The following is a 71,435-nucleotide window of genomic DNA, read 5'->3' as shown; positions in this document are numbered from 1 at the left end:
AGTGCCCCAGTCCTGGCTGCCCCTGACTTTAACAGGCCATTTAAACTGGCTGTCGATGCTAGTGATGCTGGGGTTGGTGCTCCCCTACTTCAAGACGACTCGTCAGGGGTTGAGCATCCTGTTTGTTATTTTTCAAAGAAGTTTGACATTCATCAGATGCATTATTCTACCATTGAGAAAGAGGCCTTGGCTCTTATCTCTGCTCTGGACCACTTCGATGTGTATGTCTCTTCCAGTCAGGTCCTGGTGGTCTACACCAACCATAACCCACTTGTGTTCATCGGCAGAATGAGGAACTCCAACCACCGGCTGATGCGATGGAGTCTGTTTCTGCAGGGCTTTAACCTGGAAATAAAGCACATCCGTGGAAGGGACAATGTGCTCGCAGATGCCCTTTCAAGGTCATAAGTGTCAGAAGCATATGTGATGAAACATTTAAATTTATTTTGGTGTTAATTTGTTGTGTGTAACTTGGCGGTTGCCTAGAGCAACCGTTTTAAGGGGGGGGGGGGGCTGTTATGTGCAGATCTGCTCCTTGTTTTGCAGTGCTCCTGGAGCTCCTCCTTCAGCCCCTCCTTCTCCTCGTTACCTGGCACCTGCTGCTGCCTTAAAAGCCTGGGAGGCTTCACTCATGGTTGTCTCTATAGGCAGGGCTGGCTCCCATTCACCAGTCTGATTACCATTCATAACAATAAACCCAGTTTTCTTATATTTAATCCTTGTTTGTCTACTTTATGTTACTTCTGTCGAGCCGGGTAGTAACAGGCTCAATAATGAATAAGGCTTAGTGTTGCCAACTCCTCAGTAAGGAAAGTAGCCATTGGCTGTCCTAAAAGTCGCTAGATGTCGCTACATGACGTCATCGCCTAAGTTGCATAATGTAATGGTTGCTATAGGATGTACAGAAAGTGGGGAAAAAAACACCCTAAATATGTTAAGAACTTAAAATAAGATACAGAAGCGTATTACATTCACTTCACAAAAAAATTATTCTGTTTTTCTGGGATAATTATCTCGGAAATTCCGAGACAAATGCCCCTAAAAATAAAAAATAAAAGTGAATGCAATACGCGTATTCTTCTGTTTATTCTTTTTTTTTTCATCTCTATTGAAATAGGCCATCACTTCTCAAAATAACTTCATGTCTTTAATGCTGTATCTAGACCCACATACATAAATCGATTTTGTCCTGTATTGTTAAATGCCTTTGCAAGGCGAGACATGAAGCATCTTGAAAAGCTAAAATCTATTTTTGTTACTTTTTTGTTGTGCTGAGGTCAAAGTGAACTCACAGTTTTACCTTCACACTCAACCAACCAATGAGCGAGTTGCATCTTCCCCATCTGAGGCAGTAAAAGAGTATAACACAAGAGTAATATCACCGTTAACAACAGATTTAAAAAAGACACTTTCACTATGCCAGGAGTGATAATGAGGGCTGCCTAACCACAGCAACAAGTACCACTGCAGTGTGGTATCACATGAGTCCTCTATTTGGCCTACTGGTCCCCTGGATTTTCTCCTTCTAATATTTCAGTTATGAGATTTGAATTAATACTTATAGAATTATCAAATGATATATATTGTTAAATAACATGACCAAATGTGAAAGTATGCACATATACTTTTCATCCAATTATCTATCAAGTAAATTCCCTAATGTTCTTTGTATATCAGCTCAGAATAGTCTTGACTGAAGAAGCAAAAAATGTGAATGCAGCAATGTCAATTCCGTTCAGCTAGAGGGCAGCATACTATAACTATAAGAACTGAATGTGTGCGGCGGTGGACGGTGACTGAGGACTGAAGTGGCGTCTGGTCTGGATGGTGGATCGTGGTCTAGATGGTTGCTGAGCATGGACTGTGCTTCATCAATGCTGCTAGAGACTTTGATTATTGATGATGTTCTCCTGCACGTGGCATCTATTGCACTTCTGTCCGTCCTGGGAGAGGGATCCCTCACATGTGGCTCTCTCTGAGGTTTCTACATATTTTTACCCTGTTAAAAAGGGTTTTTTGTAGTTTTTCCTTACTCTTGCTGAGGGTTAAGGACAGAGGATGTCACACCCTGTTAAAGCCCTATGAGATGAATTGTAATTTGTGAATATGGGCTATACAAATACAATTTGATTGATTGATTGATTGATTGATGTGTGAGCAGCAGTCACACGGAAGTTCTGGTTCATTGATTGATTTATTAATATGTTTATTTGTTTGTTTGTTCCTCTGCAGATTTTATTTTCATAAATAGTTCAGCATTTAGAAACGTCAAACCTAGGAGTCAGTCTCTTTAGCTGGGTCCTGCTTTGTGCACTCACCTAAAGAATGACTGACATTTGCTTTGTGTGATCCCTCACTACATTTTTGTGTAGCTTTGTATTATCATGTTTGAAACATTGTAAAAATCCTGCCGCACTTTCACTGAACTACTCACTATCTCATGGTAAAACCAATCAGGGTTCTTTTGTGGTCAGACCAAGTTGTGTTCTCTCTTTGGGAAAGAAAATGGAACTGTTGTTCCGCCCCCACTCTGTGCACCATTTTTTGTAAATTTTGTGATGATTTGATTGACACAAAATCATTAATATGCACATTTTTGAAACAAGGCCCAACTTCAGGACAGGACCTGGTCTCAAGGTGCGGCAAAAGACCCACCTGAAGTTTATTGTGAAAAAAACATCCATGCCCAAAGGCCATGGCGTTAAATAAGGATTCTTCATCAGAGGGTGAAAATAGAAAAGGTATAATTTATAGAAGTCGTATATTTTCTTTTTCAGAAAAAAATGTCACAATTTTTTATGCTCTAATTATAAAACAACCTTTTTGGGGGGGGGCTGCCTAAACTGCAGCAAATGTGGGAACACATTTTCAGGGATTTGTTACACTGTTAGACTACTGTATGGGTAATGAAGTTTATTTGTATTTTTAGTTGTCATTTTACTTTCACATTTTTTATTAAATATAGATATGTTAATACTGTATAACACATATTGGAAGTCACATAATCTAAATATCCTGCAGTGTGGATGTGAACATTAGATACATAGATGCTGTCCTCCCAGGAACAGAACAGTGGGTGATAAAAGATGAACTAACAACTAGAAATGCAGGGTGAAGACAGTCACTGAAGCTCCAGCATCTGTGGGGTTCCTGTTCTGTAACGACACTGAACTCTGACTTCCCTGCAGAAGAGAAGCAGTACAACCCCAGCGATCTATTGTTACACTTATACAATGGGTAGCAGTACATGCTGAGATATCATGCTGAGGACAACTGTCCAGGAGCTGCAGACTTTACTGTGTCCAACCTGACTTTCTGTCATCTGTTGGAGTGATATTGATGAAGACCATCTGATACCACTCAAAGCTTAAGAGGAAGGTAGTAAATGGATTTTGAGAGGGGATTGTTTTTTCAAGGTCAAGACTATTCTTTCATTCTGATTTGAATTAATTTGGATTATATTGTGCTCATAAAGTGCTAAATCCTAATTTAATCTGGGGCGAGATGTACTAGGCAAAGAGAAATAGTCCACCTAAAAAGAAAATGCATTCAAAAATGTATTTTCACTCTGTACAAAATAAATCACTACAAAGCCCCAGAGTTTCATCATTGGATAGAGATTTAATATCAATAATTTATGACTATCTTACATCTGGTTCTTGCAAAACCTCTGAGTTGTGCCTGGAAGCCTTGGCTCTTAATGAAAAAATGTCCATTTGAGATTGAAGGAAAATATTTGTTCCATTCAGATGCCAATTAATACGTCTGCTTCACTTCAAACAGATGGGTCAAAATTTTGTAACTAATATAATCCAAATAGTTCTGATATTTTTCTTTTGAATGTAAAGATTTTACTTATTTTTTTAATTTTAGAAGGGAGGTTATGAATATGATTTCCAATATCATATTTAGAAATATTTTGTTATTATATATTTTATGTATGCTTCTTAGAGACATTAACAAAACAACATATTTCAGTTTTTTATTTTATTAACAATAAAATCCAACAGTGCTGAACTCTGTCTTTTGTCCAAGAAAAGTTTGGGAATGCATAACATATCTTTTAGAATATTTACAAAGATATTCAAAAAACATAGACTCTATCAAACGACTACCCTGGAGACTATGCATGTTGCACTAAAAAGTATTTAAAGGTAGTACTTATGCATCAATATAACGAACAACGTTCAAATAGTATTGTTTTTTGTAAATTAAACAAAACAAATTCTATTCATATTTAAATTACATATTAAAATAGGCTTGAATACAATATTCATTTATGTTAGTATATACAACTCCATACATTTTTAATTTGCACCAGCATCCATCATGATAACAACGTTTGGCTAAAGGCAATGAACCTTTGGCAGGTGAAACATCATAACAGTTGAATATAAAATGATTGAGAAAAAAAATAGATAGCTTGATAAGAGATGTATAAACAAATGTGCTTTGCTGTAGGAATCAATAAGCTTCATATGTGTCTGCGGAGATTCTTAGTCATCCAGGTCATGGTTTATCCAGGTATCCTTCATATGTCCGCTCTCAGAGGTCAAGCGATATCCGAAAGTGTTGCGCTCTTTGGGCCAGCTCCTTTGCAAACTCTTGAGCCTCTTGCAGAGCTTGCTTTTCTGGGAAGTGCAGTGCCGCCTTCTTTGTGGCCACAGCAAGCTGCTTCAGGAGAGCACACAGGTGGTTGCTCTTACACAGGAGGCTCTGGCTGGAGCCTCCACGTTGAGCCTCCCTACACAGAGTGTCCACCAGTCTCTGGCCCACCATGATCACCAGTTTGCTTTGTGAGATGAATTTCTCTGGGGGTTGGCCATCCTGAAGGCTACCAACAAATCCACTGATGGCCTTGTGGAGTGCGCCAAAGTAAAGCCGACAGTGCTCTGACATGGAGGGTGATTGATGTTCTTCTGTGCCAGCGCTGGACTCGGAGGAATTATGCTTGTTGTCAGCCTGAGTAGGGGAGAAAAGGTGAAAAGGAGAACATATCAAGTCTTCTGCTGACTACAAGGAAAGTCTTAAATCAGGGGTAGATATATTATGTATGGAAAGACGTTTAGTTGTCTTGGTGTTGGTCATGCTCTTTGAGTAAGAACAAATCTTTTGGGTCAATAGGAGATACTGACCTTTATCCTGTTAGAGACTGGTATGACATTTACTTTAGGACCTCTCTGGATTTTATTTTGCAGCTTTTCATATTCATTCTTAGTCTGGGGAAAAGCAAAAACATTACAGGACAAATAAGTCTTTGTTTTTTCTTAGTTAGAAGTTTAATCAGTTACCATAGAAAGGATTAAAAGCCTTGACCTGTAGCTCCACGTAGTCATTGTCATCCTCTAATACGACTACTCCCTGTTCATCTCTGTTAGGACTTGTATCTGTCTCTGGTTGACCTATGGTGTTGAGAGGCTCTGAATCTTTCTGGGAAACTCTGAACAGAAGCTTCCCATTGGCAATGATGATGGACACCAGGCGCTTGACATCCTCTGGAATCGTACGTGCCACCATGACAAAGCGATCCAATTGGTCAGGTGTTTGGACCTGACCGGGGTCCTGGCACAGTGTGTTGAGGGGCCAGCCTGCCATGTTCAGAGCACTCACGGTTTGTTGTAAGATCACACCTGAGTCCTCTATGATGGACAGCTGTTTATAAAGCCTTGTCTGAAGGTTGGTATCAGTCAAACGACGGGCATTACCCTTAACGTCCAGGGCAAAGTTCAGGAAGCAGGTCAGAGAGCTGGCAATCCCCTCTGCGGCTTCTTTGATCTCCTTCAAATGTTTCTGAAGATGTTCCTTGCTCCTCCAGTGACTGCTTACAAAGTCCATAAGCCGAGGCACGGCCCTGATAATGGACTCCTGCAGGTCAAGAACTCTGCGGCAGGCTTCGTCCTGGCTGAGTGTGACTTCTCGCAAGGGTTCTGGAGAGGAAGAACTCAGAGCCAGAGAGTCACAGGAGCTGGTGGAAGAGCTGGAGGCCGTACTGATTCTTTGACTGTCTGCTGCTGAAAGACGTAAGATTCTACCCTTTTCACTGTCGTCCTGCACCAGTGACTCCCCACTTCTTGGAAGGGCTTGGAAAGATGTACAAGCCAGAAAGTTCCTCATACGCTGCAGGCGTGCCTTATTGGGTTCATGAGCATTGCTTGAGTCCCCTCTGCACTCTAGGGGTATATGATCAAAGGGGGAGTTACTAAGAACTTGATTGAAGCGTTCCTCTTTGGGTGGTACAGCATATAATGACTCCTCTGTAAGTGTCTGAGTTGGGGGCTTATCATAAATTGGAAGGACTGGCACAACTTTGGGTGAGGTTGAGATTTCAAGAGAACTGGGTCTTGGTATATCATAAACTGAGGGAGTTGGACTGCCTCTTTGTGTGGGCAAAGTAGGTACTGGAAGAGTGTCATAGAGCTGCCTACAAACACCTTTGCAGTGCGTTTTGTCATAGGAGCTTTGGGGTTGGCTTGGTTTCTCAGGACCAACTGGTACATCATAGATCCACTCAGGCTTGCGGAAGTTTGGAAGGGTGTTGTATCCAATCATTTTCTGTTGCTCTTCTGTGGTTGAGGGAACAGGGATGTCATAGTTGGGGTCCTGAGGCGGTGGTGGTGGAACTACATACACCTGTGCACAATAACAAGGTTGTCAAAATCAGTTACGCAGGGTAAAAAGTACTTCAGGAATTAAGCAGCAATTTTTCTTGCTCAAGCAAATGTTCTTTGTTGACATTCACACGACTTATCCCTCAGTACACTACGAATGCCTTCAAGAAGAGACTGTCCAGAAGCATGAATTGCTATCTCCATTTGTAAGTTTCATTGTAGCGACAGTACAAAGCAAAGACAGAGTTCTTGAAATAATATTAGAAAGGTATTGTGATGTAGACAGGAGGAAGCTCCAGCCCATTTTATACAGATATTCCTCTATATTGCTTCTATTAGTACCCTTGTTAAGCTGCTTTTGCTTATGATAACATGCATTCATCGCGAATCAAAGGTGTAGCGGGTAACACAACAGCATCAGTGTCTGTCCCACCATGCCAGCCCTCCATTTCAAACATCAATCCAGCTCTGTGACTAACTCTGCCGCAGACAACACATCAATGACCCCATTCCATGTTTACATTTTATACAAAACACCTAGGAGACTCAGCAATGGAACAGATTTAAACACTTCTGTGTTTTTACATGGTCAAGCAATGCTTTGTGTGCATTACAAAAGGCAACAGAAAATTAGTTTTAGATGTGTCTATTCAGCCATCCACCTCATGCGGTGTCTGAACAGATAGGCTTCCTTTACTCATCGGTCCAGCTTTTGACAGAAAATGGAAGGTTCCCTTTTTTGTTAATGCCTTTAAAAACTTACATAAGAGTCTCCTGGACTGTTGGACCTGAAATTCTCGGAAGAGTCAAATCTCGGTCCCAGCTCTGAAATCAGTGAGTGTTTTCGAGACATATCTCTTGGTGCTGTTGATGCCTGAAAACAGAACATTACAGAAATCAGTGAACATATCAGACCGTTACCCAACTCAAGTACATTGACAAATAGTCTTTCATTTCTTTCTTTGTGTTGTGTATATTTTCAGGAGCTCACAGTGAAGGCAGAAGCTCGTCTTGCTTGGTTCGGGACATCGTAAACCTCCCCTCTTGGACTGGACAGAGTATTGAAGCCAGAATGCTGTGGACAAAGCATACAGACTGTGAGATTGGGATTGACTGGCCACACTTGCACTGCTTTGATCAAAGCAGCATTTACCTCACTGACCTCTGCATCAATGTGTTTATGGGGACAGTGTTTGGTCTGAAGCCTGCTCTGAGTGCCAGAGAACCCCATTATGCATGCACTCTGCCAATTAAAACAGCTCTCTAATTGAAACCATGCTGCTCATTGAATATTAGGTGGCTCCTGCAGAAGGGAAGAGGGCTCCCCTGCAGCAGGACAGGAAATGGTGAACATCTGGATGAGTTTCTCTCCATTCTGCCGCATAGTCACCCGTACAGACACTTCAGTCTTGCTGGGGTCTCTGGTGGCATGGGCTGCTGTTTGTGGTTAAAAGTGTCTGAAGTCTGTGTCTGTTTGCTTTTTACAGGCTCATAAAGACCCTGGTGCTGCATGCCGGTCCCCATTGAGAGGCCCCTGGTCCCCATCTGTAAGCTCTTTTGTCAGCAGGGGTTTCACAGCATTGCATTTCTGCTACAGTCTACCTCTCTAATCCTGAGAGTGAACACTTCCCAAGAAAAGAACAAACTCTGACCTTAGCCACATAGATTGACTATCATCAACACTTTTTTAATTCTCTTTTCTACATAAACATAGACTTCTGTTTGTAGAAGAAACATTTTGTACCTTGTCTCCCTTGGGTCCCTCTGAGCTGTGCTTAAGTGCTGACGGATTTGAAGAGGATAAAGGAGTGGATGGGACCTTGTATATCATGTCCATTTGTTCATAAGATGGACTGCTGGAGGGTCGCGGGACAATCGGGATCTGGTAGATATTTTGTACGCTGCCATCAGTTTTAGCATCACTTGATTTGTTGTTTTTTTCTGTGACATGGCGTGAGGGGCCTGTGCTGGTTTCGGTCTGTGGTAGGAGCTGCAGTCTGTTGGCAGGGGCCAGACCATGACGACCATATAGAGAACACATCCACCATCCACTGGTACCGGCAACGTGTTGATCCACCACCATGACTATGTCACCTTTTCTGAAGGCCAGTTCATCTGCACACTCTGCGGTGTTGTCATACAGAGCTTTGGCCAGTTTGTTCTGAAAGAGAGAACATTGAAGAGGGAAATAAAGATAAGGAAGTAAAATAGGTGTAGTGAGATACTCTTTGTAACTTTTACACCTCAAAGTAAGATACTTGATGTGATAGAGTCTATTCTGCAGAACCCTGAAGTGCATTTCTAAATATGGTATGTTTACGCATCTCCAATGACATTATATCCTCTTTCACAATGTTGCAACATGTTGCACGCCTGAGTCTTTGTCATATTCACCAGGAAACACTACGAGATCATAATTAATTCAAGTCATTGATGCACAATTGTTAGAGTGACCGTGAAACTAAATAAAGTTGATGTTTTTGAATGAAATCCTTTTTTTGTGCTCTTTATTCTCACTTCCTATTTGTGCTTCCTACTAAATGGAAAACATGTTTCTTTAAAGCTTCCTCTTGCAGGCTTGCGAGCATCCTCTCTCATCACTCCATAAATACGTTGACTTGTTTAAATGAAACCTTGTTCACTCCACATACCATTTACCCTGAAGTAGAAGAATGATAATGAACCGTGTGTTGATTTACTGCTTGTGGGACCTTTGTCGCATCCTATACCTTGGTCTCTCTCTCTCAAACATTTCCTGTATCTGTCTCTAGTTTAAAAAAAAAGATATATATATTCACTTTAAACATACATTTTTCTTTTTGAATCACTTACAGGGGAACAAGTCATATTTTACATATCTGTTATTCACCTAATTCCACAAATGTCTGTATGCATATCTTGTTCATATTATCAGCTTCACATTTGGCATGTGTATTCTCAGTGGACCGAGGAAGTGCAGTGTCAAATCTGGTGTTATTTAGAAGAAGCAATATGTTCAGTGTAGATAACAATTGAATAAACAGGTGGCCGTGTTCCCTCAGTGTGTTGACCGATATGAACATGCAATCAACATGCAATGTAAGAATAACTAACAGCAGCTCAGTAAATCATTTCAACGTATATATATAAGCAACACACAATTTAAATTTTAAGAAAAACAGTAACTATATAAACACAAAGTTTTCTAACTTCACTCTGGACCAGGGACTGTATATAAAAAGCTCCAAACACAAACAATATAAAGTGTCAGTATATTGTAGAACTGTTGGAGGAGCACTCACTAAAGACAAGGAATCATTCTGAAGTAGCTCTGGAGCATCAACACAGACCAAGACAAAACAGGCAGGAAGCATGAGATTGTGCTAATGGTGTACGTAATGCCTTTTTTTGTTCAGTCGTACATATTGTAATATACACATACACTGTGAATATATAAACTGACCAGGGACATTTTCGGAGAGCAATGTTTCATAGGAATTATTTCAATATGCTGGTCCACATACTTTTGCAAGTGTCTTCTGACATATTTATACACCCAACCAAAGGAACACAGCAGGGGCGCAGTCAGACAGAAACCAAACACACACGACCCACAGCTGATAAGCCTATGAGTGTGTGTGTGTGTGTGTGTGTGTGTGTGTGTGTGTGTGTGGTTGTGTGTGTGTTGTCGAGGGAGCTCTGCCTTGTCTCAGAGGGTGAAAGCTCTGCAACAAAGAGACCATTCACCATCAGATCCTCAAAATGCTCAGCACCTGTTGGGATGCAGGCCTGTGGAGCGCACCCCTGACTGACGCTGACCTTACTCCCCCGACACACACACATGGCAAGCCTCGACAAACTCCCTGCCTAATCCTCTGGGTCATGCTACAGACATGCAGGCAAAATACACAGGGTCAGATGACAGTCGGCCAACACACCACCCAGATTTATGTTGTTGCACTTTCTCCTTTGAATCCTCACTGAGCACTATCCTAAGATGACATTGGCAACTGACGATGTTTCACGCTGGTCACCACAGACTCTGTCACACTAAGATGTGCGTGTTAAAAGCCTGCAGAGTTTCAGTGCCTGTACTTGCAATGGTGCCACAGATGCCATTAAAACCACATATAGCGTTTGACCTGATTATTGGTTCCACTTAAATTTGACCAAACTATATAAATAAATGTCCTGTGCTTTAACCAAAGTTGAACCAACAAACTTAACTGTTGGAATTGAAGTTGCTTGTCCTGAGAAGCTTTCCCCTGCCTCACCTCGCACTGTATTCACTCGTGTCCCCATGTTGATCACCAAGTACAGTAACCGAGACAGATTCAGCTGTGACTCTTTTGGATTCCTGCACACGCCTGCTTGTGCTGATCAGCCCCTCGGACAGCTGGCCTGCAGGACTTTAACTGCTCAGCTGTCTCCGCCCCGCCTCTCCTCTCCATCCTGTTCACAAATTAACATCGGCCCGGCACACGCAGCGCAAGAAAGGCTTTAAAACTCTGGGACAGGAGCTTCTGTTCCGCCGCTGAGCATCATTATGCCAATTCAGCTACTTGGGTTGTGTTGTTTCCATGACACGTATCTACTGAAAGAGGCAAATTATTTTGTGTTGATTGTGTTAATAGTATGTGATGCCTATTTGACAAACATTGTTACATGTACATACACTCTGAAGGGGGGGGGGGGGGGACATTCAAACAGACTTTTCTGTGGGAAGGAATTGTTAGTTGATCCAATAAGTGATGCACTCACCAATGCTCTTATATAATATTTATATATTAAAAGCTACAGAAGTGGTGATTTATCCTCAGTGCATTTCTATTCAAACTCATGATTGTGGATGTTCATTTCTACACGGTATATTTCATCTAACTATACTGCAGCCATAGACAGGCATTCATCAGGTATTTCATGACTTTGCTATGGAATAAATATCTCTATTTTTTAAGAGTGACGTAGTTTCGATAATTGCACTATTTTCCCTATATTACGTCTTTATAATGAGAGTGTCATGTCCCAGAGAACCACTGGAACACAAGGAAGCAGTTCTCAGTGTGGGAATTAAACCCTCTTGGTTCACAAAGACCTTTCGCCCCCCACAGCCAGGTCATGACCCTGGGGTCAGGTCAGCACCTCATCCATTAAACATTCACACACATGCCAGGTCCAGCACACTGGACTAAAGCTTAAATAAAGTTTAGAGAAATCTTTTTTACAGAGCAGCGGCAGCAGGATGCTCAAGATGAGTAAGAGTACATATTGAGATAATTTATTTTTATATTTTTAATTTGGACAGGAAGTCTGCCCACAAATATGACTTATTAGACTTTCCCACAATTTCTTAGATGCAAAGACAGGGGCAGCAGGGGAGACAAGGAGGAGAGATAGGGACAGACAAACAGAGGGAAAATCACTGAACGAGACATTTGGTATTCCACTAATTTATCTTTTCCCATGGTGGGAATTCGTTCCTGATCAATCAATTTTATCATCTGAAAACGATCCTCTGATGTGCGCCATGGAAAATCACCTTTGTCAACCTTCTGTCCAACACAGATCAATTTAAAAGAGGCTCTGTGGCAGTTACACTGACTCACTGGAGCTGCCTTGGTATTTCCTGTATTGGAACTGGTGAGAACTATGTCAAAATCTCCAACACAAACACACAACTGATGAGAACTTCCAAGGACCCTTTAGTAACGTTCCACATAAACAGCGCAGCAATGTAAGGCTATGGAAACAGTGAGAAGACTTCATATATTTCATTATTAACGAAACAAAAAAGGCTCATTAGGTTTAGGCTACCAAACTAGGAGATTGGGTTTAGGCTCCAAAACCACTGGTTTAGGTTTAGGCTACAAAACTACATGATTAGGTTTAGGCTACAAAACTACAAGATTCAATTTAGGCTTCAAAGCTACAAGATTACGTTCAGGCTACAAAACCACTGGATTAGGTTTAGGTAATGAAACCACTGGATTAGGATGCAGAGAGTCCATGGCATCTATCTCACAGGTGTCAAAGAAAATGGGTAAGGGTTAGGGTTCTCACCATCCATAGCTCCTTACAATGGAAACTGGTATTACTAAGTCATTTTCTGACTCTTCTCTACTTGTTACTTGTTCTACTGCAGATGGAAAATACAACAGTGTAGGAGACAAGATTGGTGGTGCAGCTATAAAAAGATTGTAAATGAAACAACCAGCTTATTCCGCTTCATTTGATTATCTTTGTCTGTGAGCAATAGCTTCTAATACAACTAACAGATTTTAATTACAGTAATAGACACTGGAGTGAACAGTTTCAGTTCTTTGCAATTGACAGTTTGTTTCCCAGAGGTTTAACAGTGAGTGTGGTTGAGGGACAATATAAGGAGCAGTAGATAACAGGCTCACTGCTCTGCTGCACAAACTTATCTCACTGCTCACACTTTATTTATACCCGCACTTCCTCAATCTTGTCTTCTGTCTTTTGTCAGTTAGTATATGCTCTATGGGGTCACTCCATGGCTTAACTTGTGGCTGTTACACTTTAATAGAGTATATTTATAAGTTGAGTGGTTAGGGTTAGGGGGTAAAGATTGAGTTGAAGTTTTGAAATATGTTTTATTTACAGTTTCTTTGACTGTACAAAAATGAGTGATTTAAAAGTGCTGAAAAAAACATTTGAAGACAAACTGATCTTCAATCTGAATAGATTTAATTGTCGCCATTTTTGCCTTTCAAAGACAGACGTGACAGACTTAAGGCTTATTGCCCATGTATCTAAACCCAACATATGCTTGGTTTGACCCTAACCCTCACCCTTTTTTAATAATGTGGGTTGTTGGATGGATTATTCAAAGTGAGCCTATGCAGTTTTTTAACACTACTTTTTTTACTTTAGTGTTGATAATGCAAATGCACATGATGATTTTTAAGTCTGTCAAACTATTGTTGCTGAAGGACTAAAACCATGGCTCTCAAAATATGCAAAGTTCTCAAATGCTTTTCAGGAAGGAAATGCATTTAACATGTTTGTCAGGCCTCTATGACCCCGTTTGGTGTGAACAACTGAAAGTAAGCAGAACTGTCTAAAAAGCCAACTCAACAGAGTTGGCATGTGTGGCTTTAAGAACAGCCCCAAAAAACAATTTTTATGGGATATGCATTGTTAGTGTCATCTGCACAAAAAAATACCATGGTAAAAGCTGCTATAAAAATAGGGAATTGTATTTTTTAAGTATTCACAATTTCTTTGGGCCACTTGAGGGTATCAGAATACCCTGCTAACACAACATTTACATTTTAACATAATTAAAACAAGTTAGCCCTCTGCTGTTTGGTGCTTATCCGGTAACAGTGGCTGAAAGGCTTGCTGCTGCAGGAGAACAAAGCTGATGAGAGTGGTGAGAACAGACAAAAACATTAAAGTTGCTGGTCGTAGAAAACCAATGAGCTGAAAGACATTAAAATGCTCTTCTGCATTCGGTGGAAACTCTTGGCGCCGCCTTATAATTCTCCCTGGCTTTGTTGCTATGAGCAACACCTTACATTGTAAAAAAATTATATATATTTTGAATAGAGCTGCAGATTTAAAATACAGGTCTGCTTTTCAGCTAATCCTAAAAAAAAACCATACATCTTAATCTCATAAATGAGAATTCACAGAAATGGTTGTGGGAAGTCCTACAGCTGCTGCCACCAATGTTTTCATTATATCTATTTCTTCATCCATTGAATAACTTACAATTTGATCCATGTCTCAGATGTACTGCCACAGACTCTAATTTCAGTTTCGCACTCTCTTTAGGCTCATGAACTATGATGGCCTCTGTGTCATTAGTCAATGACTAATGAGAGGGAATGATAACACAAATGACAGAAGGTGAATTACAACCCCCCCCCCCCCCCCCCCCCCAGCCTCCAGTACAGGGATTTGAAGAGGATGCTGCCACTTCTCCTTGCCAGCCTCCTGCTGTCTATGGCCTCATGACCGTCTGACTCCTGCTCTCAGATGACAAAAGCAGACACATCAACAGCACACGAGGAATCCCAAAATAGCTCTATGAATGAGATGAATTCCTTTAGAGAATAACCTTATAGAGCAGAAGTGAGATTGCTTTATCTGACTGTTAGTCCAAAATAAAAATAACTAGTTCCTTACCCTTAAAGAAGCAATGAATAGGATGAGCTCACTGAGTTGTTTGTATGGGAAAATGCCAGGATGATGCATATCCTTTTCCTCTCCCTCTACAGTCAGGTCCTGGGAAGATTAGCCTTTACTTTTACATAAGCCACATTTATGCAAAGACCCCCCAAACCAAATATTGACTGGTCTGGTGGGCCCCACTCTGAGAGATAACTCTAATGCTTTCCCCATCCACTGCTGCTGGGTGCCAGTGTACTCCCGTTAAGTTATTGTAGGAGTCCTGTGACCAACACTGACTTAAAAAGATGAAATGGTGCACAAACAACCCACTTCTAATGTCTTGGTCAAACTGCAAAACAGAGTTAGGTGCAAAAGCTTGAAGTTGTACCAACTCAAAATTCCAGAGCCTTTTTGAAGCATCCAGCCCGGTTAGTGATCTGAGGTTACAGAGTCGTCCAGTTGGAGGGTGAGTGCAACAGGAGAGTGCAGGAGCCAGAGCGGAGTCAAACAAAAGGTACACATGGATCAATGCAACAGATGTGCACTAGGTATTAAAGATTAAAAACAAACATGAACGCATTTTCCTCCGCTGCGTTTTAACGTCAGAATCTTCTTAATATGAAGAAAAACCCAAATATTGAAGACATACTTGCAACATTTAAGAAGTGAAACTAACCACTAATGTCTCAATTATTTGTTTCTGAGCGGACTGAGATGTTAAATTCACTTCTGAAGGTTTTTGTGTTAACGAGGCTCATAAAGTTTCCCCCTCAGCTCTGTGTCAGGATCAGGCCTCTCAGGTTACAGCCTACAGTAGAGCGGGTCACAGGGGCTGTGTGTAGAAATAGGTGGTAGCTGACACCGCAAGTTAAACTGAAATCCAAGCAGGTGGTCTATACAAGGACATTCCTCTGTATGGGCAACAGCCCGACAGCAGAGCACATACAAAAGACCTCAAGGTATAAATTCAAAAACTGCATTATCACTCATTTTAAATAAAATGAAAACAGCATTTTGAGGTGAAACTGTTTGAAGTCTGAGCTGATGGAGTGGCAGCAGCACTCACCATGTTTGCTGAGTGGCTTTTTTTAGTCTCCACACAGAGAAATGAGTGCGTCCACAGACGGTCCGTTTTCAGTGAGCCATCTCCAGTGGCAGTGTGTGGGAACTCTCGGGGAATTACTCCTTCTGTGCGTTTCTCATATTGTCTGAGCTGTCACTGAGAGGCAGACTCTTTTACTCCCTGGGCGGGGAAACCGGGGTCCATGCCATTCACTGAGCAGCTTTCTCCAGCCCCATTGGCCAGAGATACCCCCCCCTTCTCTGCAGCTGCCCCACCCCAATAATGTTTTTGCCCCCCCCATTTCCATGCCATTTTACACTCTCATACCACTTCATCTTTCTAGTAAAGGAGAAATGTACAAATGAGTGCCCAACTACTTAATTTTCCAACTAACTGAGGGGATTTCTGTGACTAAATTTTACTTCGTTTCCTCTTTGCTTTTAACTCACTGACACATTCCTTCATATGAGTGACGGGTTTATAAAGCAGGTTGGGGAGGGAGGTGGAAGTTTGTTTGAGGTAGAAATTCTTGTTGATGTCCTCGTTGTTGTCTGGGCGACACAGACAGTGGCGTCTGGGAGAGTCTTGTTGGGGGTTGGGAACAGCAGAGGGGGCGACAGGGTCAGGGTGAACTTTCAGTCGGAAGACGCAAAGGACCGAAAATCAGGAGCTTCGATACATTTTACATTCTTTTTTTAACTAGTCACCAAACTAATGACTAAGAGAATGGGTGTGTGTGTGTGTGTGTAAAAATAAATCCAGTTAGTTTGGAATTATTTTTATAAAACCGTCCTGAGTGGAACTGGCTTATGAATTTAGTTCTTAGACACAAGCTGCTCCCTGCAGGTTCCTCTCTTTGTGCAACAACAACTGTGGTCTTAAAATATCTACAGGATATTACCATAGCTGCAGTTACTTGTGTGATGTCAACTTCACTGTCAAATTCACAGAAGGTGATTCTTGTTTTAATAGTTTAATAAAAAGAAAAATCAAGGACATTGTATAAAAGTGGAAAAGATAACAACCCAGTTCTGTGGTCAAAATGACAAAGTAAACGTTTGAGATGTGAGGGTTACACATGAAGTTTCCACAAAGGGAAGTCAGGCTAAAGTTCAGTGGATCAATCACAAGGTGTTTCCATTCAGTTACCCACTCAAATATGACTTAAAACAGTCAGGTCCCCATGTGGACACAGAAACAGGTATTTCTTGTTCTAATCATTATTCATCTTCCTGTCGGCCTTCAAGTCACAGGGAAAAACATCAGCAGGTCATGTACATTGTGATTCTTATGGAGGGTTTTTCCTCTTAACTCATGAGTGCGGTCTTACAGTTTGAGAGCACTGATTTCACATTTAGCTTTTGTAATGCTTTCACTCTAAACCCTGCAAATGCACTCAAATATACCCTGTCTGTGCTTCGATTTCCTGTGTTCCAGATTCAGCTCTTCTCACGCTCACCTTGCTTTTGTGTGCTCAAACTTCTCAGATTTCTCCTCTGCTCTGTGATTTTTCACGCGTCGAAATTTCCCTACCAATGGAATACTGGGTGTAGTGGTGATGAGTGAAATTGTCTCACCCTCATTATGGATGTGTTAGCTTTACGTCATTGAGTCCTGTACAGGTAGTAACGTTACCCAAGTTAATGCACTCACGCCTTCCACAGCTTTATCAGAATACTCGCTTCCCATCAGTGGGATTGAAGAAAAATCACTAGTCCAGCAGATCTCTGGTCAGTGAGGAGTAGCAAAAACAAGAAGCTTGAGTCTTATATTATGGGAAAACTGCTGCTGCTAACTACGAAATCAGAAGAGATGCTGCCCTGTTTCTTTCCTTCTGTATTTCATGGGAAAAGCACCAACAAACTTCAATTCATAACTTGAAGCTGGAGTGCATGACATCTAAACCCCAGCAAGGTATATTTGAGTGCTAATGAGTGGTTTTGAGTGAGAGCAATACATAATGTCATTGATAAGACCTGCTCTCAAAATGAAAGGTCACTCTTTAATAAAAATAGGAAATATACCAATAGATTCTTAAAAATGATATTCCAAAGTCTACATGGATTCATCAAATCAAGTGGGTGTGCTCTTTTTAGTGTAGAGTTCATGAAAGCAAATCCTGTCTCAGTGCACATCCTGGCAACTGACTAGCACTTCAGAAGAACATGACAACGGTCCCCAAAACTCCACTGCACAGTTTTAAATGAAATCAAAATGCAAGATGACACAGATCAACAGAAAGTTGTTATGAGTTCAGCAGAAGAGTCCAACATTCTGATTGGTCTCTGTTCGGGTTGGAGTATGAACTGGGTAGGAACATGATAAAGTCGAAACATGGAAGTCTCAGTCTGTGGTGGTGCGGCGGTACCAGAAACGAGCCCTGAAGTCATCGCTACAGGTCATGAAGCCGGGATTGGTGGGTGAGTGGACGATACAGCGCACGATGTTGTTGTGTCCAAGAGCCAACAGGTTTTTCCTCTCAGCTGTGCGTGAGTCCCAGCAGCACAGGCTGATGGTGCGCTCGTCAGGCAGCAACACGTAGTCCTCTGTGTGGTTGAACACGCCCTGCGTGCGATGCATCTGACGCCCGCTCAAACCTGCACCTGTAACAGCAGAAAGACAGACAACAAGTCACTTCACCACTACAAGGAGGGCTTTGCTTTTTATTACAGCTGTGTGATCATGATAGAGCTTCTCTAAAATAGCAGTGGCAATTTTCTGAGATGGTATCTGACAACACAGCCTCTGGTAAGAGGTGTGAGCATTCAATCGTCAGTCTATCATCCATCATCAAATCAGTAACTCCATCCATCATCTGTCTCCTGACAGTGATAGCATTGAGGATTCCTAAAGCCCTGTTTAGTTCCATCTCAAATGGTTTGAGCAAAACCGCAACTTTACTACCCTATGTATTTCCCTTATACTTTCTATTTATGTTGTACATGATTAACTTTTGAGTGTCTCTATAGTTGTCATTGAGTGGAACACCACACTTTTTTAAATACAAGATAGAAAAGTCGATTCATTACTAAGCAATGACTGGATAACTGCTTCATATTGAGCATTTTGTTCCATCTCTGAAATGCTGCTATGCCATACATCATGACAATAGCAGTAAAATGTACCTACAGGAAATAACACATGCAGTGTAATAAAACCTGTGGTAACTGAAATGCACCACATCCGCACTGCTATGTTCTAACGAAAACTGAAATACTGAAGCCAACAATGAATTACTTATCCATATTAAGCTTTAATAATATGTTATAAGTGGCAGGTGATGCTACTAAATAGAAACACTTATTCACTAACTGGCTAGGGGGCACTGCTTTCTACCTTTGTCTACCAAAGTTATTGAACATCCACAGCATCAACACTCAATGTCTGTTTGGTGAGAACGGGTCAGTATAAAGGAAACTGATAATAAAAAGGGGTTCAGCAAAGGTTTGTTGATCGAAAAGGTCAGCTTATATGTTGCATGATGTTGAATGATTCTTTACTAACATGTTATAAACAGGCCTATATATTTTGAGGTTTTCAGACACTTTTTTCTGTCCTACAGGTGGAACAGTTGAGCTCTGTGCTGCCAATACTACTGTCTGCAGACACGACAAATAAGATTCTGTTGCCTTTAAATGTTTTTTTTTACTTCAGTTGCATTTTACAACGTCTCCTCAATGTGTGTGTTTAAACACAGTAATCCATATTTAAAGTTATTCTTCAGTTTGTGTACAGTAGATACTCACAGTGTGGTATGTTTTCAGATATAAGGGATCTCAACTATACATCTGTTTTCGTGGTTCTTTTAGTGGAATGATGATTTTCCTGCATGGGACTAATAATTTCTTTTCATCATTTTGTCTTAAAACACCATAGTGTTTTCTTGTTAAAGGCAGGAGCAGTGAGCCCATGTATGGATAGCATTGGGAGCAGATAGAATGTATTCTGTCTGCTCCAAGCTATGTTTTTAGATACCCTTTTGATTGGTATCATATCATAGCTAATTTTCTATAATACAGTAACTGAACAAAAAAAAAAAAAGCGACGAAGAATCATCCTATTTAACTGCTCAAAAAGTTACTCTGTCTGCCCATAATGGTATCACTTTTGTTGTTACAGTTCAATTTTCTCTATATTCTGAATTCAGTTTTTGACTGAAAAGAAATTAAAATATTTGTCTAAATAATTTTCTCAAAACGTAGTGATAAATGAAAAAGCATTAAAGTAGAAGTATCGAATTGAGGTTCAACTGAACATTAAACTGAGCCATACTGAATCATATCAAACCAGCAACGAATCACTCACTACTAAAAAAGGAACTGTGAGGGTTGTAACAGTAACATTATTAAACAGAAATCGTCTGTACCTGTGTACTTGACCAGCGTCCGGCCTGCAGAGATCTCCCACAGCTTCACCACGGAGTCTTTGCCACTGGACAGGATGTATTTGGAATTCTTGGAGAAGACGGCGGAGCAAACCTCTGCGCCATCGTGGGCCTTGTCGAAGGTGGTCACGCAGCGGTTGGAGACACCATCCCAGAGCTTGATGCTGCCATCCTTGCTGCAGGAGACGTAAGTGTTGGCAGAGGGGTTGTAGCTGACACCGCTGATGGTGTCTGTGTGCTGGTCCAGTGGGTTACAGGACACAAAGCACTGAAAGGTGTTGACATCATAGAGGCGGAGGGTGGGGTGCTGCGTTCCCACCAGCAGGAAGTCACCTGATGGGTGGAAGGAGATTGAGCGCAACATTTCTGCTTCCTATAGCGAGACAGATTGAGGACAGGATTAGACTTGAACATGATTTAAGCTAAATCAATAGTTTTAGATTACCAGTTAAAACATTTAAATGTTCTCAAATTCAGCCCTGCAATGAAGCATCTTCATATCATATTTATTAGAGCAGTTCTGACCTGTATATATTTAAACGCTCTTTTTGCTGAGGGCTTGGAGTAGTCAAACAGTTTGAGGGTGTAATCTCTTGAGCCGGAAGCCAGAATCTGTTCACTCGGATGGAAGGCGAGACAGGTGACTTCATCAACGTGGTCGTACAGTGTCCGAATCACGGGGTGATTCTCCATGTTTTGCTGAGCTGTCTCATTCATCATCACCTGACAGAAAAAGAAACAAAGGGAATAGTGAGGGTGAGCTCAGTATAGTGCACCCAGACCCACAGAGTACAACTTGCCTCACCTCAATGGGCATGGCACTTTTGGCCAGCATGCGCTCGGTATCCAGGATCTTGATGGAGGCATCAGCAGAGCCCGTGGCAATCAGCTGGCCATCACGGCTGTAGGTGGCGACCCGGCAGGGACCCTTATGAGATGTTACATAGCAGGTCTCATACTCTGATGCCTCCGGAGACATTGACTGCATGTCAGCATCGAATTCCATATCGATACCTACGCCAGGTGCTACAGTATCTGAGCGCCCGATGGCATACTGAACTGCACTGTCGTCATTCTCCATCCCTGAAAGAGTTTGCAACAACATTTAGGGTAGGGCTGGGTAATATGGCCAAAAATGTATCAAGATAACAATGATCCATTACTCTAGATAATCGATAATTATACATTCAACAAGATGTGCATTAGATGTAATCTGTATGAGTCTGAACACTGTGCAACACGATTACAGTGACTAACAATGATCAATGTGAAATTATTTTTTCCTTTCCATTTCAATTGTATATGTGTCAAATCACAACAGGCAATACTTGATGGCACTTTGCGTAGTAAGGTCAAGATTTGACATAATTATAGAGAGCAGTTCCCACAACAAGCAAACTGGCGACTGCGAGGAGAAAGAAGTCCCCTATCAAGAGGAAGAAACCTCTGGCAGAAGTGGTTGGGGGGAACGGAGAAAATGAGGAAGAGAGGAAAAGTGAGTGACAAAAAGGGGAGAGAAGATAGAGGTAGACAGGAGAGGGAGACCAGGGGGAAGTTTTGTAACCATCATGTTAAAGCTCTGTCAGACTGGTTATTACAATGAAAATAGAGGTTCATACATGTAATGATGTTATGAATGAAAAGCCTCTGATGTATTGCTATGAATGAGCTTCCTATGGCAGTGTTTACTGTTCTTGTTTAGTCGCCCAGCCTTGACCTAAGGCCACCAGCAGCCATAGCCCCTGAAGAGCCCTCTCACCTGTCTTCGCCAGCTGCATCAGCTGCTCAGAGGGCGACACGATGGCCGGTGGCTTCACCTCGTTGATGAGACTGTTGGCGATGCTGGTGTAGCCATCGTAGAGAAGCTGGCTGATGATGAGCTTGTACAGGTGCTGCCGGTCCTTCAGAGTCGGCTTGGGACGATACATTTTGGGTCACCGGGACCAGGACCACACCGTCAGTGCGGACAACTTAGCTGCTGCGAGAAAACACAGTCACAAATAAGCTTCTGCATATTTTCAAGTGCTAATTCGTTATCAGCGTTAGCTACAGTTAGCTGCTACCATATCAATCATACGCTCCGCACACACCCAGTTAGCTACTTAGCTCTGATGGTACAGCAAATGAATGGAACTTTTGCTTAGCAGAGATGCTAACAGCGCTAGCTCTGTTGCTACAGTTGAGACGGAGTTAACACAGCTTAAGTTAGACGCAGGTGAAACCCGGAAGTGGCGCAGTGTGCTCGCTCTGCACAAACAACAAGCTGAGCTAATTCCCCGCAGAGGAGGAACGTTATTCTTCTGCATTCACATGAAAGCATGAAACATATCTACCTCTGTTCTAGATTCAATGGCGGTCCTGGACTCAACCAAAACGTGCGTCCCGCTGCACGTAACGTGCGTCCGACGTCACCACGCTATGAAAGGATGCTCCCTCGTGGTGAACAGGGTTTTCATTCTAGGAGATAAACTAGATTCATATTTATTATTAAACGTTCTACATGTTAATATAAGTGTGCAATAATAGTAGTATTATTTATATTTAATACTTTGTAATGTTAAGCTAAAAGAAAATGGAAAATGTATCGATGAGAGGAAAGAAACATTGAAACATAATCAGCTTTGTCGTCTTTGTGAAAATATATTTTCTCTAGGATAGAGAAAGAAATGCCTGATGCCGCATGTTATAAATGCAGAACGATATTCTCTTCTCTCATGGTTAACAGGACTTTCAATTTTAGTTTGTAATACTTGCAATTTTAATGAAACAATATCTTCTTTCTTTCTCTCCTAGTGAATGCAAAACCTATTGCCTCAATAAAAGCCTATAATTAGTACAACTATAAATCTGTAAGAAATATTAAATAGGTGATTCATGGTTAAATCAGGCTGATATTTTTCAAACAAAATGTTAAATACGTTTTGTCTCTGGGTATTAAACTGAGAGGTTTGGCTGCTTCACAATAAATAAAAAAAGAGGGACTAGTGTGAGTGTGTCAGATGATGAATGATAAATAATTTGTGTTTAGAAAATGAACGTGAGTCAGGCGTATTTTACCCCTGTAATGGCGGCCAGTACTAATGACCCAGCAGAGGGTGCACAAGTACAGCTTCTCAAAGACATGAAAAGGGAAAACATACTCAGCCTCTGCCTAGGTTTTAATCTCTGCTCTGTCAAAGTAATAGCACTCTCAGCTTGAAGTTGTCAACTGTAAAATACACTTAACCAAGCTACACTCTGACATTATCAGCTAAGAGAGTTAAACGTGAAAAATAATATAATAATAATATTTATAGTTCTTTACGCTGATGGGTAAATGCAAAGTGTTGGCAGCAGGTAGCAGTGATGAGATAATTATTGGTGTTGAAGGCAAAAGTGGGGCGCTGTTCTTCAACAACTAAAAGGTAAAAGGGAACATGTAAATGATTATAGGCCTCCAGCGATTCAACACCCACCCACACACTCAGTTGTCACTTCCTGAAATGTGGCCAAAAAGAGACGGAAATGAAGTGTTATACATTCAGATGGATAACGGTAGCTCAGCCTGCTTTGGAGATGAGCCTGCTCAAATAATACATATATCATTCTCCATCCAACCTGCAAAAATACTCATCCAGACTCTAATAAAGTAAAGTATTTCCTTTGGGCTCTTTCAGTCCTCTGACATATGTTGAATTACCTGGTCCATGGCAGTGTGAAGAGGCAGTGAACTTCATAGTCCTCAGAGAATGATGAAATAAGTGTGGTTTAGGATTGTATTAAGACACGTGACCACTGAGCACCAAATGTGTAGTTTGTCTGACAATCAATCAGCTGTACCCACATGGATAAATATCCAAATAATGTTTTGTAACTACAACATTGCTGACCGATTCAGTGAAGACATTTGTGCAAACTGGCATTAACTACACACATACTTCAATTTGCAAACATTCAATCAGACTCTGCCTTAACAAATGTGAATATGCCTGAAACTGTGCGTCCCTTCTGCAGGAGTGCAGCTATGTAAAGACAGAAAACATGTATGGTAGGAGGTGTCTCGTTACCATGTCAACACTAACCATGCTCTCAGCAGATCAGCCTGCAGTTGCCTTGGAGACCAGCAAGAGTCTGTAGCAGTGAAAAGAAATAAAAACTATTTGTTTTCTCTCAGCAGATGTCATCTGAGAATTGCACAGCCGATCCCACACGATGACATATTGTTCAAAAATGACTGTAGAGCTATGAAACATCACTTACATCATGTTGTGTCGAGGGTAAGATTATCTTGTTTTATTAAGTTGTTGATAAAAGATAAAACACAGATAAGAGTTAAAGCAGCTTTATTAACTATATATTCTATGATCCATTGCAACATTCAAATGTTGCTTGAAGCAACAAAACCACTAAATTACCATTCAATTGTGCAGTTTCATGTAAATCTGTGGAGCAGTTGAGGGACTTTCGCCCATTTGTTTTTTACAGGCTGAAAGCCATAGTCTCAGCACACACTATAGAATTAAGAGAAAATACAAATATTACGTTGAAGACATTTTTCTCAGGAGCAGATGGAGACTATGGATGGAGATTATTGGTCTGAGATACAACTTCATATGAAAGCTTAATCTGTATCTGCTGGGAATTTCTAAAGCTGATAACGCAAGGTGTAAGCAAACAATTTCCATTCACGAAATAGGGTTATATCACTATTGTGTGTGCATGATCAAGATATGTGTAATATCAAATATGAAATATCTGATCAATATCAAATGGTGTAACTACACCCGCAATGTGTATTTTAGGAATCATCCTGTAACAGGCCTTTTGAGGCCCCATGCAATCTTATAATCTGCAGCTTTCTTCACACAGAACGATGCCCTAACTATGGTGGTGCTTGCACTGTCATTACACAGGTTATGTGGACAAATGTGTGTGTAAAAAGTATGTGTATGTCTTACTATAAATAATAGTAATGATCTATAAGAATCTATAAGAAAGAGTGTAAGCATGTGCAGTGTGAACTGGTGTACACCCGCTGAATGCAATGGGGGCTGTGGTTGGAGCTGGGAAATTCATCCCAGCCACTCACAGTTCTCGTTCTCTACAAGAGAGAGTGAGAGCCTTGCACATGCAGCCAAGCGGCCACATCAACATTGGCATGGCAGCGCCCTTGTCTATGTGGGTGTATGAAATACACTGTGTGGGAGGAAGTAGGTGGATGGGGGAGCGAGTATTTAAGTGAGCCAGAAGACAGGTACTGGCTCAAACTGTTGATGGTAAAGTCAGTAATTCATCCAACGTGACTGTTGAAGGTAAGCCTGCCTCTGTCACTGCACTTCCTCAAACAACAACCACTTTAACTTCTGCACAGCACTGTGTATGTGTGTATGTGTGTGTGTGTCTTCAATCCTTTCATCTGTGCTCAGGGCCTCTGGTCTCTTCCACTCCTCCAGATCACTCTGTGTTTTCAACTTGTCCTCCGGAAGTCTTTGTCTCACAGCCACCACCCCCATCAGCCACCCAGCCAGCCCTTCTCCTTCCCTCACTCTCCTCCTCTTTGCCTCACCACTTTCATAGTGCATCTTTTCTCTCATTTGCATTTGTTCAGCTTCCTTGTGACAGTTCATGTCAAAAGAGCTGTGTGAGAATATCAGATGGGAGAGAGCCGTGCGGCCTAGATGACGGAACAGATTAAACACAGCAGGAACTCTGAAGATGGGGCTGCTCAGGTACAAGACTGTCTAAGCTGGATAATTGTAACTGATTCCAGTCAAAAGCAAGACGGTAAGTGATTTTAATATCTATTTAACCATCTGCCCTTGACTTTCGGCCTAGTTACAGCATGTTCTGGTTTCTTGTAATGTTAATCATAACAACACTTTGTGATGGCAACAGATTATTTCCTCTTTTCAAAGGCACCCTTAAAAAGTCAGATCAACTAATGGAAATGAGTTGAATAGAGTAGATAAAATAAAACAAGACAGAGATTTTAATTTGAGACAGTGCTGCAAGAAAACGGAGAATCTAAAATGTCTTTTCCATTGTACAATAAGCAGATGTATTCCAGTGCAGTTTAAATTATTTTTGAACCCATTTAATACAAGACTCACCATTTTGAAGTGCTTGTAGGTGAAAAGGTCCCTAAAGCTCTGCATTACATGGTCCATGGCGTCCCATCATGTAAACCAACATGACATATTTACATAGCTATAAGGAAGTGAAAGCACATTTCAGTAGGAGGGCGGATCTGGAGAGTAAATAATGTTAAAATAAAGACTGAAATGCTCTGACACGGTGCTTCTCGTTCTCATCGAGAACTGAACTTGAATAGGAGCAAACTTTCCTGGGTATAAGAGCACCACAGACACTGTCTAACGTGGGCGTGCTCCTGCTGTACAGCTCACAAAGATTATGCTCCGTGCCATCGGTGACTTTGAGGCTGAATTATGCAAATTCATCATACATGTAGAGGCAGCATCACAGCATAAGAAAATGAAGATTGCTCACCCTAAGATAAGGTTGTTCAGTTCATGTAGTTGGTTTCACGCCTTGATTCTGCATAAATATGACGATCTGTCACGAGACAAAGCTGCTACATGCTACGGTGAATCAAGGGTTGTGCCATGTAATTGGTGCAGACTGGGGACAGAGGCAGGAGCTAATGTCAGCAGACACGTTTCATTTGGAAAGATAAAGCCTCTGATATGAGATATCTGATCTCCCTCCCTCAGCTCTATTCTGGTGTGAGTCACTCTCCTACATCACCCCCTGCTTCTCTCCTTACATTTCTCTCCATGTTTTTGTCTAATCTATCTCCACTGCCTGCATACAAAACCTATCCTCAGAGTTGTGTCCCTACGCCACCTGCTCCTTAAATGAAAAGCAGAGATTCAATTGATGCTACTGGTCTCTTTGCTTGGTAGCCATGGGTATTGTTACTCATCACACCATTATAACTCAGATCTAGATGTGTTTTTGTTTTCGTGCTGTTGTGGAAAAATGCATCCCTCTGGATTTTATCAGCATGCAAAAACCAGACTGGATTAATTCCTTGATTGGCCATCTGTTCTAAAAGTACGTATCAATATTCATTATCTGTTTTTCTCTGTTCCAATGTTGCAATAACAAAATATTCTTCAGGAACTAAGTCTAATTTCTCCTTTTAGAATTAAAGCCAAACATCTCTGCTCAGATACACAGATCTACCAGTTCTGAGAAAAGCTGAGTCTAATGAAAACTCTTATCTTACAGGTAATTAGAGACCTGGCACTGGTACATCACGACAGCAGCAGTGTTACCATGGAGACTGGCAAGCCAGTATGCGCTCCAGTGCACATCAGCTCAGCTGCAGCGCAGACAGAGAAAAGGATGGATGTCCAGGCGCCGCTGACGGCTGTTTACATCCACACAGTGCCTGCTCCACCAGCGCAGCCTTTCCCACAGCTTCCTGCTGCTGCACGGGAACCAGCCACGCTCCATCTGGCCATGCCGCCGCTCTACTCCAAGGAGAACCTAAGCTTCCTGACACTCCACATTGCCGGTGGGCTGCATTCTTCGCCAGGGCTGAGTCCAGCAGCTGCTGCTCCTACAGCCAGACCCAAATCAGCAGGAAAGCATGTGTGTACTCACTGCGGACGGGACTGTATGAAGCCCAGTGTGCTGGAGAAACATCTCCGCTGCCACACAGGGGAGCGGCCCTACCCCTGCACCACTTGCGGAGTTTCTTTTAAGACTCAGAGCAACCTCTACAAGCATAAACGTACTCAGGCACATGCCCGCCTCTCATCCGAGTCAGAGCAGAGCAGCCTGGGCAGCCTAGACAGCATGTCCAGCTCAAGAGAGACTCATTCCTCCAGTCTGTCTATGGATGAGCACAGTGAGAAGACGGGCAGCATGGAGAAGGATGCCATGCTACCTGCTGCTGAGATTACTTGTACAGCCAATACTACAGAGATCTTCTCTGTAACAACCCAGGGCTACATCTGTGAGCAGAGAGACTTGGCACCTGCAAGTCATAAAAAAGATTCAAATGAAAGTGCAAAGGTAAGAAAAGTAGAGGAGAACCTGAGAGTTGAAAATGAACAATCTCCTTCGACTGATGGTCGACATCTTCCACTTCAGAGACAAAAGGCCACTGTGTTCTCCAAGCAGTGGGAGAGGTCAGTATCCAGAGGGAAATCACAGAATCACGAGAGCACAGACTCAGGTTTCAGCGAGAGCAGTGACCACTACCCAAGCCCTGGTAGTGTTTTACATGGCCACAGTCTGGATTCTCTATCTGAATCTACTAAAGAGCATCTTGAGGAAACAACAAACAAAAACACGTCTTCAGAACCAGACCGAGGTGCAAGGGAGCAGGAGCAGAAGACACTGGAGGAGCGCATATCTAAGCTGATTTCGGAGAATACAGCTGTAGTGGAGGACAAACAGCTGGAGAATGTAAGGCCTCGGAAGACTGTTCTTTCAAAGCAGGGTAGCATCGACCTTCCTTTGCCCTACACGTACAAGGACTCCTTTCACTTTGACATGAAGATCAGTAGGACTCCGAATGTTGGGTTGCAAAGAAACAGGAAGCCTGGACTGTACAGCTCTGTGCCCACTCAGCAGTCAACCAGCATGGAGCATGGCCCATTAACCCGCAGCAACTCTCTCCCCTTCAGCGTCACGCTCCTGCAGCCTGAGAGGAGCAGCTCAGCCTCTTCCTATCAGAGCAATTATGAATCACTGGTTTACAGGGGAAGCTCAGGCCAGATCAACCAAGCAGGTTTTGCCATAAAGCCTGTGAACCAACAGTCATCCACCCACCGGCCACTGGTCAGACAAACAGCCGTAGACTGCAACCACGCAACAGGCGGTCTATTTATGAGTTCATCTGTGGAGGAGGCGAGCACCGGCAGTCTCAGCTGCGACGGGGACATTTGTGGAGAGCCAAGCAACAGAAAGTTCCGGAGGAAGAAAGCTCAGAAGTTTGCCTACGACAAGTGGTACATGTACGGGGGAGGGACATTTAAGAAGCTCTACCACAGCACAGAGAAAGATGGTGATAGGAGTGTTGCCAAAGGTAGGAAATGTATGAACGCAGATCATGAGGCTCTTCAGGCACCACAAAAAAAGCTTTCATCAGCTCATAAGGAGACAGTCACGACAGGCTCAGCGATAAACATCCCAAGCAGCAGGCCAACAGTGTGCCATCCAGGCTGCTCTCCTGCCAAGACGTCTCTCAGCTCTACTGTGGATGTTAATGTAAGAACGACCCAGCTTTATTCACCGTGCAGCTCTGTCAAGACTCCAATCCGGAGAAACCTGTCTTTGTCAATACTGCCATTACCCTCAGTGGTTAGCCACCAAGCAGACAGCATGAGCAGCACAGGGGCTGGGCTTAAAGAAAAACACACTGATTCCATCTCTGAGCTCTGTGGAGCCCATGTTCCCTCTGATAGAAAGAAGCAGAGAACGGCTGATGATTCAATTTGCCAGCTTGAGATGGAGACCGCCCAGAACACACTGAGTTACCCCCCTCCCTCTGTGACTGGCAGTGCACTTCGGCAGGATGCACACCTCAGTTATGTCAACCTCCAAAAAAAACAAAAACACACTCAACTCAAAGGAAATCTCTTCTCACCATGCATAATCAATGCAAATGCACAATCGGTTAGCACCCTGCCTCCCACTTCCCTCCCCTCAGCTGTCAAGACCAGCTTCCTGCCCAAGTACCAGCTCAAGTTGCCTAACGCTGGGGATCATGATTCAAAAACTTCACTGCATGTTGTGGATAAACCGACAGTAACTGCTAGCTGCACCTTCACCTCTCCTACATCCTCTTCTAAAACTGAGCAAACCTCACCTTCAGTCACAGCTCCTGAACTCAAATTAAGTGATCCTGTCACGTCAGCGTTGATGCAAACTGGTGATTCCAAAAAGACGAATGCTCTTAATTCCACACAACCCCAGCTTTTTTTGCCTTGCACAGCTGCAACATTTTGTCAAGCTGAAACATCAAGATTCAATGAGAATATGACATCTAGTCTCCCTGTGGTGCACAGGCAATTTGCAGGAACCACAATAACCACAGCCTGCCTTCATGATTATCAGGAAGGATTATGCAGCACATTGATACAGCCATCGAAATCTGCATCTTGGCAGTTACCCTCACCTGTTGCACCTGCTTTACCCTCCATAAGCACAGAAAACCGCCAGACATCTGCTACTTCCAGTACAACTATCCCACAGTGTCCAATTAACTCTAACCGTCCACTGTCACACTTACAGTTCTTGCCTGAATCAGACCAGTCGAACTTTGTAAATAGAGCATTTACTGGCACAAACACCCCAAAGGTACCATGTCACATCGTTCCGTTTGACCAGGTACAACCAGCAGGTCAGAATGTGTTTCATGTTCACACAGCAGATCTCCAGATCTGCCTCCAGATCATATCCGACGAGCAGCTGGCTCTCATTGAACCGCAGATTGAGCGTCATGAGGACAGCAGCCTCTCACAGAGACGTGACATGCAAGCACAGGCCGCAAAAGTGATCCAGAATAACGCTAAAAGCTCTGCAATCACGGAAAGAGGTTATGAGGGAAAGGACCATCGACTGCAGGGATATCAAAAGGAGTTGGACCTAAATGAATCTTTATCCACACTTAATGTGGAGAGAATAAAACCTCCACTGAGTGCCCACATGACTGAACACAGGAATTCCAGACAGGCTACACTATCAGCTGAATCTAAGCCCCCTGAAGCTCCAGGCTTGACATTACACCCACACAAATGCAGTCATGTAAACATGGCCACGGAGACTCTGAGCTTTGCGAGTGATGTGATATCAACTGCTGCTGTACGGTCAGGAAGACACCAACCTTCAGAGGAGGAACGTGCCTTTTCTCTGAACTCCTTTCCTGAAGAGCAACCTTTCCTTGGCAGCAGGGTCAGTCAAGGTGGACTGGTCTTGCAAAAACTCTCTGGTCTTTCTCCCAATTCAGTAAATCAGAATAGAAAAAGCGCACTACTGGTCAAAGACATACACCATAAAACAAAAAATCAAGGAGCCTCATGTGAAGTAAGCATTATGAAAACCAAGTGTGAAGCCTCTGCATACAGAAGCAACAGGCTAGAAAGTGGAGAAACACACTGCTCTATGCATGTTAGGTTTGATAAGGCCAGTTCTGATGAACTCTCTGGGTCATTGTTTCCGTTTTCTATCAATAATTGCAAATCTCCAAGAAAGTTGAACCCACATGCATCCATCTGCTGCAACAAACCTTCAGATCCTACAATATCAGAGACGGTGGATCCATCTCAACATGAAAACACAGGCTGTGACAGGGTGGGACCTTCAGACAATTCTGTCACTTTACCGGAAAAGACTCTCTGTGATTCACAGGATGTAATCAGCTTAGCCCACTCACAAAAACTGTTTACTTCAGAGTCCTCTAACATCCACGTGGAGAGAACCAAAGACACCCCAGCTGTGCTCTCAAGTATTCAGAGCCCTACTGCAGGTATATGTTACTATTTTAATCATTTAAATCATGTATATTGTTTAGGATCTGAAGGACAATGAGGGTGAAGGGGTAATAGCGTTAGGAAAGGCGATCCCACCCCAGATTAGATTCAACTTTATTGTCATGCAGTTTTACATCTAACCAAAAAGTACCAAAAGAAGATGAAGGTGCTGATGAGGCAATATTACCAGGTGAATGTTTGTCTATACTTATGTGTGTGTGTGTGTGTGTGAGTGTGTGTGTGTGTGTGTGTGTGTGTGTGTGTGTGTGTAGGTTGAGGAAAATGTTGGTTTCAGTGGGAATTGATTATTATATATAGTTCCAAATAGTCCCTTCATTTTAAGAGAAGGCAGTTTATTTGTACACTTAAATGCGGTGTTGCTCTCATTAACAACTTTCCATCAGAGCAAGATTTCAAAACAGAAACCCAATTCCACCACTAGATGGTGGTAAATGATAACTGGTTTGTAGAGTGAAGCCCTCGTCTTAAACTCTGAGTATCACAGCATCACAGTCTAGGTGTTTGTCAAAGAACTTAAATTCTCAGGGTTAAAACATAGACAAAATATTTAAAAGGCATATTACTTCAAACCTCACTTTGGTGAAATAAAATAAGAAGTTTCAAGATCAATGTGGCCTTAATACAATTTTACCCTGATTTTCCTTGTTATGATAACATGTGAGCTGCCTCCCAGGCCTTCACAGAGAAAGGTCCTGCAGCATTTGTAATTGTCATTTGATCCCCATCAAGGCACAAAACAGCAGTTCACTCTGTAATTTAAAGGAGCTGAGGATTACTGACAACAACAGAGATAAAAAAGGTCATGTTGGGTAGCACAGGAAAAAAGACTGCCACTTAAAGACATCCATCTACTGCCTCCTGGCTAAACTGAAACAACAACCTAAGGTGCTGGCATGAGAGAGGGAGACTGTGTGTTCCCGTATGTGGCCAAAATCCCTTCTAAATATTGTCGGAGATATCAGATCTCAATGTGTCTGTCCACTTAATTCAACCAACAACCAGGTATGAACAGTTTCTAGTTGTCCTTTAAAGACTTGTCACTCACACTGGAGATCAGACACACTAACCGTAAAGTCAAATTTCCTGAATTATCGGATCAGCAGATTATCATTAGTTCTGCCAGGTTAGTGCTGAGTTTTGCTACTTGACCATGACAGCATTGTTGAAGTCACTTTTAGAAAACCTTTAGCGAGAGTCCTCTCTCCCCTGCTTTAGTTTTCAGGCAAATTAAAACTGACATATAAGATAGTGGACTCACCATCCCAAAGATAATGTGTGCTTTTTATTTGTTTTGATTCCCCTAGGGATTCTGGAGGGAGACTGCCTGGGGGAACGTGAAGTCCAGAAGGAGCCACAGAAATGGGGACATGTAGGTATACCTGGACAGTCTGACTGCGCAGACCGGAGGCCAAACCTGAACCAAGAGTCCAGAGAGACAACCCACCAAGGAATAGATGGGCAGAGCGGTGGAGGAGTGATGAGGGAGGATAGGAACGGAAGAATCAAGGCAGACACGGTCCCTGGAGAGTTGGCCAACAAAGAGGCAAACTGCAGATACACAGCTTTACCAAACATGACAGAGTTAGAGGTGAGATTGAACTTCTTCATTGTTCTTCGTGTTTATTCGACATATCTGTTTATCTGGCTTTTTAACTGTAACAGTGTAACTGCACATCTGCTGACTGCCTCTCTTCCAGCATATTAAGAAAATTAAGAGGAAGGTAGCAGTGCGTGCAAGAATGTGTGGCTATGTAAGCTGTGTCACAATTCTGCATTTGAAAACCGTTTGCCTCACAACATCCCGACTAGATTGTCCCATTTGGAATGCCCCTTCAAATGCTGCCATCAAATGGTTCCCGGCCCAGTTCTACCCCCCAACTTTTGAGAGCTAATGGCACTGAGAAAAGATTAAATGTCCACTGCTTCAGTATCACACTACAACTCAACAGAACAGATAACAGTATAAATGTAAAAAGGGGCATTAAAACTCTCTCGTTGTGTCAAACTTCAGCTTGAGCTTGTGGCGGCGATCCCAGAAAGCTGCAGTTGACCAGACTGTCTCATTTCATTTCAGCCTTTGCAGTCTATGAAGACCATCTTCTTCGTGGGCCAGGTAGACAGTGTCCTCCGAAGGATGCAGTCCCTGAATTGAGACACAGTGGGCTGACTGACCACGGTCCGGTAATATGGACAGACAGTCAAGTCCTATGAGAGAGTCACTGTGTGAATACCTGGGTTGAGCTGAGCTAGTGGCTCTGCAACGAGAGGCCCTCTGGTGTGTTGTTATGTGTAAGAGAGTGTTATAGCCAAGTAATGCTCTTCAGCATCTCTGACAAAGACCAATAACCTCTGAATACAGTAATGTAGTACAGTAATCTGTGGCCCCATGCCCTTAATGCCAGTGCAGATACGCATATATATATATATATACAGTATATAAATGACACATGCTCTCTCAGTGGCACTAAATGGTATAAACTTCCTGTGTGCACTGGTCAGGTTGAGTTATTGCTTGCTCATGTCAAAATTATAAAAAAATTCATCACAATGGATACAATAAAAATGTAATCTATGTCCCTGTACAGGATCATGTCAGGTTGATAATAATTGTCTTTTTTTCCCCTTGAAAACATTTGAATACATTTTCAGTCAATAGCATTGTAAAGAGTTTAACTGAAAGTTTTATTTAATTTTTATTTTTTGATTCATAGCCTCTTTACATTTTCTGTTTTTCTGGTTGGAAACATTGTTGGCAGCACTGCAGTGAAACCAGGCCAGAACTTACAGAGAGAAGAGAAAAAAGCATGTGTTCAGATCTTGCATCGTGTTACTCAGACAGAAAAACTTCTCAAACTGCATGCGAAATGCTATTTCAGTGTCAGAATATTCAGAAGATTTGTGGCTTGTGAAAAATGGATCTAGTATTAACTATGCACACACGTTGAAGAGTGAACGACTCTGGACCTGCGGTGTGTCAGTGGTGAGACTTCTCCTTTCTGAGCTCTCTCTGTTAAAAACATTGCACCACATGTCTGAATTCAACACTGTTTGCCCAGTTCGTCTGTCAGTCAGTCAATGTGTTATTGTAAAGGCAGATGCTTTGTGTCATAGGCAAGTGTCAAAGGTTAAAGCCCTAGTGGTCCTGTCTCACAGCACCTGTCAGTGTGCTAATGGTTAGCTGTCATGACAAAAAGACAGTCAGTCTGTTGGTAAGAGCTCCAGGAGGCCTCCTCCTTCCTCCCTAAGGTAAACAGGACACAACGAAGTGTTTATGGCATCCATGGGGTTCAAAGGTGCTAAGAACTGAAATAATTCTCCCCATCCAGATGAAAACAACTACAGCACATGCAATCAGCATTTATGAACGTGCTGCACTCAAGGGTCCTGGGTCAGGGGGCTTGAAAATCCGACAGACAAACTGATGCTTTATCCAATGAATTCACAGCAAATTGCACACTGTAAATCATAATGCTGGTCTCTGGAGATAAGGATTTTTTAATATAGTCCGAGTGCAGAAACTCTAACACTGCTCTACCAATGAATACTTGTAGACTTGGAAATCCTAAATCCACTCCTATCTGTCCTCATGAAAAAACAATTATTGTAATTGTCGTGACTTTTCAGAGTACTAGACTAACCACTGAGCCTGGGGGTGTTGCAACACTTTCAATAGTTTCAGAAAGAAAAACAACCTTCACCTCATGTGATCTTTTATACCGTGAAACATTGTACCATCATGAAGTTTTATAAGCATATACGCGTGCCTCCCTCCACATAGAGACACATATGCTTTTTTTTCAACCAAGAATAACCATTTTTTAACTCTTCCTCATTAACAGCTTTGCTCCTATTCTGGTCTAAAACGGCAATTGGAATCAACAGTACTTCTTCCAATTCAGAAAAAGTTTAAGCAATAGTTCAAAATTAATTCAGTTACTTTTCATATAATATGAATATATATACAGATTAAGTTTCAAATATCTCTCATCTCTTATCTCTATTATCTCTATTATCTAAATGTTTGAAGAATTAGTTGTTTCCTACATAGTCATTTCCATTTTTTTTCCTTTCAGACTTCCTCACTTTTCTAAGGCACTCTAGACATGCTGATCTACAATCCTTTTCTTGTCATGTCTTAGAAATGAATTTCGTGTTTTGACAACCTGTCAATCATTTTGTGGATTCTGGACCATATCTAACCGACAGGTATCCAGACATAGTGTCCCACAAAATGCCATTGACATTTCCTTTTTGCGTCTTCTTTAGCTTGAAATGGGTTCTTACATCGATATCGACATGACTGCTTTATCTACCACATTATCATAGGTCTTAGCACAATCTTTGTGTTTCTAAATGAGTTCCTCAATCACAACAACATTTTCTTGGCTTCCCCACAAGGGGTTATGATCACTAAAAATTACTCACCCAGTAAGTAAATTGTCAAACTTAGGTTTACACATATTATTGAAATTGAGGACACTTACTTTGCCCTGAGGAATCCAATTTCCAACTATTAAAGAGATGGCATAATGACACCACTGTGCCAAGTGAGAGGTGGCAGAAGTGATTGAATCCACAAAACACTTTTGAAGTTCCAGGTGTAAACGGCGTTGCAGTCAAATCCAAAATAATTTAATTAACTGGTGACCGCTTATTCAAAAGTAAAACAACAATATTTACTTCAATTTTATTTGCTTTGGCTGCAACACTGTTTACCACTGAAACTCCAAAAGTGGTGATTAGATAATGAATGAATTTTCCTTTTTGAGTGAACTATCACTTCATGCATTCAAAACACAGTAGCACAGCCGCCACCTGCCAACCAGGTCTACCTCTGCACTGGTATGTCAAAATCAAATCCTGGTTAAACCTGATAACTAATTTCCTAAATTCTTGTCCACTGGCAACTCCTTTGCATTCCAATGAAGGAGGCAAACAACATAATCATCAAAGAATTCACCCTGACTCGTATCCCAACCCCCCTCTCAATGGGGGGTTGGGATACGAGTCAGGGTGACTCTTTGTTTGACTTATTCTCATACATTCATGCAGTGACTTATCCCTTCTTACGTGCTTACTGGCGTCGCCCCATTTTTCTAAAATGTACAGCAAAGCTCTGCAAGCTCACTCAGCCCGCAAGGCTGTGATTGGTCTGCTCTACATCCCTGCATTTCCGGTTTCATGCCCCATAATACAGGCAGAAACAACGGACAACAGTCGCTTTTCCTGATGACTAATTATAAGAAGTTGCTCTTCAATGTCCAGCAGCTCCTACGGGATGTAGTAAGCAGACCAATCACAAGCCTTGGGAGCTGCTTTAAAGGCCAAATTATAGTCGGGTTGCATGCACGCACGCATGCACACAAGACACGCAACATGCCCCTTTCGAGCCCTCTGGCGGCTTGCGTGCGTCCGACAATTTTTCTAACTACACGACAAAGCCACACAAGCCTCACGCAGCCCGCAAGGCTTGTCATTGGTCTGCTTACTACATCCCGTCCGGAGTCTAGTTTCCGGTTTCATGCCCTACAATATGCGGAAATCACGGAAGATTTAGAATAACGAATATGGACCAAATAGAAGAGCACTTGGCAGAAGAGATCCGAAAGTATGACCACTAGTATAACCCGTCACTGACTGGCCGATATGTCCGTCAGAAATAGGCTATGAGGAGCCGGAGTGGCGATCTAAATAAACAGTCGACGAAGAAGAAGACGTCTCTTCTTTGTGTGTTTTGTCTTTGAAAAAAACGTTACTCCGCCTATGGTTCTGCAAGTGAATTGCGTTGCAACACGCGCAGCACGTAAGGGAAGTATAAACCAAAACGAGTCCGTCGATGCAGCTGCGTGGCCTTCCACGGTTGCAGTCGCAGGACTATAATTAGGCCTTAAAGGGGCATAGTTCTTAAAATGGCAAGAACCTGGCTGCTGCTTGAGACACAAATATCGGACCTTGAAACGGTTTCCTTGTCAGAAACCATTGCCAGATTTTTTGGGGTTTGTTGTAAACACCCCACAGCATCTTTAATACATGATCCCTAAGATGAGTCAAACCACACAAGAAATTATATTTCATGAGTCAGATGTAAAATAGAAAAAGTGTTTTCCACAGAAAAGTGATGATGAGCCTGCTGGACAAACCATCCCTTTAGACGCTAAGTCATTCAACTAAAGCTTTTAGCAGATATAATTGAGTGTAATAATTCATAGGTTAGTTGCAATATGTTAAAGTTAAAAGTTGAAGGAAGGGAAACTTAAAAGTGGATCACGGGAAAGAGGTTACTCTCCAAGTAGGGAAGGAGCCCCCTCCAACAGCTGTTGCAAGAAAATAAGGATTAAACAGCTTATTTTATGTCGGTGAAAAAGAACAGACATAAGCAGCAATGTCTTTGAGCAACATGTTATTTATTGTTATGTATGAAAATATATAAAAGTTTAAAAACATGTGTCTGAGTAGAAAGATTTCCTCCCTTGGAAATCACTTAGGGACAGACTTCATACATCTGTGGTAGCCGCACAGTCTCGTTGAAGATGGAGGTTGTTTCCAATCCACCAGCTTATCAGAATTTAACAAATAACAAAACTGCCCTGTGCAAGGAAGAATGTTGCTTGCTTTTGGCAGATTTGTTTGGAAAAGTGGTGGGATTGAACTCAAAACCTTTAGACCCTGATACTGAACCTCGCCCGAGAGAAAATTGCTACTTACTTTAGGAGAAATTTGACCCAACAATAATTGTAAAGCTTTTGGCCCATTATTCTGTGGTGAGAGTGGAGTATAAATATGTACTGTTTACTGACCAAATGTAAAAAAGCTTTACCCTGCACTGTTAACTGTAATGGCAGTGGATAAGGCTTGGAAGTAAAAATTGTGAGAGAGAAAGGGCTTGTAGCTATACAGTTGTACATATAATCAACACTTGTTAAGTCAATACCATGACATTGTGAGCAGTTTTTTTCTGAAAAAATCTTCAAAGCTTCTCATTGGCTGTGAAAACAGTCATTCAGGTTTAAATAGCCTCAAACTGTGACATTTATTACAACACTGATGAGAGGGTACAGAGTTCAATCCTTTTGCTTCCATTGTGAGATTGTGATTAGGAAGTCACTGTGCTGATAAAGTAAAGGCACAACAATCATTTTGTGGCTGTTATGCCTTATATTGAGCTTAATCATAGAATATAAGTTTTTGTGTAGACTGCCTAACATACCTCTGAAATAGCAGACATGCAATGTATGAAAAAATACCAGCAGCTCAGTAAATCAGTCAAAAGTATATATATAGCGAGAGAGAGAGAGAGAGAGAGAGAGAGAGAGAGAGAGAGAGAGAGAGAGAGAGAGAGAGAGAGATTTTATATATACATATATATAAAATCTTCATTGCAGATAAACCAGTTAAGGATGAACACAAAGATTTCAAACTTCCCTTTGCATCATAGAATGTTCATAAAAATCTCTGCGCACAACGTCCAGCACACAAACAATAAAAAGTGAGAGTATATAGCACGCCTGTTTGAGGAAGACTCACTAAAGACAATAAACCATTCCGAACAGGCCAAGAAAACAGGCAGGTTTAGAAGGGGCACTGGACTAAAATATACAAATCATGTGTAATTGCCCAATAACTAAAGCATTAAGCTGTGTCAGCAGGACTAGTTGAAAATATTACCATAAATTACAATGAATATTCCCATAAGATCGAAGGCTTTAAACCTGTATATTTAAAGGAGCTGCGTAAAACAAACATGTCATTTTACATGTGGACTGCTGTGCACACTCACACAATTATGAAGATTTATTAGCTTTTTGGTCATATTTAAAACATCAGCAAGACCAGGACTACAGCAGCTGTCAGTACAGTATATGCCAAAGAGGAACGCTTGCTTTCACATGATTTCAAAGTTTTGAGGACACTGACTGTATTATAGTTATGTGTGATGGTAATATTCCTTCTCATATTCTTCTTTTATTAACAGGGACAAGACACAGAGGTCAAGGTGGATTCCTTTAAAAACTCTTGGCTATCTGAGGAGCATCTTCAGCATCTTTCCCAGACGCACTCAGGAATGTCTGAGTATCCTCTACAGAGGCCTCAGCAAGCTCTGAGCACGTCAAATAACCTTAATTTACCAGCCAGCGGCAGTGAGACTAGCCTTCTCAATTCTCCACAGCCCCCACTGCAAGTGAACAACTTGTATCTCTCACAACAACACTGGGAAAGCAGCGTCGCTTGTACCAAACAAACACAGACCTTATGCGAGTCAAATTCAAGTAAATCGATGAAAACACAGGCCCAATTCAAAGAGACGCAAAATGCTGTTTCACAAGTCACTCAGCAAACAACATTTTCACACCAGGAAAAGCAGACCCTATATGTTGAGCAAGGAAACCATGCAGGTAACAACAGCACAGCAGTAAGCAATTCTACTGAGGTAACATTAGGAAGCAACAAAACCTCAGGTCTCTTGGCAGATATCAAAACCTCATGCGCCACACACCACTGCCAAGTCTCCCAATCCCAGCAAGTCAGTCAAGCCTCAGCTGGATGGACGGGAAACACTCAAACGTCAAACACCAATATGCTGGGTTATAATGCTGAGGCCCGATTAAAGCCTTTTACATACCAGGAGCCTGAGCTGGACCCCGAGGATCAAGCACCACATGAGTACATAACACACAGCAGTAACTCTGGGAGAACTGACACGACCAGCAAATACCAGTCTTTTTTATTGGCGTCTCAGCTTCAAGGGTACGAACCAGCCGAGAGTCTGACTGCTGGAGTGAAGCCTGTGCCGAGCTGCCAGGACTCTTCAGAAGACACCAGCAGTAGTGACGATGAAGGAAAGCTTATCATTGAGCTTTAGGGCAGATGTGAACACACACTGATGTCGTTTGAATTCTTATTTGCTGTTGATTTATATGTTTCACAAGAAAATCTGCTGTGTAGGCAGAGATATCAATTGTCGTGTGAAAGGGATAGTTCACAGAAAAATAAAAATTCACTCATTATCTACTCACCAATATGCCGATGGAGAGATGAGTAAGGTGTTTGAGTCCACGAAACACAGGGGTAAACCGTGTTGCAGCCAAATCCAATAAAATTGAAAAAAATGGGACCACTTCTTCAGATGTAATAAAACTACAGAAAAAAACACATAACAAGTCTTCCATACTGCTCTCGTGCCATCTAAGTGTTTGTAAGCCCCTTCATTTAAAAAAGACTTGAAACGGCTACATTTAGATCTTGTTTTTAGCCTAAACATGTGTAAATGACCTCATTTCGACTCAAATTTGAATGCCAGGGCTTGTGGACACTTGGATGACACCACAGGAGCAGTATGGAGGAACTTTTTTTTTTTTCTCTCCTGTTTTTCTGTTTTACGTTTAAAGAAGTTGTCCGATTTACTTCAACTGTATTGGATTTAGCTGCAATGCTGTTCACCCCTGAGAAAAAATATTTTTTCTTTACAAAAGGTCAATGGGTTACTCTGCTGTGTTCATGTCATACTCTACTGAGAGTAGTTAAAACTGGTCAAGAAGGAAAAACTGCTCAAGTCAGCCTTATAGTTGAAATTTCAGGTGTCAGGAATGTCCCTCACAACAGCTCCTACGAGACAAAATCAACCACAGACGTCAGTGAACAAATCACAAAACTGCTGCATAATTTCTGACAGAAACCAAATTTAATTCAGAATGACTTTCATAAAAAATTACATGACTAATACAGCGGATTATGACACTTAAAAAGGCCCAACAACAAGTAACCAGGCTCGATAGGAAGTATGACACGTATGAAAATAAATTAGAAATATATAAATGATATGTTGTTTTAGCTTATATCTAAATAGCCCACCGAGATGACAACTCATTGTTTGGCAGCATATATGATGCCAAAGTAGAAAACCTAGCTGAACAAAGGTTTAATCATAGACAAGTGTTAATGAAGCACCACTTCACACGTAACAAAGTTTTTGTCCTGCACTCACTGTTAGTTAACAAACTGATAAATCTCAGACATCGGGTATGAACATCCTTCCTGAGTGATCTGATCTCTCGTGTTCAGTGTTAGGTATGTTCACACCTGAAATTAAAATGCATCCTGAATGTCTCTTCTGTGATGCATGTGATCAGATATCATATGTGGCCCAGGAGACACATGCGTTCACACAGCCAAAATGATGTGTCCCTAACCTTGTCCCTGTGGGATCCAATCTTATGCATTTGGGTGCGTTCACACCTGTACTTAGCGCTGAACACTTGTGATCGGATCACTCAGGACAGCTTTTCTTCTTGTGTGCCAGCTCCATCCTGTTTTATCAGGTCTTTGTTGCTTGGCCTCACAAGTGTTGACACAAAAACTGCAGCTCCTTCGGCTATTTCATCCAAACTGCGTGACTTCCGTTCGCCTCACGCATGCTTCCAAACATTTGTCATTCGTTGTGTCTGCCTTCCCACACTCACTCTCCCTCAGTAATTGCAGCCTGTAACACTATCCATCCTTCCCTGACAACACCTGTGTGTGTGATTTATGGTCACGTGCAGCCAGATACCATTAGGGTGATCTCTGCTGCCAATCAGATCACCCAGACATTGGCTGGAGAGGCATGACCCCTTTCTCAGTCTGGGTTTAGCGATGAGTCAGCAGCTATGATGAGAGACCGGAGCTCACAGGACAGGAAATGGGCGGATGTGAACATTTCTGTACATAAATCCAGAGCTATTGCTCATCTTCAGTCCACAACCCATCAGGTGTTTATAAAACCCTTTGGACTTGACAGGTGTATGTGTGTAATAGTGCTGAATGAGATTTATCTGCAGTGAATCAGTTCAGGCCTGTTGACGTGTTTGGTGTATTCATAGAGCTGAAAGCCAACGGCACGCAAATCACAGCTGTTTACAATGACTGTGTAAAGCTATTTTAATATGATAATACAAACATGTGTAAGAAAAACTGAAGCAAATGAAATCCTCTCGAATATATTTCTCGAAACATTTTGTTTTCAACCATATCAACAAAAGAAGAGGTAAAGTAAACCCTTTCACTGGTCTGATTGTGTCTGGTTCTACTGTTTCATTTAACACCAGCTTTGCTCATGATGGCTTTTAGATTCAAGGGTCTAAAAAATCTTTGCCTGTTGCTTCTATGGAAAATCAAGGTAATAACAAGCTTGGTAACTAATTACTGATGGCTCATCGTGGAATGTCTGAGCAAAAAGGAGCACCAGGGCTGTTGAATTCAGCCAAAACTTCCCAGATTCCAAGTGAACTAACGTGTATGTTTTATCGTCATGTTAACTTGATCTTCCACTTGTCATTAATGGTGCAACATGTGACAAAGTTGCAAAGTTTAAGCCCTGTGATTAGATTTGTTTCTTTAAATAATTCACCTTGGACTTCACAATGAACTTTTCTCCCAATGTCTGTTCAAGCTTTTACCAAATAAACATGTCTATATTTTTTCTAACTTTTCTCTTTTGTACGGTTGATTCAATCTGGTTATGCCGATATAAACCAAAGACGTGCTCCATCTGTTAGACATATAAAGCCATTTCCAGGAATGAACTCCAGAGTTTTCCTTTCACACATGAACAACACAACAGGGGAGCTGCTCTGCTGGGACACGTTCTTGACTACAGAGAAATCACTGTAGTGTTCAGTCAAGAAGTGTTGGAAATGTAATCAACACACTCTACATAAACTGAATCACACGGAACACAAAGCCCAATGGGACTATCATGTTAATGGTATTTTTGGTTTAGAGTCCTAAATTGACATACAAAAGCTACTTGAAAGTTGCTAAAGCTACCAGTTAGGGTTTTTCAATGCTGATGTCTGGAGAACAGGGTTTACATCTAATAATTAATGCCAATAATATATAATATATTTTTTGTATCTGATAAAATGTAATTAATAAAGGATAATAACAAATGAGTACCTAAAAGATATGCACTCCGTATTAAAATAATGTCCACAAATTATAAGAAATCTAAACTCCAACAAAAGAAAACAAACAGACAATTTTTTCAAATCAGCCTCACGAGTAAGGCAACAGCCATTGGGGCTGTTGGTGAAGACCTCAACATGCCAGAGTTTTTATTTAATCTTTATTTAAACAGGCAGTCACATTGAAATGAAGATATCTCTTCCAAGAGCGGCCTGAGAAAAACATTCACAATCAGGAAAGGAGTTACACATTTATGGATTATAAAATATTTGAATGAGTCAGACATAAATGCCCTTCATCTTTTGTTATCCTATATAGAAACATCAAAAATACTTTTGGAAGGTTTGACTGAAATGCTAATTCTAAATTTAAATTATTTGTCCAAGGCATTATTTTAGTCGACTAACAATTTTTTTTGGTAAGAAATAGCACACAAAATTATCACACATGCTCTTGTGCTCGCATATCTTAAATACCATGTTCTCCTTTTTCTGCCATCAACATAATTCTTAAATCCAAAGTATATTTATTTTAGAGAAGGATGGTCACATAGCACTAGAAATCGCCCTTCTATGGTTAAAAAATAAAACAAGTCAAAATTACAAATACCAAGTCAAAAGCGACTGGAGTCAAGTTCTAAAGTAACACAAGTCCCTGTTGTGTGACGTTTGGAGTTGGATGAATTAGGATTTTGTCCTTATGGTCCTGAACATTATTGGCGTAAATCGGTTGCTGTCCTTGCGAATGTTCCTAGAATGTTTCGGGTTCATGCCCCGTTCCTAAAGTCTTTTGAATTTTGAATGTTTGTCTGCCTACCTGGTCAGTGGAGCATCTGTAAACCTGTTATTCAAATTTAATACTTTTCACTGCACCTACTTGTCATGTCTGGGTATTGAGTCCTCCTTCACCCAGAACCATGTTGAAGAATTTACTTTGGTTCAGTTAGAGTGCAATACAGTTTTCTGAGGTCAATACCAATGTCTGGTTGTTGTTGTTGGTTGTGTCATATTCCTTTAAAATCTCTTTAAAACATGAGTAACAGCTATTGTACCAGATAAATTTTCCTTTTTGTTGTATACCTTAGCTACTTCCCATAACCAATGATTTTGTGAGCATAGGACTAAATGCTGAAAATGTTATTGTTGTGTGGAGTCAAACAGCTGAAAATGTGCAGAACAATGCAATGTGCAATCTGCCTGAATGTACAAGCATCAGTCATTTGTAAGCTACAATATGGCATTGTCTCCGTTTGTGGTATCTAATAATCAATTGCAGGTCTTCTCCCGAGGTTTTATGCTATTTTCTAATGAGTTCCATCCTTTCTCAGAAGGCCCGTCTTTGTATATCAGACCTCCTGTGAGCGAAGTCTTCATGGACACATTCACTCAAAGACAACTAAAAATTGTCTTGCCGTGTCAACAACAAATGTTCATGCCTCAGCACATTATATCCAGCTCAGTTTGTAGAACTCTTTGAAGGTTTAAAGGAATACCTTGCGGCTGCATTATCCGACGAGTGGACCCCATGGAGAAATGAGCAGTGAGTTCATGTGTACACCTGACCCTACTTGAGGTTCCTATTAACTAGTGAATCTTCCCAAGCAAAGGTTTACAAACATGGAACCTGATGTGTCTAGGTCCTCTTTGGGAGCAGTCACAATTTGTACAGAGAGAAGACGTTGTATTATTTATATTCGGAATACTTTCATATTTCATTTAGAAATTTCATTATTTATAGATTTAGCTGGGAACAGCTGTTTCTTTGTGTGGATCATTTAAAAAGTAAAAAGTTTACTAAATGTACTTGAAATAATTTTTCATGAAAAATGTGATTTCCTCAAATGAGAGATAAACTGAACAGAATAATTTCTCTTAACTTTTTCTCAATACTAATAATGGATCAAAAAGCTTGGGACAGAATCGTTGCATACAAATGGAGTTAGCAGAGTCACAGTGTGCGTGTGTGTGTATAACCTTTCCCTTATCTATCTGACTATCTGACTATCATGCAGAAGCTACACAATGCAGTTACAGTAATCAATAGCTTATAGTGGTCCTTTTAGGCTGGGACAAAAGTGATCACTATAAGCAGTTCCCCAGCAATATTAAATACATGACTTTGCAGTAACCATTCTGTTTCTCGTGCTCACACATGTTCTAATACTCCATGGGTAGGCACAAGCTAGCATTCTGGGCATTGGCCAAAACAGTTACATGACTAAACAGGACTGACCGGCCTCATGTTGAGATGAGGTAACTATAGGTACTCTGTCATTATAGTTTGACCATAAACTATATTTGAGACTATAGTCTAGAAGACTATAGTCTCAAATATAGTTATACAACCAAGCCCGTGGTCGTTTTTGACTCGAAAAATATTTTTAATTTTCATCTGGCACGCGAACAAAATAGTGAACTCCTGCGTACACTACACTCCAGAGGTAACAATGAATGATAAGATGATTAGAAACTGGACAGACGCGACAAAAACACCTATAAATCAATTGTTATGATACAACAGACATTATAAAGCCAGTGACTAAAGTGTGGGGAATGAGAAATGTTGCTACAGCTTCTGTCTACTAATTGTAAAGTGGATGGCATGCTGGCTCAGTGGTTCGTGTAACTGCCTTAAGATGAGTCTGGCATTGGATCTGTGAGTTGGTGCTTCACTTTTCTCCCACACTTAAAAGTCGGGCAAGTCTTTTGAACTGGAAACTCCTGTATGTGTGAGTGCGAAGTTGCCCTACATGTGTTCCGCTGTGACAGACATTCTGTCCGAGGTGGCAACTGCCTCTTGCTCAGTGCGTGCTGCAACAGGCTCCAGCCCGCTGTCACCCTGAATGGGATAAACAGATAGAAAGGTAAAGGAATGGATCATTTACTAGTCAAACATACAGCACAGCATTACTGTTAAGTAAAAGACACATTGGTCTGACCAATGTGTCAATGTGACTATTTATTTCTGTGTTGTAAACCAAAATAAATAGCATGCGCCCGACTCGTGAGGTACTATGAAGTGTAATGTAGAGCTGTCAGAAGCCTGGCCTGAACACTGTATAGAGGGAGGTCAAGATAGGACAGCTGCTGCTTATGTTTTGGCGCATATTATTACAACAATAGCCAGGCTACCTTTCAGGCTTTTTTCCACACCTATATCATGTTGACTTGTTATGGGAGGAAAAGCGCAGTGGTTATTAATAAAATGACTGACCCCTGAGTAATAACATTAGTGATTTCTCTATTTTGACCCCGAGTAAGTGAGTCAACATGCACAAACTGCTAATAGGATTTCAGTCATCGTCAATTGTATTATTATTTTATTAGTCTGTGCTTTCGACTAACCAACGTTAGTACTCATGTGGTTCCTGTCCATTTCCATCCAACATTTCCTTTTAGCTCTGTTTTGTTATCCACCAACCCCTGAGAAAAACATGTAGCGACAACACGCTCCACTGTGTTCTTTAGTGCATACAGTTGTCACCTGTAGTTTGGGCAGGTAACAGTGAAAACAGCAGCCTGATGAAAAATGATGTGAGCACAGGTGACAGGACGGAAAACAGAGCGGCCACATATCAGAAGGGAACAACTACATTTGGAGGAAGCTCAAACCATGTGGCATGTCACCGGTACTTTAATGAAAATTTTAAATCTAAAACATTACAAACTTAGTTTTAATGGTGCATGCTACTTTAGAGCTAGCTAGGCTAACACTAACAATTTGTCCTGACGGAGCGACATAATAACTAAAACATAACTACCTGAAATACTCTCATCATCGTCATCCGCTTATCCGGGGTCGGGTCGCGGGGGGAGCAGCTCAAGCAGGGGGCCCCAGACTTCCCTTTCCCGGGCCACATTGACCAGCTCTGACGGGGGGATCCCGAGGCGTTCCCAGGCCAGTGTTGAGATATAATCTCTCCACCTAGTCCTGGGTCTTCCCCGAGGTCTCCTCCCCACTGGACGTGCCTGAAACACCTCCCAAGGGAGGCGCCCAGTGGGCATCCTTACCAGATGCCCGAACCACCTCAGCTGACTCCTTTCTAAGTAAAGGAGCAGCGGCTCTAATCCGAGTCCCTCACGGATGACTGAGCTTCTCACCCTATCCCTAAGGGAGACGCCAGCCACCCTTCTGAGAAAACTCATCTCGGCCGCTTGTACCCGCGATCTCGTCCTTTCGGTCATCACCCAGCCCTCATGACCATAGGTGAGGATAGGAACGAAGATCGACCGGTAGATCGAGAGCTTTGCCTTGCGGCTCAGCTCTCTTTTCGTTACAACGGTGCGGTAAAGCGAACGCAATACCGCCCCCGCTGCTCCGATTCTCCGGCCAATCTCACGCTCCATAGTACCCTCACTCGCGAACAAGACCCCGAGGTACTTGAACTCCTTCACTTGGGCTAAGGACTCATTTCCTACCCGGAGTAAGCAATCCATCGGTTTCCTGCTAAGAGTCATGGCCTCAGATTTAGCGGTGCTGATCCTCATCCCAGCCGCTTCACACTCGGCCGCCAGCCGATCCAGTGAGTGCTGAAGGTCACAAGCCGATGATCCAATGAGGACCACATCATCCGCAAAAAGCAGTGACGAGATCCTCAGACCACCGAACTGCAACCCCTCCCCACCACTCACCTGAAATACTGTTCCATTTAAAAAAAACAAACAAGTCATTGTGAAATTCTTATAATGAAGAAACAGAGGCCTCTTATTTAACAGATTATTATCAGCATTAATGGGGATTGGCACACGTTGCTGTTGGTTCCAGACTTGGAGTTTTCATGGAACAGAGCCATGTGGTATTAATTACTCCTGCTGTCAAAATGTCAAAATGTCTGCCTGGGAAAAGTTATACTATTTAAGCTAACACTAACACCACAAAGGGAGGGGCCTATTAGAAATTACAATCTGTTATCAAACACACTGTGTGAAATATTTGTATTATTTTACCTGTATAAAGCAGATATTTCATGTGGTTGACACAATGTAAGTAACCAAACTCTGCCAAAGTGCTGTGGTCTTTTAGCATTAGCAAATCAACAAATAACTATGACTTAAACTTTAATGTTGTTATTTAATTTGACAGAGGCAGTGGAAATATAAGGGAAGCACCATAGTTAAGTTCAAGTTCACAGTGTACATTTCGGATATACTTCGTTGAACCGATGGTTAAAAGCCAAGTTAAACGTTTACTAGTTAATCCTGTAAGACGATGCATTACCATCGTAGCACTGCCTGTGACGTACACAGCTGCGATACCTGCAAATTCCAGATTAATTACTCAGTCTGCATGTATAATTAAACAGATAGTGTCCTTGATGTGCCGAAGTACTATAGAACATTGAGCACACATTGCTTTGGTTAATTAGCACCTGATACAATCAGGATGTGACTAAAACATTTTTCCATTGGTCATGCTTGTTTGTGGGCTCATAATAATCAATTGTGCCTGAGCCCAGTGCTCTTTCTCCTTATTGCTCTCTCACGCTGTCTGTGTAGCAGGTTTGGGAATCTTCAAGTAATGGTTTTGATCTTCAAATCAAAATGTGACTCAGTAGTGTGTATGGCCTGGGGGATCTCCTCCCAGACCTGGATCAGGGCATCAGTGAGCCCCTGGACAGTCTGTAAAAGTGATTTGGACGCTAGCAGATTTTTTTGTAAAAAGAAAATTAAATCAAAGTATTGAGCCCACCTTCTGACACTAATTCTGACACTAACTTTTACTCAGTTCACACAAATCTCAAGTTTCCTGCCTTGAATAAATTTCCCAGTCCAGTCATTTATTTAATAGCTGTTGATTGTGGCCTGAAGTCACAGACTGACTTAATGGCTCAGCTGCAGGAACGTGATTCCTCAGAGTGACAAACCACTGACTGCTGCTCTGCAGAATGAAGATGGATAAAATAACTTATGTTATTCATCCCTAGTTGAATGAGGACAGGATCTGATTCACAAGAGTCTGGACAAAACCAATTAGTATATATGGTGCTGAAATTAGTCTGCTCTCTCATTATTCTATTATGTGAGGGAATAATGACAAAATAGATCAAGCGACCAAGTCAAATGTTCATCTTAACTTCCTTACATTTAAAAATAATAGATTCAATAGATTTGATATTCAAAATAAGTTATACCTAACTTTTAAAAATAAATTTCCTTTGAGAATGGTTAGGATGTACGTGCATGCAACATGAACACAGTCCCAGTCTGCCAGTGAACTGTTGTTTGGTTTAAGTGGCCTTTAGGAAACAGAATTTCTGCTCAATCTGTGAAAACAAAAGCAGAGTGCAGACTGCAGACGGTTGGGGGGCCTATAAAACCAACAGAAGAGTGTGTACATTTTAGCTAAAATGTGGGATAATTACATCAGCATAAGTGAATGTCATGACAATGGTAGGAACCGAGTCACAATGATATAAGTGCATATATTGCTGCATGGATACAATGTAATGGAAACCGTTGTTTTAATTTTTTTAAATGTCAACAAAGGAAAATAACTTTGCTAAGATAACAATGGTTTTGAAATAGAAATTATAATGTTACTAAATTATATTGTTGGGAAATTCTCTGTGGGTTTGTCATCTGATTTCCTTCACAATACACACATTGTGAGGTATTTTGTGTGCAGCTTCTGACTTTTGAAAATCAACATTCAATGCTCTCTGCTCTCATGCCACCTGTGAACTTGAATGTTCCTCCACATGAGCGTTTACGCTGCAGTCAGCAGTTCCTTGTCATCGATGATGAGGTTTGAAAATAAGGGTTTGATTCAGTGAGTCATATGACTCATTTTAAAAAGTTGCCAGATCTCCACTTTACACAGCCATCATGTCAAAACTTAAGCAAGACCAATCTTGTGATAAATACCATGACAATTAGTAATCATTCAGTCTGTGTGAGGCTTGGTATAACACTGTTTTAAGTATGATACCCAGTATATAAAGCAGCTTTAAATGGGACCTTATTCTGGGCTATAACCTGGTCCTGTCTGGATCGCTATGGTTGAGACCACACAGTTTCTAACTAATGACGTCACAGAGCCACAGAACAAGGAACTAGTGCTGGGAAGACTTAACCTGTTCCGTGCTGTGTTTTGGTAAGATCATAATTCTTTAAGTGGAATTCCGTGCATTCCAGTGCTTTTCAAGGTAACTTGTGAAACACGTTACCAGCCAAACCGCTCTGCACTCCATTATGTTTGTGTATTTTCTGTCAGAATAGCACCTGGCTCCTGAGCACGTCTGCAGCTGCAAGCAGAAAAACAAATGCAAGATAAAATCTGCTAATCAACCATTAGTGAAGGTGCAGATCCTAATGACAAATTACTTTATAACCTGTTAGTCCGGGTCGGGTTTACTTTGAACATCCCTAAACTTTCACAGGGACATTTTCCGAGGGCTTTCTGACAGTTTGGACGATAAAGCACAGTTACAAAGTGAGGTCATCTACTGCAGAGGATCTATAGCTATCAGTAGAATAAAACCACAAATTTGTCTTGCTTCTTCAGAAAAAGAAAAAAACAAACATATAACACAATAACAAATTGGGTTCTCATTACTCTCAGTTAGGACATCATTCCCATACACTAAGAGACAAACAGACAGACTGACAGTATTTCATCCTGGGCATGAAGCTGTTGAGTTTTCCCTCTGTTGAGTTTTCCCTCCGTGTTTTTTTTTTTTTTTTTTTTTTTTAAATAATGACAAAAACACATGAAGTTATTAAGGGGTTTGAAACATTAAATGAAGGGGCAATTTGAATCTCTGTGTTTGCTCTGACCTCACAGGAGGTCAGCTCTTTCACTTGAAATAAAATGTTCATTCTTCCTCGCTGGATTTGATGATCTCATGATTTTATATCCCAATTGATCTTGAAGACATCCAAAGCCTACTTTAAGCAAATCTGTGTGGGTGACATTAACACTCGATATACCTCCACAAGGATTCGTTCACCAACCAACAGAATGATCGTCTACTGGCTATGCTGATTGTGAAATTATAACCCACATCTCTTTCATAGTGTCATATCTTATTTGAAGAAACACTCAGCAGGATCTAACAACATGGTGGATGAGGAGCTGGTGCTTACAAAAGCCCTCAGAAGCAGTGGTGAGGCAGTGGTTCAGCCCTGCACAGTCATTTATTTCCCAAAGTTATCTGTAAACTTTGTTAGGCAACGGTTGGCTTCTGGGCTCAAATCTATTCAGCTATTTCGAAATAAAATTCAGTCACAAAGTCCTAAAAACATTAACCGACTGACAAAGTCATAAAAATACAATGAACGCAGCAAACGATGGAAAGATGTTCAGGTACGAACACTTACACTACTTCACCTGTCTTTCATCAGCCCTATGCTTCCTGTGGTGACCTTAAAAAACTGTATACCTCTGAGACTCCCAATCCCTGTATAGCTGTCACTGGGTACCCATATTACCATTCTCTCCACTTGGGGCCTCTGTAACCTGATGTCAATCCGTGACTGCCTCTTTGCCCACTCCATCTGTTAAGGTTAGAGGAGCCGGAGTTGTTATAAGCGGTAGTTGTGGTTGGGTTACGGTTAGTGTAAGGTAAAGAGTTTAAGGGATATGGTTGGGGTTAGGCTGTTTACAATGAAGGGAAGTCAATGTCAGGTGCTCATAAGGAAGCTTCGCAAACCTGTTTGTGGACCTCATGTTGCAGGGACCTAAATCTGTCACTGTCACATTATGGGGACAAAAAGTAACCCCCGACAATGTAAACCATGAAAGACATGTTTCAAGGTCAGGTTTAGGTTTAAATAGGGATTCAAGTTAGGGTTAGTGAGGTAAATAACAAATGTTAGAGTAAATCTCCAGGAAATCAATGTAAGTCAAAGTAATGTGTTCTGAAGTCAGGGAGATACGGCTGTGTGAGTTTGTCTGATGGCCTGCTGGTGGGCCAGAATCAGCTCCACTAGCTGCACTTCATCCTGTAAACTAAAACCCACTGTTTCTCAGTCCTGCCACTTCCACTCTGGTAGATCGTTCCCCCAGAACTCAGTTAATATAAACCTCTTAGTTTGTTCCCCTGAATAGATGCAAATGCATTCCTGTCTCTGTTCCTGCACTGTTTTGTGAGGCATCTTTGTGTGTGTCTGAATATGTAATTTACACAATGTTAGGCATTCCAATGCATTAAAGTTTTTGTTTACATATGAAACAGTACATTATTTTTGATAGACCGATTGGATGTCTAATGTCTATCATTTGACAGGTCAACAATTAGAAACATCTGTTGATTTTGTCCCTCCAGTTGTTTAGTTACATTCAGGTCAGAGTTTCTGTCATCATTAAATAACAGTATGTTTGGCTGAGCTTCCTGTGGACTTTGTGGTTTACTAGATGTACTGTATAACACATGGCTTGATAAGGCACTATGTGGCCCAGGAGCAAAAATGAAATGTGGGCCCCTAATGCTCCCCATTCATCTGTCTGTGTGTTTTTATGCTAAATGTCTTTTCAGGCACATGTCCAATACAGATCACACAGAAAACACAGAGAAACCTCATTTTGCTGGAGCCACAAACTAACCAGTATAAACACACATTATTTTGTTGTTGTTGTTGTTTTAAACACAAAATTGTACATGAACATTCAGAAGAATATCAACTGCAATAGAAAAATGTTTTTCCAATTAATAGTACATTACTGAAGTGAAGGTGAGCCATCCCCTTGAAAACTGAGCAAAACACCACCTGCTCATTAGCACAATGAAAAGCAAGCTTGTATAAAGACTTTAGTACTTTTTAACCAGATAACTCTAGGACCTGCTGTTAAACCTTGGGGTTGTATTGTGAATAATGTTGTCCATATTCACGAAGCGTGATACCATGAAAATGCAAGAATTCGCTTTGTTACAAACAAGAAGGCCACTCAGTATGGTGTATACCTCTGCCAAGAACCCCACAGTCCCCTCATGAAACCACATTCAATTCACTAGCGCTAAATTTGGAGATGCAGCAAATTTGGCACCCTCATAAATATCCGTTGTTTTAATACGCCGGATTTCTTTACTCAAGATCCTTAAATTATTCCCTGGGAAATGGGGGGAAATATCACAATGAAGATGTGTTCAGTAGTGTTTACATTAACCAACTAACAAACAAACAAATGGACAGCGGTGAAAACATTTTTCTGAGTCAGGCTTAATTATGCAGTGAACCTGAGACCTTTTGGCCCCTCATCGACAGATACGTTGGTTGGTTAACTAACCTTGAAATCACTTGTTTATTAATTAAAAAAACAAAAAAAAAACAAATCCTCCAGGTCCAGCCATAGACTGCTCTATGAAGACCTTTTGATCTGCTAACTTCAGATGAGAGAAAATGATGCTGGCCTGTTTGTCATTTTGGTGAGAACCCTACAGGCGTCTCTCCTGTGTGCACCCTGCAGATCCCTGAACCACAGACCAGGAACCACTGTCAATGACTGCATCCTATGAGTGTCACTGCCCTCAGTCCTCTGGTATCACTGAGTCCCTGCATCCAGTGGGCGGTGCTCTGCAGGTTCAGCAGCCTCAATCCAAACCACTGACAGAGGAGCTGAGCAAAAGTAGAAGTGAGAGGATTTCCCTTTCAAAATAAAAGGAGGAGGAGGAAAACGTGAAAATTGCTCCCAGCGATGATTGCCTTTCACATACATGAACCTAACAGGACAATAAAAGTAACGAACAACCATTTCCACATGACTAACCAAATTACAAATTGTTTATCGTTCTGTAATCTCAGGTTTACAAAAGTTTTAGAAGCATACAAGTAATTCTTGGAAATATGTTCTAAATCATGCAAAGGAAGTAAATTAGAAACCTGTGTTTATGATGGAAAATTCACCAGTTGATTATCTGGATGTGTGGAAAGTAAGTGTGTTTTGGTCTGTGATTTGTTACTGAGCTGTAGCTAAACTAAAGTTTTGTACTCATTGGTTTTTCCACCAAATAGAAAAATAAACAAAACAAAAAAGAACAGTGTTTACCTTCATAATAGCTTAAACAATATAGTGGGATTTGGGGGCTATCATGATCAAAATGATTATCTCAAGTAAGTCTACATTCTAAAGTCCTCCCCAGTGCCTCGAGGGTAGGACTTTTACTTTGAACGGTACAGCAGGAAGCATGCTGTGTATTACAGTCAACTTGTCACTGAGCTCAGTTTATAATGAAGCAGAGTCTGAGTGAGGGGAGAAAAAGCTGAGTGGCAACAGTGCAGCCTGTCAGCAGGTATCAGTGGAATCATACATGTGACATCTGCATCGGGACTTTCACTGCACTGAGGTCAACGGAAGAAGACACTTTGGACTTTAGGAGGCTTTATCGATCCTGTTTGTGAATTATTTTTTTTTTAACATTTTTTATTTCTCATGCTTTGTGTGTGATGGCTTATGTTTCATCAGTTGATGTGGGAGTTTTGTTTCTTATCGTGGTGACAGCATCTTTGGCAAACGGTGAGTAGCAGCTACTGTTAAACTAGTGGGTGGTCTTTTTTTACTGAGGAGGCATTCAAAGATAAATAATGCTCTGACAGACAACTTTATGATGCCACACAGATTTTATGACTCACTGAAGAAGATGTGATAAAGAAAACAAGTGTTAGTCAATAGTGGGAATTGTGCAATGAAAACTGTCATTGCATGTTAACAAATTGCAGCAGGACACTGTGCAAAATCACTTTTACATGTTCAAAACATTATATTTATATTGACTTCATTTATTTATCCAGCAATTTTATATAATCTAGGATTGTTGTGTAGTTGTGACGTGTTTACATTACAAAAAAATAATGAATCCATTACCCCGGATAATGAATTGTCATTCAATTTGAGAACTAATACATTTTACTTTTAACGCAGACGGTGCTCGATTTACATTCGCAAATTTAAGATTACCTGTAATAATCAAGTATTTTTTAAGTTTATTTTTTGAAAGTTATTATCATTAGTACTAATACCAATTATAATGATAAGAACAATAATATAAATAATACTACTATTAATAATTATGATTACTATTATTATAGTGATAATATTTATACAAAAATGATAATAGGGTAACACCAATAATACTACTAATAATGATATTTTTATTAAAGTAAGAATATTAAAATCGAAGACAGTTATATTAATAGTTGCATACAATAACATTAACAATGTTTACAAATAATAATTGTAGACAATAATAATAATAATTGTTATTATTATAATTGTTTATTGATTTCAAGTAATCTCATTTGGTCTTAACTTGAAAAGCTTGTGCACAACCCATTGCCCCCCCCCGCAGGTTCTTCATCGAGCAACAATGTGAGCCAGAGGAAGGAGGTGGAGGCAGCCAAGCTGGACGAGCTTGTGACCGGTAGTGTGGACCACCTCGCCAGTGTTCCCTCTCCCAGTGAGGTGAAGCCGTGCCCTGCCTATGAGCCGCCCAGGCCCAGGAAACGGGCGAAGAGATGCACATGTTACACCTACAGAGACAAGGAGTGTGTGTATTACTGCCACCTAGACATCATCTGGATCAACACGCCAGAGTAAGAGTCCTCCTCTCCAAATGTCTTCTCTTTTTAAATGGCTACTTTGATGAGCCCACAGAGACTTTCTAACTGTGTGATGCTGATGAGTATAATGGAACATGCTTTGCAACACGGCATCAGTCTATCACATATGTAGCTACCTCTGTATCAGTCCTGTCACAAGATAAGAAAAAATAAGCTAACTGATTTTGTGGTTTCACAAATTCCACAAATTCCCCAACATTAAAAGCTGTTAACAGTGTTCATGCAGGGCAGTGACTCGTCATAAGTGCTCATTTGTTCACTGTAGTCTCTACTCTTAGTCTGAAGACAGACCTTCCTGCTGAGACTCTTATTTGCATGTTGTTAGTGCTGGAGCGATAATCACATTAGTACAGGTGTACTGCAGGAGACCAAAATATGTGAGTCATGTAGAAAACAAAGTGCGAAGAAGATTCTCTGCATTTTTTAATCCATGAAAGGATTTGTGGCAAAGTGAGGAGCCAAACACACCAGGCGTTTTCTCATATGTCAGTATTTTCTGTGGCTTTGTGAACTGTGAAAACCTGATGTAATCCGAGGTGGTTTAGACCGTGAGCTCTCAGGTATTTTAATTCCACGGAGGATTTCTGACAGTGGCCAACAGGCAGCAGGGAGGGGTCCACCTGGTTGTTATTGAAACTGCTTGTTACTGAGGCTTTGAAATTCAGATCGAATAGACTGAAATCTACACAAATCCACACAATTCCTGTTGCTGCCAGTTTAGAATTGAAACAAGATAACAGCAATGGCTCCTCATAATATTTGACCAAAGCTCATATCTTATAGAAATAATAAAAGGTTTGACTTACCAACACCACTATTTTCCTTCATCTGTCATTCACTTATTCAGCATTCTTTCTTGTCTTCCTGTGGTTTTATTTCGATTCAGCTTCTCAATCATCAAATGTAAAAACATCAAAATATTACAGTTACCTGGTACTGGACGGGAAACTAATGTGTTGGTATCTAGCATGAAAATGACAACATTGTAAGATAATCACCCGTATAAGCTGACGCCAACTGACTGCAGCATGGGGAAGATAAGTGTAGTAAATTCTACTGGTTTATTGAGTCCAAACAATGGGCTTCAGGGCGGCTCTGGTTTAATTTAGTGAGCCTTTTTGTCAGACAGGAATATGTGAGAAAATGTTGGATTGGGGCATGGCAGTGCGTCAGGAGGTGGGGTGTTACCAGGGGTGATATGAGATCTTCCGTCCTTTGGTTAAAAAGCTTTGAGAGAAGTGCAGAGAGCTAAAGTTTCCAGCCTGCAGAGATCAATGCAGCCAATTTTTTTTTAAAGCACATTCAGAACTTCATTTGAAAAATGTCGATATTGAGTGCAGAGTCAATCAATTAATTTAAATAACTATAATATGTTTCTGGCACAGGAGACACGTCTTGGCGTTGATTCGCTCTTTAACGACTCATACAGATTCAAATATTTGTCCAACAAGAATCAGTGCAATGAGATCAAAGCTGTTGCACTATGAGCGGCCCTGTTTTTCTGCAATAAAACCTTACAGATGAAGTTTTAAAACTGGCTGCATGCAGCCTTCTAGATTTATCTTCCTTTTGTACGCAGGAACACTGTGTGGAGTGAATCAAGCTGCAGCCGGAAGGTCTCTCCTCTGAAGTCGTTGGGTGTGCTAATGTTTTGCAGATATGAACTGCTAATGGTCTGTCTTGTTTGGCAGCGCCTGCGTAGACTGAAGTCAGATCAGTACATTTCTTTGTGAAATGTACAAAGTGGGCCCTGTCCATTATGTGATATAATTTCTTAAATATAATTCCATATTTACAATATTGATTGGAATCAAAATTGTTGTTACCACATGGGCTAAAAAACAATTATTTGCCTTTTGGATTGAAGCATCATTTTCAAAATTATCATTTGGGATCATGGTTCTGCCTTCGAAGCAGATTTCAGATATTGAGTTTTTGCAATTCAGATTAATAACTGCAAAGGTGTGTGTAATATATGAAAATTACACACACAAATTTATTCAAAATGTACAATATCAAAAAATCCTTTTAAAATTGTAAATGTAATTTTGTTTTAAGAAAAAGAAGAACCCTGTAATCCTAAGATCTCACTTTGTGCGTGTGTCCTAAGTTTTTCTCTCTGGCAGAAAAGCAGTGGCAGGGCGCGGGGGGAACACTTCATCACAGCGCCTCAACAGAAAGGTGCTGAGTATGAGTTTTGTTCCTATGACAACAAGATCTCGCCAACATATCACCATTGTTTAATCGGCCAACTTGCCCCCTTGCTGTCCATCACTATTTGACATTGTTTGGTTCACCATGAGCACCAGCCAGAGGAAGCTTGGCCTCTTACTTCGTATGGATGAGCTTGCCGCCACTAAGTCTGAGCCACAGCCCAAAGAATTGTGTTGTGTCGCGTTGTGTTGACTACACAGCTATGTGTGCTGTTACGTGTGACATTTTATGCTGCTCGGGACAAACAGAACAGTCAGAACCATGTCTCACCTTGACAAGTCTCACCTCATCAGATTAATTATCTAAAACGCAGCTACAGTGAAGTTGTGGATTTCTGAAACGTTCAGGGATTTTCCACCAGATGCACTTAGAGCAGCCGCGGAAAAAAAAGACGCTGGGTGCAGCATTCTTTTTTCCTTCAGCCATCACACAATGCTCCTCATTGGGAACAGTTGAAATAAAAGATACTGTTTGAAAAATGAGAAAAAAAAAGATGACTTTCAAGGAACACAAAGCATAATTTGTATTAGTCTTAATTTATTGTAAAGCTGAATTTAGTATATATACTTACTAACTTTGCGGGCTAAGTGTCAAGATGCTGAAAGTTTTCATCCAGTGATGAGGTCAGCCATTGTAGGAGCCATTGGTTTAAGTTTCCTTCTGGAGCCTTCTCATTAGCCCGAGACATTTTCTCATCTTCTGTTCTGTGTCCTCTCTGCCATTTGAGCTGCAGCCACCTCTGAACCTCTTGTGTGCATTTAAAGGAGGATTGATCACAACTCTATAGAACTAAGATAGTTTGACTTTGGAGATGGAAACTTGTTGTTTTCCAGATAGTCCCTAAAGTCATACAATAACAAAAAACTCCTCAAAATCGTTTGTCACAGAATAATATTATGTGGATAAATAATCTCCACAGTCATTCAGACAGAAGCTTACATTTCAAGGGGACATAAACTCGGAGAACAGCTGTCGTGATTGACAGTTCTCATGGGATCATGTGTGTGAAAAGGTGAAATTATTTAGTGAGACTTAAATTAATGACCTTGGATTTAATCCCTGTCAGGGCAGGGGTATGCTTCAAAGCTGCAGCTGTAACCGAAGTCGACCTTTTGACTTTCCATGCTTCTTTAAAACAAGACCGATCCGTGCAAAAATAGCCCTTCAACACTTCAAGTCAAATCTCATATAAACACAAATTTGACTTGCACCCACTTTTTCAATACTGCTACTGTGGAAAATCCTTGCAGTAAGAAATCTTGAAAGCTATGGGAGTTTGTCACATTCCTATCCGCTGCTTCATGCTGATTTCCTCCGACAGAAGTCATGTCAGAAGCAGTTCTAACCTCCATCCTAAGTAACAACGTGAAGATCAATCATCAGGTTCAGATGCGGACATGTTTTCAGATGTGTAGCGTTTCAGCAGCTGGTGATCAAAAATTCCCAAATCTGATTGATGCTGCGCTAGAAGACAGTGAATTGAAACAGGTTCAGTTTTCGCTGTGATCAACACCATTCGGTGTACAGTAAGTAGTAATTGGTTTCAGGTTTCACTTCGGACATATGCCTGTCATCTACAATATTAAATCAGGTAACTGGGGCAACTATTGGGGCAGGTCAGTGCATTTTCATAATTTTTCGGCTCAGACAAGCTGTGAAATCATGAAAAATAACTGAAACTATAAATGTTGTCTTTCAAATCACATGCAGAATGAACAAAACAGCATTCAAACATGTAACTGGTGTTTAGGGGTGATGTTTGTACTGTGGGTGCTTTCATGTCATCTCCACACTTACAGAAATACGTATCTTGAAACGTCTTTGGCAAAGTTGGAACCTGAACCTGGATGAAATACGGCTTGGCATTGAGCCTTGTGAAGCACTGTCTGTATAAGATGAGTCATTTCTACGAAGAAGATATACGAGTAGTTCAGGGAGCAACCGCAACAGGAAAATAATCTTCTTCTCATAGGAGACGGGTTATTGTAGGGTTAAAGCTGCTATTTAAAATATTTTAATAAATGAATCCTGATCCTTCTTACCAAACTACTGTTAGTCACGAAGAGAAGCTGCAACAGATTTAAAGCATGTCGAGTCCTTCACGTAACCCTGTGCATGTGTGTATTTTGGTCTCGGAAGCAGTTTTTTAGTGCGTGTGTATGTCTTAAATATACTTTACATGCACCTGGCCAAGCTTACTGGGAAATCCTACCACTATTTTCACATCCACTGATTGACATTTGGCGCTAGTAATGACAAAAAAACATGGGGATGTGCCAACAAAGTGAGTAAAGAAGATGCCTGCGAGCATAATGGAGCTTATATTGCATGTTAGCAAACTATGGAGTGTTATAACACAACAGACACAAAGCAACAGTAGCATTCATTTAGATTTGCAAAATAACAGCTTGAGGTTTTCTGCACTTATGATTTCACACAGCAACAAATCCTTCACATTATTCAGGCAAAAGCAGGCAGAGGCAGATAGTGGCGAATTAACTCTGCTGAAGAAATCACCTGATTTTCTTGTCAACTTACAGACACCGGTGTCGCCTCTTATCGCCTCAAACTCTCTTGACATCCTTCTCCTGTTTTCTCTTTGTATTTTTGCATCTGTCGCGTGTTAAGGCTAATGAATGCGTTTTCACGGGCCCATAAGTGCAAGAGCCCTTCCGGGTCCCTTACATGCTTATGTATCCCTTCTTACGTGCTTAAGTGCGACGCCCAATTTTTCTAAACTTTACGGCAAAGCTCCGCAAGCTCACTCAGCCCGCAAGGCTGTGATTGGTCTGCTAACTACATCCTTTCTGGAGCTGAATTTCCGGTTTCATGCCCGATAATACCGACAGAAACAATGGAAGATTTAGAAGAACGAATATGGACCAAATAGAAGAGCGTTTGGCAGAAGTGATCCGAAAGTATCTCCACTTGTATCACCCGTCACTGACTGGCGTATTTTTCCGCCAGAAAAAGGCTACGAGGAGCCGCAGTGGCTATGAAAATAAACAATCGACGAAGAAGAAAGAAGGCGTCTCTAAGGTCGTCTTCGACAAAAACCATTATTCTGCCAAGTGTTCTGGTGGGGAATGCTTTGTAAGACGCGCAACGGTTGGGGAAGCATGAATGACAACGAGTCCTGCGCCACAACGGCGTGAAAAGCCGCAGACGCAGTTGCAGAACCATGCACCAGGCTTTAAAAGCGTCAACACCCCCACTCACTCGCAGTGAGGCGGGGGATCCTCTGCTGTGTTCACACACTTCTCCTGGACCTTTGCATTCACACAGGCACCTCCTCCGGTGAAGATAAAAAGAAGATCTGCGGAGTTCAGTGCATGTCTGAAAGCAGCTAATGCAAAAGCAATGCTGAGGCTGTAAAACCAAAACAATGAGCTGAAAGATACTAAAATGCTTCACAGAGCTGAGAGGAACTGGCTGAAAGTCAAATATTGATTAGTGCAGTTTTAACCATTCTTGAGTTGCAATAAGCCACTTTGAAAACGTTACATATTTTTAAAAACATGTGTTTTATATCATGCTTCTTTCTTAAACATATTCATCTAATGCTAGAGCACTCACACAATATTCTAAGAATGTTGGTCCCCTAACATTCAAACGGAACTTGAATAAAAATATGCTACCCCCACCTTCAAGAAGGATTTTAGAGAAGGATTTGAAATGGTCAGATAGACAGATAATACACTGGGAGAGTGTGCGCCACCTTTCTGCTCTGATGCATCTTGTTGGTCTCAAAGCTTTCTGTTATGATCACTGTGTTTTTTCGACAATGAATGTACGGTAATAGGCAACAAAATACTAGGACTATGCAGTATGAAGCTGTGCATCTTCTGGTCCTGCTATAACAATAATGAGGGATTTAATCAACAGAAGAGCTTAACTTTGAAACGGGTATAGTAAGTGTTTCAACTATTTGTTTGTGATATATAGTATTCAACAGAAAGCTTGGATGGTCACTGTCGATTTTTAATCAAAATTTCATTTCACTTGGAAGGTTGTTTGTACGGTGTGCATGTAGTGTATGACAACTGCTTCAGAGTGACATGGAGCTGTGGAGAACTGTTGGCCTGCCCCCTCACCTGAGTTGTTAGCATAAGTAGGTAAGATAAGCAAGAAAGTCATAAAGTAGACCTAAACCACATTATTCTCTGATGATACCACCGATGTTATACAATTTTTCAAAGCTCCTCCTGAGCCAGTAGGCCACAAAATGTAACCAGGTTGTGTAGTTAAATTGTAATGAGTCGATGTTGGAATGCCCCATTAAGTTCCAACAGTTTGGTTTAAAAAAATAGCCTGTGCGCACATAAGGTGAGAACATGGGAGTCTGGCAGCTCTCTTGGGCATTTAATAGTTGAATCAACACATTTTACTGTTTGTGTAGTGCCTCTATCTTTTTCCTGACCCTGAGATGCTGTGTGGTTTGGTGCTCAATGTGCGTGGTGCAAATGTTTGAGGAGAGGTGCAAAGTGATGTCAGTTCCATGCAGCTGATCTGTTAAAAGTTGTTTTATAAAGCATGGCCCTAGTATTTTTATAGTGTGGAGCACATCATTGTTCACTATTCTCTTACATTTTCATGTTTGATTTCTTTTATTTAAAGACAGCAATACTCAAATATACTGGACTGAACAAAAATAGCCTTCAAATGGACTTTAACGTTTCCTGTCATCTGCCAAAGTCACCTTGGGGGTGTTGATATGCTTGGTTTATATTCTCTCATGTATTGACGTTGAGATAAGCAGACGTAGCAGTTTACCATGTTGTTCTTTAGTCAATTATCATGTGCAATTTGATTGGACTTTTCACAGAGGTTAACTATGGCTATTTCTGAGGCTGCAGCCTTTGGAGGTATTTTACTGGACTCCATTACACTGACATGTGTTACCTATAAGCTGGTGGTCTTTAACCATTTTGTATTCAAATGGTTTAGGTCCAAAAACTAGAAACACCTCTTAGTATAATTCAGTCCAGCACTAGGCACAACCTTTTAAAATGTGTTTTAAATCTTTTTCAACGAGAGGGAAAAAAATAAGCTATTTGTGAGCCACAGTCTTATTGATTTGGTTTGCATTAGACTAAAGTTTTCATTAGTTCAGGCGCGCTAACAAAACCTAGAAGTCTAATGATCACTCAGCACCTGTATTTGTGTCTTTTGGTAGGCACACTGTCCCGTATGGTATGTCCAGTTACCAGGGTACACTGCGTATGAGGCGCTCCTCTGGCACTGAGGAGCAGGGGAGGAGGAGGAGGAGGAGGAAGGAAGCGGAGGGCCAGCGCTGCGTGTGTGCACAGCGGAACGACTCTGACTGCAGCAGCTTTTGCATGATCAGGTAACTGTGCCATAGGAAAAGAAGAAATGCAATCTTTATAAACAATTCCCCTGAGTATGAGAAATAACTCTTGAGTGAGATGTTTTCTAATTCAGCGCAGCCAACCATGACAGGAATTCCTATTGCTGAACAGACTAGTGGCTTTATTATACATACATATGTTATATATATATATTTATAGCATATGTATGTATACTAAATGGAATATACTTGTTTTTGTTTTCTTTACCCTAGAATCACCCTTTTATATTAAAATGCTTTATATATTAAATATTTACAACAGGTCCACTCTATGGAGGCTGCCATGTTATTTACAGTTGTTCAAACTGGACAGACTTTCTGTTAGGAAGGGGAGGGTGAGGTTTATTCAGCTGCAAGATGCACCTTCACCACTAGATGTCTCTAAATTTGACACACTTAACCTTTAAGTTGTTGTGAATGATTGCTAATTGAGCCTCACCTAATCAGATTTGGCCATGGGTGGATACTATTATATTATATTACATAATACTATTGTGTTTATTTCTATTTGTTTTAGGCAGCAGAGACAACACATAGAAGAACTCAAAATAAACAAGAAGAGAGCACCTCTGCGCAGTGGTCCAACTATGAAATTAACGAACAGCATTTGAAGCGGCATTTCTGCAGACGGCCGTGTGTTTGTAGTGCGCTCAGTGACTCGTCGTCAGACTGATGGATGAATAGCCGCAAGAGCTGCTCTCACAAAAACTGAAAGGGAGCACGGATGCTAACAGACAGCTCTCTCTTCCTCTGTCTGTTTGACTGGTGCAGATGATGGTTTTCATTGTCCTGTCATAACTTAGGAGGGTTTACAAGGCCAGTTTGTGTCGGCAGTAAAAAGACTTTGGAAGAGTGTGTTGCTCACACATGTTTGTGCCACCCGGATGTCGAGGCAACTTCATGAGCTGCTGACATGTGACTCCACCATATCAACTAGTGTTGTTACAACAACACACCACACACTTTTTACAAAGCTGTTTACTCCCCAGGGCAAACTTTTAGCCTGCCTGTCTGTGCCAGCTTGCCGTCTCCCCCAATAACTTAGCATTATTTTAAAAATAATATACATGTGATTGTTTATTATTTTGGTTATAATGTGGCTCCATCTTGAATGGAGCTATATCATCAGCAGCATTTGGGTGAACTGGTTTTACCAGATTTGAGGAGGTAAACGAACTGGATGCAAAAATACTCAAAACTCATTTTACAGTATTTACTCAAATAAGCTGAATCTTGTGAAGGCTTACATATATTTGTGTTTAAATATAAATAGACTATGAATTATACTTTTTTTGTACAATACTGATATGTACAATAAAGGTGTATAATAAGATGTTGTATATCGAATTATATATGTGATCATGCTAATCACCAGTCTTCTGTGGTAAGGAACCCAGTCAAGTAAAAAATAGTGCACCTTGCTGTCCATTAAGGGTTTCATCTTATTTATCTTTTGTCTTTCAATGATTGGACATCAATCATCTGAGCAAGAAAGACGTTAAGAATGACAACCTCAGGCTACAGAGCGTGGGTTGTTGGAAGTTGAGCAGACTTCCCCAGAAAGAGAGCCACATGTGAATCACCTTCAGTCTCAGTAAAAAGGAAGGACAAGGACATTTGAAAGACTTGTCCCACCTCTGGATTTATTCAATCGTTCAAATTGCATTGGTATAGCCAATATTCACAAATCCCAATTTGTCACATAGGGTTTTGCAAAGGTGTGAGATCCTCTGTCCTTACTTATTTAAAAGTATTTGAAGTTCAAACCAGGTTCCTTTTACATTCACGCATAAACAATATCATGAATTTTGCAGGGAATTTCTTTTGGATGAAGGATGTTCATTTCCCCAGTGTGCGATCAACATAACTATGACACTCAAAGTTGGGTTTAGCTTTGCTTTGTCACCTGTCTGCATCTATAGCCTTTATTTGTCCTGAATGATGGCAGCATGTGTTAAAACCAAACAGTTTATTGTATTCTATAGTGTATCGTGAGCACATAAGGCAGATTTATACCACTGCCCTGGGGTTACCGGGATTGGCAGCAATCGGGAGAAATGTATCATTTTGATTCAAGTTGCAGAGTATCTAAAGGATCTACGATCATTTGTAGCGTCTTTGCAATTGTTCAGTAGCAAGCATGGGTGGCCACGTGATATAAATTTTCAGGTGTGTGAGTATGGACAGGGATCATATCATACTTGGAGCCAAAATGTGGACAGAGATCGTTTTAGTTTGAAAACACAATTTTCAAACGAAAATGTAGTGCTGACGTAGCCTGGTTGTGTAGCATGTTGTAATGTCAAGAAGGCATCAGTGTCCCATTTTAGGAGAGAGCAAAGGTCAAGAGTGCATTCTACCAATGCTCTTTCCACAAGAGAGGCTTCAATGTAAGGAAGAGAAGGAAATCCATAAACTCAAGGGACATTTTAGAGTTTTATTTAAGTTGTTGCATATGTGTTATGTACTTTTGAAGTCTGTTGTTAATATACTGCTCGCAGATATTAGGTTATCAGTGGTGAGAAGAATGATACTTTCCATCCGCCGCTCTGTGAGGCCCTGTTCTCTAAACAGAGGTCTGTGTAAGCTCTCAGAAAAAAAAATCTGGATTTTGTTTATGCAGGATCACATGTACTAAGGATGTAATGAACTTCTCTATATAAACCACCGTCAGGTTCACTGAATGCATTTTTCATTTAACCACAGAACATTTTGGGTCTAAACCAATCAAATGCTGAGATTGTTCAAATATATACCATGTATGGGTGGTGAGAAAGGAATAGTAAAGCCCTCCTCTCGGTTCCAGCATTATAGAGGAGATGTAATCCTGAGAGCGAGGATCTCAGGTAAATCTCAGAGGAAATTTTCTGCAGAGAACTGAAGAATCTGAGGGAGAATATCTAAGAGGATTTAAGCAAGAATCACATCAAGTTTTAGCAAGGAATTATGTATTTTATTTTATTGTCTGTGCTTCACTTAAATTTATGTTTAATCTTTCATATATATATGATGACTTTGTATTTGCTTGCTATGCTCATTAAAAGTACATCATTGTGATCTATTGAAACACAGACGCTTCTCATCTTTTGGGTCCTGTCACCCTCTTGATCTAAGTCTTCTTCAACACATTTTCGGTAAGGCCCCCTTACAAGCAGTTTTCTTGCAATGCCCCAATATGTTATTGCCCCAATATTTTGTGCAAATTAATGATGAGTCATCTGTGCGCACCAAAGTTAATCATGGTGTTCCACAGGGCTCTGTGCTCGGCCCAATTTTATTCTCATTATATATGCTTCCACTAGGAAACATTATCAGGACACACTCGGTAAATTTCCACTGCTATGCGGATGACACCCAGTTATATTTGTCAATAAAACCTGAACAAAGTAATCAATTAACTAAACTTCGAACATGTCTCAAGGACATAAAAACCTGGATGACCCGCAATTTTCTCTTATTAAACTCAGACAAAACAGAGGTTATAATACTTGGCCCCAAACACCTTAGAGATGCATTATCTAATGATATAGCTGCGCTAGACGACATTGCCCTTGCTTCCAATGAAACAGTCAGGAACTTGGGAGTGATCTTCGATCCTGATTTATCCTTTAATAGTCACTTAAAACAAATTTCTAGGACCGCTTTTTTCCACTTGCGTAATATTTCAAAAATTAGACATGTCCTTTCACAAAAAGATGCAGAAAAACTAGTCCACGCCTTTGTTACATCGAGACTGGACTATTGTAATTCATTATTATCAGGCTCCAGCAGGAAGTCGTTAAAGACTCTACAGCTTGTCCAAAATGCTGCAGCACGTGTCCTGACGAGAACAAAGAGAAGAGAGCACATTTCTCCAATATTAGCATCGCTACACTGGCTTCCAGTTAAATCTAGAATAGAATTTAAAATTCTCCTCCTCACCTTCAAGGCCCTTAATAATATAGCGCCTTTATACCTTAAAGAGCTGTTAATACCTTATAAACCCACTAGAGCACTCCGCTCCCAGAATTCAAGCCTACTTGTCGTACCTAAATTCTCTAAAAGTAGAGTAGGAGCCAGAGCTTTTAGCCATCAAGCCCCTCGGCTGTGGAATAATCTACCACTTTCAGTTCGGGAGGCAGTCACCATCTGTTCGTTTTAAAGTAGGCTCAAAACCTTCCTTTTTGATAAAGCTTATAGTTAGAGCTAATTAGTGCGCCAGAACGTTACTTGTTCTATTTTATGACACATGACACACGGAGCTTCTCTTTCCAGCTTCTCCTTCCTCTTCTCCATCCCTATCCCCCTTCCCCGGAATCCCTTTGCTTTATCACCCGCAGATCCAGGGCCTCTGTGGCCGCACCATGGATTACGGTTTGTGGATCGCGCACCGGGGGTCGCGATGTTGGATCCAGTGTGGCGGATTCTGAGTCATGTGGGCTGATCGTGGTGCTGGTGGTGGACCCTGTGTCGCGTTGGCATTGGGCACGGGCTGTGGACCAGGACCGCAGTGGTGGCTTGTGATGGGTCCTCCTGGTGGGCGGCGGTGGACGGTGACTGAGGACTGAAGTGGCGTCTGGTCTGGATGGTGGATCGTGGTCTAGATGGTTGCTGAGCATGGACTGTGCTTCATCAATGCTGCTAGAGACTTTGATTATTGATGATGTTCTCCTGCACGTGGCATCTATTGCACTTCTGTCCGTCCTGGGAGAGGGATCCCTCACATGTGGCTCTCTCTGAGGTTTCTACATATTTTTACCCTGTTAAAAGGGTTTTTTGTAGTTTTTCCTTACTCTTGCTGAGGGTTAAGGACAGAGGATGTCACACCCTGTTAAAGCCCTATGAGATGAATTGTAATTTGTGAATATGGGCTATACAAATAAAATTTGATTGATTGATTGATGTTAAATATAATAATCTATGACCCACAAGAGACGGAATAGGGCTAGAATTGCCGGGGCAGGGGCTGTATGCAGGTTAAGCCTAGAGGGACGGAATGCCACAAAGGAGAAACAAACTCGGAAACACACACCAATGTCTAGTTGCCCAACCTAATTGGTAGAAACATTGTCAATTAAAAATAATTTATGACAAAATTGTCCTGACGTTCTGTCTGGCAGGAAGTTTGATCTCAGGTTTGCTGTTTCAGTTAAGCATGGCAGATCATTCACTCAGAACCGTCTTCACCCAAATAGTATGTTAAGACACCTGGGAAAAAGCTTGAGTCAGTGATGGATTAAATCGAATCAAGTTGAGCATTCTTGAGCTTTTTCATTATTTTTTCATTTTCTAAAAATGTTTGCTTTGAGTCTCACGTTTGAAGGTATAATGAAAATGGGATTGTTTGTTGTGAGGAATGTGCTGGAAAAAACACACATGCTCTTCAGTTAAACTGCAAACAAAGTTGCATTGGAAATAGTATCTTAATCATTTCAGTCACGTTATGTCAGGGTAGCTTCTACAATCCGTCCTAATTATAATTCCGTTAGGTTTACACTGTACGCAAACTGTGGTTGCTCTGGAGACCTGCTTGATGTTGATGATATTCATTGGAATCCTGCCCTAACTGATGCTGAGCCTTTGCAGATACATGTGAACATTATGACGGTCCTCCACCCTCCATTACTGCATAGGTTTCTGGGCATAGAGGAAATATATATAATTGCATGATTGGTGATTGCCACATGATCAGAGTTGAGGTGCAAAATGCCCCACCTTGATAACACATGTTGTTGTATGTGTAGGAACATGAGCAAGGATTCTATGATTTACCACATCAGTGATGTTGGGGCATTCCAAGAAATGGAAACCATCAGCGTTAGTTTCATTACTCATCCCTCTGGCAAGTTCTTTGCAATGCCCCATGACAAAGCATTTTTTGACAGAAAACTATTAACAACTTAACTGTTCGCATTGGTTTTGATTTCTGAACCAGACATGCTTGATGAACACAATGTTACATCTGGACTCACAGAAGACACAAAGTCTAGTCTGCAGTTTAATCCTTTCCTACCAAAGGCTTTGTCATGGCCCCACTCTGACCTTTCTCTCTGCTACCACCGAGAGTTAAGGTACTGTCTGGACTGCTTTGTCCTGCATGGTAGCAGCCCAAAAGTCATAAAATATGAAAAGCCAGATGTTCTGTCAATTTTTTTTCTGTTTCTAACTTTGAGGGAGCAGTGCAGCTGATTTGATCCCAATTCAGGGGGAACATGTTTCTTTTAGTTTGTCCTTCTAAATAAAAAAGAAAACGTGTCATAATTGTTCATGTATGATATTATAACCAGAGTATGTTTCTCAAGCAATTTGCATCCCTTAAAACTAAATACAAACCAGAGGAAAATAGGAGGTATGGGATGAACATATCCACACAAGCCACCGAATTATTTCCTACATCTGCATGTGCCAAAAGCATTTGCTGACACTCAGTGCCAAAGGTTTGAGCTGTTTCAGTGTGACACAGATGAGCACGGAGATTTTTGGACAGATCAATCCAGGTTCGTCTTTTTGTTGTCTCTCCATGGAGTCGAACCAGAGTCCTTCTCTGCCCATAGTCCAAGTTTCTGCCACTAGACCACCGCCTCTCCCACAAACCACCACCACCCAGGATGCATAGGTTATAACGAAAAAAGGTATGAGGTAAGAACAAACGATCCGACAGAGGACAAAGGGAAACACAGAGGCTTAAATACACAGAGGAAAGGAAGGGACAGGATCAACGACAGGAAGTTAAGACAGAAACAACACATAAGGTAAGCAAGACTACAAAATAAAACAGGAAACAGAAAACACAAAGAGACAGAAATCCAAAACTAAAATGACCAATCGTCACAGGATGTGTTGGATTCAAATGCTCGACTCAGAGACAGGGATGATAAGGATTCTCTTTTACTGGAAGATTATGGTACACGGAGTGGCAGTCCAGTAACAACACAATTCCAAAAAGGGTCGGACAGTAGCAGAAGTCGAAGGAGATCCAGTCCAGGTTTGGTACACAGGTAAGGCAGTCCAATAACAAGCATACAATTCCGATGAGTGTCAGGCAGTAGCAGGGTTCGGTGAAGATCCAGTCCAGGTTCGGTACACGGCTAGACAAGAGTAGAGAAGGCAGAGGTACAGACAGGGAAGAAGCAAAAGCGGAGTCGGTTACACGGACCGGGGTCGGAATCACTGGAAGCTTACAAATCATGGGGGTCGCTGAAACGCTTGAGAAACGGGGGAAACAAAGACGAACTGGAAACGCGACACAGGAACACACAGACTAAATACACCAGGTGATGAGGAACAGATGCAAACAATCGGGGAGGAGCAGATAATCAACCAGATGGAGCACACACAAGGGAGGGAGTGAGGAGTCTGAAACGAGAGGAGAGGTGAGTAAACAATAACAACACAGAACAGAAGAATAAACGATAAATATCAGGCCAACTTAACCTTAGTAATCAGGACTGGATGTAACAGCTTCTTTCAGTCTTCTTCAAGCTCATTCACTGCAGAAGCTTGTTCTTCAGGAATTGTGCCTTGGACGACAACCTCTGCCCATCCAGGTTTAGGAGAATCTTCTGCAGGACTTCAAAAGTGCATTTGAGCTCTGGTGGGTAGCTCAGGTTCAGACCGTATATCAGTCCAAAGAGCAGAGCACAGGCAATCCCAATGTTACCCAAACCACTGAGGACCTCTTCACCCTCAATCAGGACACC

The 71,435-nt window shown here is 41.2% G+C and overlaps 4 protein-coding genes across 7 annotated transcripts; 2 read left to right on the top strand and 2 right to left on the bottom strand.

Moving 5' to 3' along the window:
• Positions 1-3,983: 3,983 nt before the first annotated feature.
• On the bottom strand, positions 3,984-15,924 carry cass4 (Cas scaffold protein family member 4). The gene is made up of 7 exons (XM_062394613.1): positions 15,793-15,924; positions 8,353-8,769; positions 7,600-7,683; positions 7,372-7,482; positions 5,317-6,630; positions 5,136-5,219; positions 3,984-4,962 (listed from the first exon to the last, which is right to left on the bottom strand). The coding sequence occupies exons 1-7, from the start codon at positions 15,793-15,795 to the stop codon at positions 4,546-4,548; spliced, it is 2,430 nt and encodes an 809-aa protein (XP_062250597.1). The 5' UTR covers positions 15,796-15,924; the 3' UTR covers positions 3,984-4,545.
• Positions 15,925-16,738: 814 nt separating this feature from the next.
• On the bottom strand, positions 16,739-22,587 carry cstf1 (cleavage stimulation factor, 3' pre-RNA, subunit 1). Of its 3 annotated transcripts, none has more exons than XM_062394611.1 (6): positions 22,507-22,587; positions 21,933-22,151; positions 20,979-21,256; positions 20,699-20,896; positions 20,156-20,546; positions 16,739-18,392 (listed from the first exon to the last, which is right to left on the bottom strand). In XM_062394611.1, exons 2-6 carry the CDS (start codon positions 22,099-22,101, stop codon positions 18,133-18,135), a joined length of 1,296 nt encoding a protein of 431 aa, XP_062250595.1. In that variant the 5' UTR covers positions 22,102-22,151; positions 22,507-22,587; the 3' UTR covers positions 16,739-18,132. The 3 variants fall into 3 exon arrangements, with proteins under 3 accessions (XP_062250595.1, XP_062250596.1, XP_062250594.1); XM_062394612.1 differs by having other exon boundaries at positions 21,933-22,148; positions 22,507-22,551; XM_062394610.1 differs by lacking the exon at positions 22,507-22,587 and adding an exon at positions 22,264-22,498.
• A 3,124-nt stretch (positions 22,588-25,711) lies between these two features.
• On the top strand, positions 25,712-43,145 carry znf831 (zinc finger protein 831). Of its 2 annotated transcripts, none has more exons than XM_062394609.1 (4): positions 25,712-25,936; positions 27,404-31,655; positions 32,985-33,268; positions 33,755-36,668. In XM_062394609.1, the coding sequence occupies exons 2-4, from the start codon at positions 27,452-27,454 to the stop codon at positions 33,830-33,832; spliced, it is 4,566 nt and encodes a 1,521-aa protein (XP_062250593.1). In that variant the 5' UTR covers positions 25,712-25,936; positions 27,404-27,451; the 3' UTR covers positions 33,833-36,668. The 2 variants fall into 2 exon arrangements, with proteins under 2 accessions (XP_062250593.1, XP_062250592.1); XM_062394608.1 differs by lacking the exon at positions 33,755-36,668 and adding an exon at positions 39,653-43,145 and having other exon boundaries at positions 25,715-25,936.
• Positions 43,146-54,829: 11,684 nt separating this feature from the next.
• LOC133959590 (endothelin-3-like) lies at positions 54,830-66,827 on the top strand. The gene is made up of 4 exons (XM_062394607.1): positions 54,830-55,071; positions 55,904-56,147; positions 63,565-63,735; positions 64,274-66,827. The coding sequence occupies exons 1-4, from the start codon at positions 55,002-55,004 to the stop codon at positions 64,365-64,367; spliced, it is 579 nt and encodes a 192-aa protein (XP_062250591.1). The 5' UTR covers positions 54,830-55,001; the 3' UTR covers positions 64,368-66,827.
• The last annotated feature ends 4,608 nt before the right edge of the window (positions 66,828-71,435 follow it).

This window comes from Platichthys flesus, chromosome 2 (genome assembly GCF_949316205.1).
Source record: "Platichthys flesus chromosome 2, fPlaFle2.1, whole genome shotgun sequence".
NCBI lineage: Eukaryota > Metazoa > Chordata > Actinopteri > Pleuronectiformes > Pleuronectidae > Platichthys > Platichthys flesus.
The sequence above is the reverse complement of the archived record's forward strand: the minus strand, read 5'-3'. Positions and strand labels throughout refer to the sequence as shown.

Excerpts from the sequence above, each read along its gene's own strand:
- cass4 (XM_062394613.1), bottom strand. Across the intron at positions 7,684-8,352 it reads AGGGACCCAAGGGAGACAAG|CATTCTGGCTTCAATACTCT; the intron begins GTACAAAATGTT and ends CTTTGTCCACAG. Across the intron at positions 7,483-7,599 it reads GACGAGCTTCTGCCTTCACT|GCATCAACAGCACCAAGAGA; the intron begins GTGAGCTCCTGA and ends TTCTGTTTTCAG.
- cstf1 (XM_062394611.1), bottom strand. The coding sequence starts at position 22,101 with ATGTATCGTCCCAAGCCGACTCTGAAGGACCGGCAGCACCTGTACAAG. Across the intron at positions 21,257-21,932 it reads GATGCAGCTGGCGAAGACAG|GGATGGAGAATGACGACAGT; the intron begins GTGAGAGGGCTC and ends AAACTCTTTCAG. Across the intron at positions 18,393-20,155 it reads GACGCTGGTCAAGTACACAG|GTGCAGGTTTGAGCGGGCGT; the intron begins GTACAGACGATT and ends CTGCTGTTACAG.
- znf831 (XM_062394608.1), top strand. The coding sequence starts at position 27,452 with ATGGAGACTGGCAAGCCAGTATGCGCTCCAGTGCACATCAGCTCAGCT. Across the intron at positions 31,656-32,984 it reads TATTCAGAGCCCTACTGCAG|GGATTCTGGAGGGAGACTGC; the intron begins GTATATGTTACT and ends TGATTCCCCTAG. Across the intron at positions 33,269-39,652 it reads CAAACATGACAGAGTTAGAG|GGACAAGACACAGAGGTCAA; the intron begins GTGAGATTGAAC and ends TTTTATTAACAG.
- LOC133959590 (XM_062394607.1), top strand. The coding sequence starts at position 55,002 with ATGGCTTATGTTTCATCAGTTGATGTGGGAGTTTTGTTTCTTATCGTG. Across the intron at positions 55,072-55,903 it reads GACAGCATCTTTGGCAAACG|GTTCTTCATCGAGCAACAAT; the intron begins GTGAGTAGCAGC and ends CCCCCCCCGCAG. Across the intron at positions 63,736-64,273 it reads AGCAGCTTTTGCATGATCAG|GCAGCAGAGACAACACATAG; the intron begins GTAACTGTGCCA and ends TATTTGTTTTAG.